This window comes from Pseudopodoces humilis, chromosome 6 (genome assembly GCF_049639895.1).
Source record: "Pseudopodoces humilis isolate 2021_Gansu_Grassland_sample_001 chromosome 6, ASM4963989v1, whole genome shotgun sequence".
In the NCBI taxonomy this organism is placed as follows: Eukaryota; Metazoa; Chordata; class Aves; order Passeriformes; family Paridae; genus Pseudopodoces; species Pseudopodoces humilis.
Window position 1 is genome coordinate 69,083,555 of NC_142205.1, and position 72,089 is coordinate 69,155,643.

Here is a 72,089-nt window from a genome sequence, read left to right on the forward strand (position 1 = left end):
TCTATCTCTTTCTGTACTTCCAAGAGATTTATTTGTTTGTTTGTTACAATTTCTGAAGAACTCTCTGGCTTTTCTTGTCTGACCCCAACTGCAGCAATACTTTAATGCCCTGTGTATCCCACACCGTGCTCTAACAAAGTCCCTCTTCCTTCCCTGTCCACCATTTCAAAGTCTCTCCTGAGCCTCCAGGCTCCTTCAGCAAAGGAAGCTCCTCCTTCTTTCACAGCCTCTCTGTGGATCCAGTGGAGCCCTGAGCATGGGATAGAGAGCAAAGCTCTGCCATGGAAATCCTGCTGGAAATTTCATGTGCAGTTTGGAGGCGCTTATCAACATGATGGTAAATGAAAAATAATAATGACAATCTGTAGCACAAAACCACAAGAAACGTAAGTTAAGATGCCCAGGATTTTCCTCAAGCTCATTTCTGATTCTTTTTGGTAACTGTTGGTGCCCCTCTCTGGCAGCTGGCCAGAGATCATCACTTTATCCAGCTTCATTTATTCATTTCACATAATTATGACTGTGGGCTACGATGACTTCAGAGCTCAAAGCTGCTTCTGTTTGCTGTGATTTGTCTGCAGCGTCACTGAGGGATGTGTTCTCAAGGGCTGAGCTGGGCTAACAGGGTCACTGGGTGGTGTCAAGCTGCATTTAGCAACAGGGAAAAGGACTTTTTGCTTTTGTAAATACTGAGGAGCCGGTCTGCACACAGAAGTGGGAAAAAGGAAGCAACCAGGAAACCTGGAATAGGAGAGGCAGTGAAAATCTCAAGCAGGGACACCCTCCCTGGCAGTGGGGTGGCAGTGGAGGGGCACGGAGACATTTCTGGGCTGGGAATTCCAGGAGCAAAGCAGAACATGGCAGTGAGAGCAGGCACTGAGAGTGATCCACGGTGAGTTCCCATGGAGCTCTGGGGAAGGGATTGTGTGTGTTTTAGGAGAAACAGGGATGCTCTTGCTGTGGGGTTGGTAATGGCAGGAAGTGTTGGAACCCTTCCCAAACTCCTGTCTGGCACCAAAGTGCCCCAGGCATGAACAGTCTGGCAGTTCATCCACCTTGAGCTGAGGCACCTCCATGGCTCCTTCAGCTCTGGGGCTCACTGTGACCTCTTCTGCCAGACAAGGAGAGCTCTGAGCTCATAAACCCTGGTGATTCCATGGCAGGAATTGAACCTCGCTTAGGGCTCAGCTTTGCTATTCCAGCATCAATATTGCTCCTTGTTTTGGGGTGTGTGTCACCCACCTGGTGTTCAGCTATGTTGTTCTCAGAGCAGGATCAATACTGGCTGGATCCTGTTCAGCAGAGCCAGGGCTGGCACTTCTGAGGGGATGGAGCAAACACAGACTTGTCCTTTTACTCTGGAGAGTGAAAACAAGGCAAGTTTGCCTTTGGAATTGTGGGTTTCCTTGTGCTCCTGCAACTCCCTGTCCTTCGGTTGCTCCTTTTTGTCTTTCAACATAAAGCAGTGTTGCCTCGTGCTCCACAGCACAGGAAACAGAGGAGGCTCCCTGGATAAAAGCTGGGTGGTTCCTGCTGCCTCCAGCCTTGTTCTGCAGTGGATTTTCTGTGCAAACCCTTCACAAGGGCACTGAACAGGCTGCTGGTGGGAGGGATCCTTCCTGTGCTGTCCGTGGTTTGCAAACCCCTCACTCCCACTCAGATCAGCAGCTTGACTCCTGTAATTAACGGCCCCAGACAGAATTCAGTGTTGGCCTAAAACATAGCATCCAGCTACTGGTTAAATATGTAATTTTTCAATTTCATTCAGTTCTTTCTTTCCTGCTGGTATCAACCCTCTGACTGCAGCGATTTCCCCTTGGTTTGCTCAATCAGCTCCAATCCCGTGAAGTTGGACAGGGTTGCATCAGGCCCTGAATTTACATCCCATAATTTCTCCTGAGAAGGACCAGAGGCAGTTCAGGAGCTCTGGGCACCAGACTGGAGCAGCACCTTCCATCCTCCCCTCTGCTCCTTCCCGAGCCACAGCAGGGCCATTGTCAGTGCTGACAGACAGAGGGACAGGTGCCATGGTGGGCAAGGGAATGCTGCTTTTCCCCTTCCAGGAGGGAACATTTCCCAGACAGAAACAGCAATTCTCCCCTGCTCCCCAGGGGCTACTGCAGCCTGGAGATGCAATGGCCAAGGGCTGTGGCCTGCAGGAATATTCACCACTCTGGGCAGGATTAGTGTTGAGCAGGGCACTGCTGGACTCAGAGAGGTGGGGCTGTTTTAAAAAGGGCCCATTAAACACCACCACTAATGGGGCTCCCTCAGCCTGCTCCCATTGCCCCTGCTCCCATTCCCCCTGCCCCCGTTCCCCCTGCCCCCATTCTCCCTGCTCCCATTCTCCCTGCTCCCATTCCCCCTGTCCCCGTTCCCCCCGCCCCCATTCCCCTTGCCCTGTGCTAGGGAAACTCCAGGGAATACCTGCAGCAGCACTGGTGTCAAGTAGGGAACAGGGCTGAGCTGGGTCACAGAGAGAAATCTTAATAGGATGGGGCATCAGCAAGTGGGGTTTGTTCCTCTTGAAACAGCAGGCTTTGCTTTTCTTCCCTTCAAATGAGCTTTTCTTATTGTCTTCCCATTTTTGGGTTTGTGTTGGACAGTGCCAGCCTGTTTGTGCAGCACCTGTACCTCATCCTCCTCTGGACTCCTGCTCTGCCATCCCAGCATCTCCCCTGCTTCCCAGCTCTGCCATCCCAGCATCTCCCCTGCTTCCCAGCTCTGCCATCCCAGTATCTCCCCTGCTTCCCAGCTCTGCCATCCCAGCATCTCCCCTGCTTCCCAGCTCTGCCATCCCAGCATCTCCCCTGCTTCCCAGCTCTGCCATCCCAGTATCTCCCCTGCTTCCCAACTCTCTGCCATCCCAGCATCTCCCCTGCTTCCCAGCTCTGCCATCCCAGTATCTCCCCTGCTTCCCAACTCTCTGCCATCCCAGCATCTCCCCTGCTTCCCAGCTCTGCCATCCCAGCATCTCCCCTGCTTCCCAGCTCTGCCATCCCAGCATCTCCCCTGCTTCCCAGCTCTGCCGTCCCAGCATCTCTCCTGCTTCCCAGCTCTCTGCCATCCCAGTATCTCCCCTGCTTCCCAGCTTCCCAGCCAGGTCGGTGCACTGGGGGCCGGGGTGGGCAGTGGGTTATGGGGTTTTGGGATGCCCAGGGATCCCAAAGGAGCCCCTGTGGAATGGGCCCGACATCCCAGCGTGCTCCCGGTGCCCCGGCAGGGCGGTTTGCCTGGAGAAGCTATCAGGCAGGATTTGCTGGGTTTTTCACAGCTCTGATTTCTCCATCCTCCAGAGTGCCCTTGCTAAGAGGAAGCATTGATTGCTGCCAGGCAGCACACACACGTGGGAATGTGATTCATTCCGGCCCAGGCCTCAGAATAACTTCTGTGAGCTGTTATCCCTGCTAAAATGAGCCTTTTCACAGTTCTCTATTTCCACCTAGCACACACACACAGTAAAATTACCAGAGGGAAATAAACTTCCCTTGGCTTGGGAAGAAATTTTGTGTTGTTTTAGGGGACCCTTTCTGAAGGAATAACAGGTACCTTTCTACTACATTAATTTATATGGAAACCCGGCGCCGTGTTTATTTGGTGTCAGTCTAGGGTGAACAGAAACCAGCACAGGCAGCTGGAAACAAAGGTCCTCTCGTCCCATTCCACAATATTAGTGTTAAAAATCTCTGTTAAAGGCCAGATTCCTTTAAAAATAAGGGCTTATTCAATAGGAAAATGCTACACTCAGAATGTTTCTTTGCATTAGGATTTTCCCAAGTATCTCGTTTAGCTTTTGTTAATAGGTTAAAGAAAGGCACGTTTTGGTAACCCTTTTTAAGTGTACCTATTTCCTCTGTTAAATGGGAGAACAGGAGTGCAAACCCCTATGGATGGGGGCTGCTGGAGAGATCCTATAAAACTGATTATGTCCTAGAGACCTGAGTCATCATTTCATCCCATTGCAAGGTCTCTTATTCTTTCAGTTCAGTTAAACCTGCAAAGAATTCAACCTTTAGAGCTTTAATATTTTTGAAGAGACATTCATGTCCAGAAGGTGTCTCAAGGTGTTTGTTCCATCAGGCTGGGTTTGATATCCCTATTAAAAATATATATGGCTCAATTGATGAGAAAATCTTCTTCAGAGAGAAGGATTTTTCTTCATCTTAAAATCTGAAATATAAAATTGAGTACAATAAAGTGAAGAGTTGAGTCATGAAGCAAGGGATAGAAAAGAAAAATGACCATGCACATCTTCTGCTGAAACTGTTTGGATTTATTAGGAAAAGTCCAGCTAAATCCTCTGTTAGGAAGCCAATTAGAATTATTTATTCTATTGAGGGGGTTTGTGCCAGATCTGAAGAAATAACTTGAAGAAGGAAACATATTTGAAAGCTGCAATCATAAATGTTCTTTTTTTGACCTTGTGATGGAGAGGTGAACAGAAAGGGGTGACTTGGGGCCTTGCCTTGTGACAAAGAGCAGAAGGGGCTCTGGCAGGACAGGGAGAAATCCGAGTGCCCGGGTTTTGTTTCATTTGTGGCTCAGCACGGTCGGGTTCACTGCAGGCAGGCCCGGGAGCAGCGGGTGAACAGTGTAGCCCAGGCACGGCTCTCTGCCCTCTGTCCAGGGCAATCCTGGCACTGCCGGGAGCTCCGGCCGCTCCGGCTGATCCTTTCCTGCACCTCCAGGAGCAGGGATGTATCTGGTAACATGGCACAAGCGAGGGCAGACGTGTAAAGGGTGAAACTTTGCGATGTTTGTCCTTAAAAACTCTTGGTGCTCCTTTTCCTTCCTGCTGCCGTCACTTTGCCCTTACCTCCAGTGGCTGCTGGGTCAGTGTTTGTATTTGGTGCCGCTGCTTCCTACAGCAGAAATATTTTGTAGCTACGGATTTGGAAGGAGAATAATGCTGTGTTCTAATTTATTTTTGAAAAAGCTGCGCTTAGCAAAGGTTCAAAAAGCGTGGGCCTAGGACACTGCTGTTGCAGCACTTCATGGGAGGAATCCAGGTAGGCAGGGAAGGGGCAGGTTTCTCTTCCAGCTGTTGTGAGCTCTGCTGCCAGGTTTGGAGCAAGTAGGAGTGGTGCTGTGACCCATGCAGTTGGAGCAGGCAAAGGTGACCTGTCTCTAAATAAGTGCCACAATGGTGCAGTGATGATCTCCATCTCAGCACTCTGACACTCTCAGGATGCAGGGACATCTCTGGTTGATGGGCCTTTCCTGCTCAGAAAACTCCATCCTGTGTCTTCTGGCCCAGTGTCAGAGCAGGGGCAGCAGACAGAGAAATGGGGGTGGTTGTGCACTTTTGTGATCCAGTGTTCACTAAGAAGCATAATCAGTGCCAGAAGTTGAAATTATTTGTCAGTAGCTCAGGCTTTCCCAAGAGCTGTGAATTTGGGTGTAGGTGAAAATCAATCCCTGTGGTTTTGTGTTCCATTACAGGAATTCACAGCTAGTCCTGGGCTGAGGGCTGACCCTCTCCAGGACTGGGGCTCCTATTTTATTCCTGGGTAGAGGACTGTCCTGGGGGCATGGTTTGGCTGGATGATGGCTGTGATTGCTGTTTGTGGGACACCTATTCAATTTCCAGATTTGACACTGAATTTCTCTATGATTCTGAACCATTGCTGTATGAGCTTTATCGATAAAATGCTTGATCATCCAAAGTAGGAAACAATAAATGATCATTCAGCAGATTTGGAAGATGGGTGCAATTAGTCAGATAGACAAAGCCAGGCCTTTCATCATTCCATTTCATCATGATGGGTTATGATATGAAATAAAAACCACTGGCATTTCAGTCACTCATAGATGGTTTTCTAGAAATACTCTGTAAGAGAATTTTCAAACCCATGCCTTTACCAAGCACCACATAATGAGGTAATAGCAAGTGCTGTTTCATGTATAAAACTAGAGATTCAATCTTTCAGTTCCAGGAGAAATAGATTCTATCCACAGAAACCTGAGGTGTGTTGAGCTCGGTGCTGTCCACAGCAAGCAGAGCTTTTCCATGTCAGCTCTTGTAACTCACCTTACAAACTCAGCAAGGCACAGCAATCCTCAGTGCCAAGGCTGGAATCTTCCAAGGCTGAGGTGACAGAGCTGCAGAAGCTCGGGTCCCTTTGCCAGTGGAGAGGGCTTTGTCTGCACCACTCATTGTTTTGTTGTTCTCCTCTCCTTGCAAGCACGCTAAACCCACCACAGTGGATTTGAGTAAAGCGGGGATTCCTTGGTGTTTGCCCCTGCTGTTTCTAGAGAACAGGGTCTCCTGGGGGGCATTAGGAGTGAACTCCCTCTCTCCAGTCTTGGAAATGCTGGATCACATCTACCTTGAGCTTCTGATTCATTTTGACACCACCTTCCATATTCCTGCCTTAAAGGTCAAAGCTGCTCCTTGGCAGCGACATCTGACAACCACGAGTGTCGGTGCTGAGAAGAGCGACAGGTGGGACAGGTTAATGTGCACTTTATCAACTGAGCCTGAGAGATGCTCTTGAGAAGTGGCTGGGGAGATTCACCATAAGCTGAGTCTGACAAAAGCTCAGCTTAAGCTTCCTCTCAAACAGAGTCAGAGTGGTCGCTGTCATAGCTGAGGAGTGCAGGGGGACCAGGGGGTGCCAGGTTTTCCTGTCACTTAGCGCTACTCCATCGATGAACCTGACTGCAGAACTAAATCTGCAAAGGTGCCCTCCAGACAGAACTGGTTTCACAGGACCTCACTGTCCAGAGAGCTCCAAAAGAGGTACTTTGTGTTTTTCTCATCTCTGTTTCTGGAGCTGAAAAACAGACAAAGGAATTTTAAAATATTTTCAAAAAACCCCAAACCAACTCAGTTTATTCCATGTATGTCCACAGTGGCACTGCAGCTTTAGCTGGAGTGTTTGGCATAGTAAGATTGGTATGGATACAAAGAGTGATAACAGGGTTGATTGGGAAAAGGAACAGGAAGGATAAGTGGCCCACAACTCTTGACAAGGAACATCTCCAGGAGCAGCGGTTCCCTGTTTCCCCCCAGCTGAAGAGCTTGGGGTCGGCAGCTGAAGTTACCACGTGCCAGTTTGAGAAATGAGAGGTCCTGAACCCACTGAACGTGGCACCTCAGACTGCTGCTGCTGCAGGCAGCTCAGGAATGCCAAACAATCCATCAGACATTCATGGGCAGGGGAGGAAAAGAAGCCAATACTCACTAAACAGAATCTTCTGCCATGGCCCAGTAAATTCCCAGTAAGAAGGGAACTGTAGCCTGGGAGAGACCAGGCCAGTCCTCACAGTCAGGTGACTTTAGCCTTGAACTCTCCTGCTCTCTCTCAGGAGCCAGTTCTGGACTCGTCCCTGGGCTGGGCAGTCTGTGCCTGTCTGTTTTTCCATGCTTCTTGTGGCTGCCTCTTACTGCTCTGGTTTAGGGTGCTAGAGGATGGCAGGTGAATTACAGCTTTTGTGCTGGAAAACACATCTTTTATACTGAGCAGAAAATAGTCCATCTGTTGGGGGGGAAAATAATTGTAATTTACCTAAACACTCCTAAAAGGTACTTTCTCTACAATATGTCTGTTTGTCTGGATTCCTCTGAGTTTGGGAATATGCAGTCACAGAATCATTTAGATTGGAGAAAATCCCTTAAGATCCCTGGGTCCAATGGTGAAACATTAAATGGGCTTGGGCTGCCTACAAAGAAATGATTGCCTTGGGTCTTGGCAGTGCTGCCCTTCAGGCTGTTCAAAGCTGAGCCCAACTCAGGGTGGTGTGACACATCATCCTGTAAAAAATTTCATCTGACTCTGTAAAGGCTCAGTCTAAGACTGATACACAGAAAAAAATAACTCGATAAATAACGCTAAAGCAAACAAACCATGAACTGAAGTGACTTCCTTTCCAAGAGCGTTCAGAGCGTTCCGGTCAGAGCCGTGCCCGAAGCCGCAGTGCAGCGGCTCCGAAAGCGCTGGACCAGGTTTAGAGTCCCCGATGGTGAGGTGGCACCAGCACAGCCCGTGACTGGATTCCAGCGGTGCCAGAGGCACTGGGAGCCGCTCGGCTCCGCTGGCTCCGAGCGGCGGGCGGGACCCTGCGGGAGCAGCTGGGGCTTCTCTGGAGAGGAGACAAATGGGAAATAGGCGAGGGCATCTTCTGAGCGATTCCACGAGGTTTCACTTGCCGGGAGCGAGCCCAGCGCGGTCCGGCAGCGCCTCGGCCGTGCCCGCCGAGCAGCAGAGGCGCAGATGGGGGCAGAGCAAGGCACCCTGCCAGGAACTGGGCAGCACCGCAGTCCAAAGGGAATTCCTGTCCTTGTCCAAGTCAGTTCAAGTGGTTTGGATGGGGCAATGAATTCCTCCTCCGAGTCCTCTTCTGTGCAGTCTGTCTCAGTTACTCACAGTCTGTGTTTCATGCTGCTTACAGAGGTGCCAAAAGCTGAAACTGTGGGGAACAGACCTTAATCTGACTCTAGAAATGGCTTTAATAATCTTTTTTTTTTTTTTTTTTTTTTTGAGGAAATCCTAATAGACTTTGGTTTTAAACAGCCAGAGTTAATCCAAAATATGCAAAATATGTCTCTTCAGGCCACTTTCTGGCCTTGCATAGATCGTAACACACTTTTCTTCCCCTTTTAATCTTTCTCCTTGCTGGTAAGGAAATGAAAGGAGGGAGAGATGATGTGAGAGGAGCTCAGTGAAGGGCACTGGCAAAGTTCCTCGCTCTCCCCTTTGAAATGAGGAGGGGGAGCATTGCCCAGCAGGCAGGAGATGGAACTGGTGGGGATGCCTTGTGAGGAAGGTGTAAGGAATGAATATCTGTAGAGGCCAAGTGAGTGCTGAGGGTGGAACCTGGAGATGCACAAAGACATTCTCCCAGCCACGGGAAGAAGCAGTTTCTCACATTCCTGGGGATATCAGGGTGGCTGTAGCTGCTGTTACCATTGGGACTCTCACCCCAGGCTCAGGCCATGGCCAGCAATGATTTCTGTCAGGTTATGGGGATTGCTGAATGTCTCTTTTGCTGCTCAGTGATGCTCAGCAGTCTCAGTTCTGGTCAAAACAATTTTGTAGTGGGAACTATGGCCAGGGATACTGGGACTCAGGCAGCTCTTCTGTCAGACCAAAACCCTTCCCTTAAATCAGAACTGTTTGTTCCCGTGAGATCAGATTGTTACAGTGCCCACACCTGGTGAGACAATGCCCAAACAATATTTCTATTGTCAAATCCTTCAGTTCATCATTCCTGCCAGCTGGACTGCTTGGGATGTGGGAAATTCCTTAGCGATGGAGGTAATCTGCCTGACCCGCCCGGCAGCCAGGCCGGAGCATCCCTCACTGGACCATCTGCGTTGCTCCCGACACATCCCAGGCATCAGCACCGGCTGTAGAATAAAGGGAGGTGCTGCAGCTCTGGCAGAGGTTTGGGAGCCACGCCCGGACTGCCGGGGGAGCTGTTCCTCAGTGCCACAGGAGCCAGCTGGAGCTCCTCAACCAGGCAGGAGTGGGCTCCTGATCGCAATCGGGCACAATCAGAGCCTTCCTCTGAGCTCAGCAGGCTCGGGGCGGGCGCTCAGCCGGCTTTCATTGCGGACCGAGGGAAGGGCTCGGGCCTGGAAGCGCCTCCCGGCGCTGCTGGATAATCGGAACCTGGCCCAGCTGAGCCGCAGCCGGGCTCGAGCTGAGTCTCCCGGCTCTGATCCCGTGGCTTTCACTGCAGGTTGCGCAGGCGGGGGATGGCTTTGTGCAAAGGGAGCGCAGCTTCCCGGGAGCGGCTGTGCCTGCTGCCAGGGATTCCAGCAGGCTCCGTGCCTGCAGGCTTGGCCTCATCCCTGCCTGGAAATGAGGATGGGAACCAGCCTTTCCCTCCTCTCCTTCCACCTCTGCTCAGCTCAGCAGCTTTCTAAGCAACTCTTCCAGTTCTTACCTTGCACACGGCAAAGAGTTGTCTGGATTGTTCCACCAGCCTTTAAATATCCTCGGAATCCCATGTGCCCTCCTGTCAGGTGGTGCAGGGAACAGGCAATTCCCAGAGAGGTGCACAGCTGGAAAGATCATACACACAGGTGGGGTTTGGCTCACCTCTGTTTTACCTCACTTTGCTTTGATTCCACTACTGAAAGATCAGGACTTATCAGAAAGATCTGAATTAGCACATAGGCTGATCCAAGAGCACTGAAAAGTGGCAATAAGACACTTGAACTCCAGGAAGGGCTCTTCCCTTGTGTGCTAAGGGCAAAGAGAGCTTCAGCAGTAATTCCTGCTTTGGTGGCATTTTACAACGTGTGTTTTCTACAGGGGAAGACTGGAAAAAGCAGCTCCATGTTTAGATCATGTTGAGAGCTACTCGTGAGTCCTATCACCTCATTTCACAGCTCCAGCTGCCCCAGTTGTGCTGGGGGAAAGAACAAGATGAAATTGGTTTTGCCATTATCTGTGTGACAACAACGTGTGCCATGCAAATGTCAGGAGCAGAGATGACCTCAGGCTTTGGTGTGAGAAGCAGAACAGGTTGGATTTAGGGTATCCCGATGAGATTAGAGTGAGACAAAATATAACACGAGCAGAGGAGCGCGTGGATCCATCCAGGGATTTCTGTAATGGAAAGCTAAATATGCAAAGATCGGGCATCAGATTTAATTTATCACTTCCATCTTCCTGCTTTGGAAACCCAGTCAGTAGCACGGTCTTGGCCAGAGTTTTAAGAAGAAAACGCCATCAGGTATTATTAATCCTACCTACATATGAAAAGAAAGAAGGAAAGGAAAACCACGTTGTTCATCTTTGTTTTGAAGCCTGCAGCCATCGCGGCTGTTTTGCCTCACGCACATTGGTATCGGTCGATGGGACAGTCTGTGAAATGAATACGAGAAGCTTCTGGCCATCCCTCTCTGCTGCTCAAGGAACACAGAGCGAGTTCTCTCCCCCGGGGACCGGCCCTGTCGGCTGCCAGCGCCAGGCACAGCCGGGCGCTCCCATCCCGCTCCTTCCTCCTCCCGGCGGAGCCGCAGCGGAGCCCGCGGGTCCCGAGCGGGTCCCTGCGCTGCTGCCCCGCCCCGAGCGCCGGGACCGGAGCTCCTCCTCCGAAAGAGAGGGCAGAGCACGGGCATCCCCGGGGAGCTGCCTCAGCCCGAGCTCCGGACACGGGGGGAGCCCCTGGATCATCCCCTGCTCGGGCCTGGGCATCTTCAGCCCTTCAGTTCCGCGGGGCCGAGCAGCTCCGGGCGTGTTCCCGGTGCCTCGGGAGCGCCCGGAGCCACGAGCGGGGTCAGTCAGTGAGCTGGAGGCGGCAGCACAGAGCGGAGCTGGGATAACGGGATAGCACATGGCTGGGATAATAAGGTAATGCGGATTGGCTACACGTGCCTTCGCTCCAGGGGAGCCTTCCAACCTTTTTATCCCACGTGTGTTTTTTTGCCAGTCTGAAGCAGTTCTCAGGGCAAGATCAGATGGGTGAGAGGTCCGTTCCCTGTCAGCACCTGTGGGGATGTCCACAGTGAAATCCACAACCCTGTGAACTGAGATAAATAAATTGAGCATTTTTCTGGTCTCAGAACCGGACTCTTGAACCCTATGTGTTCTTTTGGTGGGGGCGAAGGTGTGGAGGGCTCAGGGACCAAGTCCTGGGTCTGGCCGGGCCGAGGGCTGTGGAACAGCGACTCGAGCCCCGTGTTCTGGGAGTGCAAAACGAGACTCGCCCGGGCCGTGAGCACGGAGCCCAAATCCTGCATTTTGGGGCTCAGGGACGGAGCCCAAATGCTGCGTGCGAGCGCTCGGAACACGGAGCCCCGGGCCGGCGCTGTCCGGGCTCGGCTTCGGGGCTGAGAGCAGCGGCCGAGCTCCGGCTGAGGCTCCTCCCGCAGCGGGACACCCGTGGGGCCTCTCGGCGGGGCCCGAGCGCCGCAGGGTGTTTGTGTTCTATCCGCCTACAGCTTTCCCTGTTTCCCTGTTATTTCCCTGTTTATTTCCCTGTTTCCGCAGCCGGGAGCGGCCCCGCGCGGGAAGGGCCGGGGGGCGGGGTCGGGCTCAGGTGCGCGGGGCCCCAGGGCGGCTGCGCGGGGCGGGGCCGAGGGGATTTAAGACCCGCAAGTCGCTACCTGCGCCATTTGCTCCCCAGCGCTCGGAGAGGCCGGCACGGGCCGGGCCGGGCTCCCCAGCGGAGCCCAGGTGAGGCGCGGGAGCCTCGGCTTCCCGCCCCTGCTTCTCTCTTTCCCTTCTTTCCTCCCTTCTTTTCTCCCGCTTACCTCCGTCTCCTCCCCGCAAATCCCCCTTTCCTCTCCCCCGTTGCTCTTCTCTTCCTCCCCTGCACCTGGGTCTTCCCCTGTCCCTCCTCCCTGCACAGCCCGACCCCAGTGTATCCCTCCTCCTTCCCCTTCCTCCTCCTCCTCAGCCCGCTCCTTCTCCCCTCCTGAGCTCCCCTTCCCTCCTGTCCCTGCCCCATCCTGCGCACCCCGACCGCCCCCAGCCCTCCTTCCTCCCCTCTCCTTCCCCCGGGCACCCAGCCCGAGCGCCCCCCATTCCCGCTCGGCCTTTCCCACCTGCACCTCCCTCTCGTGCTTCCCTCCAAACGCCGAGCCCGCTTCTGTTCCTCTTTCCCGTTCTCCCTGCACTCTGTGTCCCTGCTGCCCTCCGCTCCTGCTCCCTTCTGCCTCCCTGGGCGCTGTCTCTCGGCCCTTTCCCTCTGTGTCCCCGTGTCCCCTTCTCCCCTTGGTCTGTGTTTGCCCTTTGCAGAGAAGCCGCGAGGTTCGGGGCGCCGGATAATAAAGCCCCGAGGGCCGGAGCCGGCGCCCCTGGTTTGAGTCCCCAAAAGGGGCCGGAGCCGCTGTGCGGGTCCCCCCAGCAGCTGCCAACACCGCCCTACACTGCCGGGGTTCCGGCTTTCCCTTCATCACACCGGGGCGGGGCGTGGGGGGCAGGGGGGCCCCTCCTCAGGAGGGGTCTGGGGTGGGTTAGCGAGGGTTGGGGGGCTGGGGGGGTTCGGGAAGGGCCCCCTCGTTAGGAGGGGGTCCCGGGTGGGAAGAGGGGGGATTTAGGGTGGGCCCCCTCCGGAGGAGGGGTCTCGGGGAGGGGCGGGGGGCGGGGCCCCCTCCGGCGGGGGGGGACCCGGGGGGGAGGGGTGGGGGGGGTTCCTCCCCCCTAAGCCCCTCTCACCCCGGGCCCTCCCCTCCGGGCGGGGCCCGGCCCGGCCCCTCCCCAGGACCCCTCCTCCGGACAGGGGCCCGCGGGGGGGGGGTGGGGGGGAGATGGGGGGGTCACGTCACTCTGCACCGTAATCGCACATTTGTGTCAAACGACAGCGCCCCCCCCCTCCTGTTCCCCCCCACCCACCCCGCCCCCCTCCCCCCCGCGGGCCCCTGTCCGGAGGAGGGGTCCTGGGGAGGGGCCGGGCCCCGCCCGGAGGGGAGGGCCCGGGGTGGGAGGGGATTAGGGGGGCGGGCACCCCCCAGCCCCTCCCTCCCCGGGACCCCTCCTCGGGAGGGGGCCCTCCCTAACCCACCCCCCACCCGGTACCCCCTCCTAACGAGGGGGCCCTTCCCGAGCCCCCCCAGCCCCCCAACCCTCGCTAACCCACCCCCGACCCCTCCTGAGGAGGGGCCCCCCTGACCCCCACGCCCCGCCCCGGTGTGATGAAGGGAAAGCCGGAACCCCGGCAGTGTAGGGCGGTGTTGGCAGCTGCTGGGGGGACCCGCACAGCGGCTCCGGCCCCTTTTGGGGACTCAAACCAGGGGCGCCGGCTCCGGCCCTCGGGGCTTTATTATCCGGCGCCCCGAACCTCGCGGCTTCTCTGCAAAGGGCAAACACAGACCAAGGGGAGAAGGGGACACGGGGACACAGAGGGAAAGGGCCGAGAGACAGCGCCCAGGGAGGCAGAAGGGAGCAGGAGCGGAGGGCAGCAGGGACACAGAGTGCAGGGAGAACGGGAAAGAGGAACAGAAGCGGGCTCGGCGTTTGGAGGGAAGCACGAGAGGGAGGTGCAGGTGGGAAAGGCCGAGCGGGAATGGGGGGCGCTCGGGCTGGGTGCCCGGGGGAAGGAGAGGGGAGGAAGGAGGGCTGGGGGCGGTCGGGGTGCGCAGGATGGGGCAGGGACAGGAGGGAAGGGGAGCTCAGGAGGGGAGCTCAGGAGGGGAGCTCAGGAGGGGAGCTCAGGAGGGGAGAAGGAGCGGGCTGAGGAGGAGGAGGAAGGGGAAGGAGGAGGGATACACTGGGGTCGGGCTGTGCAGGGAGGAGGGACAGGGGAAGACCCAGGTGCAGGGGAGGAAGAGAAGAGGGAGAGGAAAGGGGGTTTGCGGGGAGGAGGGAGGAGACGGAAGTAAGCGGGAGAAAGGAAGGGAGGAAAGAAGGGGAAGAGAGAAGCAGGGGCGGGAAGTCGAGGCTCCCGCGCCTCACCTGGGCCCCGCCGGGGAGCCCGGACCGGCAGCACCGGCCCCGCCGCGCTCTGAAGGAGCAAATGGCGCCGGTAGCGACTTCCGGGTCTTAAATCCCCTCGGCCCCGCCCCGCGCAGCCGCCCTGGGGCCCCGCGCACCTGAGCCCGGCCCCGCCCGCCCCAAACCCCGAGCACCTGAGCCGGCCCCGCCCCCGCTCTTGGCCCGCCCTGGTCCCATCCCGCCCCTGGCCCGCCCCTGGCCCATCCCATCCCGACCCGCCCCGGCCCCTGCCCCGGTCCCGGTCCCGTCCCGCCGTGTCCCGCCGTGTCCCGCCCCGCGGGTGCCGCTGTCCCGGGGGTCTCGCTCGGGATCCCCGCTCGGCGCTGTGCGGGCCCCGGCCCGGCCCGGGCGCTCTCGGCGGGGCCGCTCCGAGCCCGGGGCGCTGCGGCGGGGCCGGGCCGGGAGCCGGAGGTTCGCGCCCGGGTCCCGCTCCGGCCGCTCGGGGCCGGGCTCTGCCCGTGGCCCCCAACGCGGGGTTCGGGCTCCGCTCTGAGCCCCAAACGCGGCTCCGCCGCCGGCCCCAGAGGCAGCTCCGAGTCGCCGGCTCTGAGCTCTCCGTGGGGCCGTGCCAAAGGCGGCCCTTAGAGCTGAGCGGCTGCGACTGGCGCTGCCCGAACGAGCCCGCTCTGAACACCAAAGCACCGCACGTGGGATTTACTTCAAGCCCCCCGAGCACAAGGCTCGGTGAAGCCCAATCCCCAGAACGCGGGACTTGGTCTCTGCCTCAAGCCCCTAAAATGCACAACTTGCTCTCTGTGAGCCCAGATCCTCGCTCTGAGGGACCGGGGTTTCACGTCCCCAAATCTCAACTCGGTTCATCGCTGTCTGCACTTGGCCAGCGCAGCCTGGCTTTGAGAGTCAATCGGCGGCACTCGGTCTCTGAAGCCTGGACTCGCTTGGTCGGGCCGAAACCCCGAAACCAGGGCTCAGTCAGTGTGCCTGAACCCCAAATGCAGGCCGGACGTGAGCCCGGGTTCAGAGTCCAAAACGCAGGATTCGGTCTCTGGTTTTAAGCTCTGAGCCTGAATTTTGAGCCCCTCAAACGCGGCACTCGCCGCCCTTTGTGAAGCCCCAAAGTGATGGGCTGAGTCTGGTTCTGAGCTCCCGAAACACAGCCAAGGGTCTCTGTGAGCCACAGCTGCAGGACTGGGGCTCAGCTCCGAGCCCCCAAAGGCAGCGCCGGCTGTCTCTGGGAGCCCCAGCATCCCTGAAGCCCGGCCGGCAGCTCCGCCCCAGCAGCAGGATCGGGAGGGGAATCGGAGCCATTTCCCTGGCTCCTAAGGCAAAGCCTATGAAGCAGGAGGGCCTGAAAATCAATCAAAACTTGCTTGTGCATCGGTTGCAGCTGGGACTTCTCATTTCTTCTAATTTAAACTTGGTTATGATCATCAGCAGTGGCTTAGGAACGGCTTCTCTCTGCACTGCGCGGCTCCGGGGCTGTCCTTAGGCACAGGGAAACCCGTACTGCTGCTTCCCGGGGAACGGAACGGAGGCTTGGCACATCCCAATAAAACACCATCGTCAAAGCCAGGAATGCCACACGAACTTTATTTGATAAAACACGATGAGAGAGAGCCCCCAGCCGCGGACCTGGGAGTAAACAAATCCCGTAGAGCAGTCAGCTCCCGGCTTCTCTGACAGCCAGGAGTGGCCCCGGCTGTGCAGCTGCCCCAGGGGCTTCTGCTCAGGAGAAGGAAAAACGATAAAACAAACAAACAAACAAACAAAAAAAAAAAGAAAAATTTACAAAAAGACAGGAAAGCACTGAGGGTGAGAGAAGAGGGGAAAAAACACCCCACAGCAGAAAATAAATATTTAAAAAAGGGGAAAGAAAGGGGGAAAAAACAGTAAAAAGGAAAAGAGAAAAATGAAAGTAAAGAGCCTAAAATAATAAAGTAGGGGTGCAGAAGAAGCGAAATGCAGATTGAACCCATCCATGCACACAACAGGCAGCTGGGCAGGGGGTAAAGCTGATGAAGCAGCAAAACTGACCCTCAAAGCACTCTCTAAATAACTAAAAGCCAAACCAACGAACAAAAACCCCAACCAAATCCCCACCCAATCCCTGCTGGATGCAGGAGCCAGTCTGAGCCGCTGGAGCCCGACCAAGACAGAAATCCTGCAGGGGCCCCTCCTGTGGCACTCGGCCCAGGTGGGAAAGCCCTGCCGAGCCCCCCGTGCCTTGGGCGAGCTCCCGGTGACCTTTGGGAGCAGAGAGTGGGGCAGGGGCTGGGAATGAGCTGCTGCCATGGAACGGCTCCCGGTGTTCCGGGAGAAACCGCTCCTCTCTTGGCTCCCAGCTCTCCTTGCCTTCCATGTGCAGCGTCTGGACCTGGTCTGCACCCGGGGGGAAAAAGGTGTGCAGGGAACTGGGCACACCTTGGGCACGGCCTTCAGCCCAGGGCTTGGATTTCCATCTCTCCCCATCCACTCCTCAAAGCCAATTAGGTGCCTAAATAATTAGCAATTCTAACAGAGCTGACACATAATCCCCTGGAAGGGGCAGCCCCCAGTCTGGGACCTGCTCTGGTTCTTTTCTGGCTGTTTCCCAAGGAAAATGCTGCTCTTTCTCATAGTGCCACAGATGCCCATTTTGAGGTGATGGAAATCAGAGACAACTCAGGGAAACAGGAAAGGCTTAAGGAACTTCTTCAGCTGCGCCAGCAGCGATGGAGAAAACCTACAGCTCCTTCTTGTGTTTAGGGACCACCCAGAGCAGCAGGAGAAGCTTGGTTTCTGTTCTGTACAGGGAAAATTGTGTTGTAATCCCTTTGTGCTCGTCTTCAAGTGAATGTGTCACAGGGTGGTGCCAATATTTAATGGAGGGAATAGCTCCTGTTCTTTTTCCCCTATTCAATGCTGTCCTTACCTCAATCTGAAGCGCCGGTGCACACTGGAGGATGGAAGGACGCACACTCCAAGGATGAAAGCAGGACTCCTGAGGCAGATGGATGGCCCTGGTGCTCCAGGGCTGGGTGCACAGCAGCCGTGGCACTTGCTGAAAAAGATCCAGCTTTCCATTTGTCAAGCACTTTGTAAATGTTCTGCAGAGATCTGTGGCTGTGCCTCCTCAAATACATGGTTAATAACTACTGCGTTTGGGGGTTTTTTAAACTGCGTTCAACAGAGTTAACAACACACCTACCCACCTGTCCTCCTGCTCCTCCTTTTCCTTTTAAATGATTTTAAGCAGGTGATTTTTCTATCTCAGTATCACGGTGACATCAGGATCTGCTTTGGCTGTTCTATTTAATGTGTTAGGAGTGACCTTCCTCCTCCATTCAATTCCGTGGGATCTGCTTTCCCAGCCGGGCCATTTATGATCGTTTGTCTTGGATTTTATGTATTGCTTTTCATTGTCTATCTCAGACATTTTCACGCTTGCACGGAATAAAAACTGACAAGAAGTGATGGAATGTGTTGTTAGAAACATTTCTGGCGATGCCTGATTGCAGAAATGTTACTTGATGAGCCACAGGCCATCCTGGGGGGCACTTTGGGGTGAGGAGGGGACGGTGCCCAAGGTGTGTCATCTTTGGCTCTTCTTCTCAGCAAATGGAATGAGCCCAAATGTTTTGCATAAACCAAGTACTCAGTGAGACTCAGGGGAGACCTGGTCCTGTCCCCTGTAGCTGACAGGAGGCTGTAGCCAGGGGGGAATTTGTCTCTGCCCAAACAACAAGATTTTATGATCCCAGGGTTAAGGAAGCCTTGTCACTGCTCTCCATTGCTCTTCAGCAGGACCACACAAGGCTAAACCCAACCTCAGTCCGAGGGAAAAGGACTAAGGAAGTGCAGAATCACCTTTTCTGCTTCAGGACAGCATTTGCAATAAGCTGAATCAATAAGGGTTTTAATAATTTTGGGAGCTGTTGGCTGTAGGGTGTGTGAGAGCTCTGATTTCTGTGTTAATTTAGTTGTCTTCAGAGTTACAGAAAGACTGAAGCAATGACTGCTTCAAGATTGCTTCAAGTCTGCCTCATTTCTGCAAAAGGCTATTAAGGTTGTGGGGCTTTTTTTAAATCTTAATTTTGTTTATGACAAACAGTGCAGCAGAAAACATCTTTCTCCTACAGGTTTATCAGTTTTTTAAGCAACGGAATCTGATACTTCATCCTTGCCCTTTCCATGAATAGGAGGCAAAACAGAGAATTTGTTTCTTTAGGATTCTTTGGGAACACCCTAACACACGAGTGCAAGAAGCAGAGAGACATCCAAAAGCAAGTCTGGGGCTCACCTAGTTTTTCAAGGATCAATGACAAATGCACAAGTGTCATTTGTTTCCTGCTCTTCTATCATAAACTTCCTTTTATCATTTTTGTGTCCTGTGCCAGCAAAACTGAGTATGGCCAGAAAACAAATGCAATGCAGCGGAAGAAAAACTCCAAAGGTTGTGAAGTTAACCAGAATGTGGGATACTGGTGCTTCAGTTACACAGAACTAACAGGAACAGCAATTTACCTGACTCTTCTTTGTGCAACATTAGCTTTTGTGTAGGGAGGCAAAAGGGGCTGGAAAGGCAAGTGTCCCAAATGTAAACCTGGGAATATTCCCTGGTAATCACCATTAAGGTCAGTTCTTTTATTTTTGCCAGGATAGATGTGCAATAGTCAATGGTTGTTACTAAGAAATGTCTCTTCTTATTTAAAGCCAGAATTTTCTCACTTGGCCCACCCAGCACGGAAATGCAATTAAATGTAAGCAGTGTCCAACCCCCATGCAGGAAATGGATGTGCAAGCTTTAGGACTGCACGAGGGAAGGAGAGGGTATTTGCATCCCAGGTGGAAGAGATCCTCAGGTGGATCTTTTATTGCTGCTGTCACCCCAGCAAAGAGAGCTGCTCTGAGCAGGTTGAGTGCTGACAATAGCTCAGAACAGCCCACTGCACGTACACATGAACATGTCCTCCCTTTAGGGCAATCTGGCCCTTTACCAACCTCCCAATGGCCATGAAAATAAACTGCAATGCAAATTATGCTGAAAAAAAAAAAATCAAAGGCTGAGAGTAAAACTCCTGTCTGTGGAATTCTTGATTTGTGCTTGCGGCCATCTGGCGTTGCTGTCCCTGGGGACAGTGACCTTCCTCTCCTCCCTCTGTCGGTGTTTCATTCCCTTACCTCTTTGGTTGCCACACTGGCATTTAAATGAGGCCTTCTGGCTTTTAACTCCTTCTTCTTTTTTTTTTCCTCTTTATTTCTCTCGGTATGGAAGTGTGTTGGAACAGAAATTTCCATCACAGCAGCACATCTGCAAATAGAAACATAACAGAGTCTCACTCAGTGTGGGCAAGCACCTTCAGCTCCAAGGAGCTGTGGAGAGCAAGTGCTTGGTCCCTTAAGGAAACACGGAGCGATCGGTCCCTGGGACAAGAAAATACAGACAAATGCTATGGTCAGCCCTAAGCAGGAAGATTGAAAGCCAGTGACCTAGAACCTGCCATCATTATGTTCATAATTCTAATGTAATTGTGGTGTGATAATGCAAAGTTGGAGTTTAGAGAGTTTAGACATTCTGCTGAGGCTGGTGACGTTACTCAGGGCGTTTTGTATCGCTCTGATGTGTCTGAGCAGGATCAAGAACTAAAAGGAAAATTTTACAGAAGCATTTGAAGACAGATTGCTCCAAAAACTGGTGCTTCTTCCAGGGGGACAAAAGATGGAACGTTTTCCTGTTGAATTCCTCTCAGAAAGCACAGCCCTACTAGCTCAGCTGTGGGAAGGGTGGATATGATATACCATGGAAAGAGACAAAACCAGGAAGGTAAAAAGGTCCATCTCCCATCCTCCCCTGAACACACTCTAAGGAAAACATTTCAAACAATGGAATAGAGAAGAATTGGTTCCTGCCTCTGGAGTTCAGTTCTCCATTTCATCCAAGTGCTAATTGGGATGACTGGTGGTGCTGTGCAATCCTTATTAGAGGATACCCCCCCGTACAAAGCCACCACACATCATGTGGCAGCAGCCCCACAACCTCTGCAAAAGGCAGGTCCAGCAGAGCTGATCTGGAACAGGAATCACCTCTGAGCACAGGAGACAGGAGCTGCTTTATCAGCCATGCTGCCTCTGTGGATAAATTCATGGCCTTTTTCATTGAATTGAATTGCAGAGTGTCGTGCAGGTCTCATTTTTGAAGAGTGACGGTGCAGACAGTGGTTTAAATGGTACAGTGTGTTTATCAATATGTGGTACTGCATTGACATCCCTGGAGTAAAAGAACTGGCACATATATAATATGTTAGAGGAGGGCAGCTATACAATGAAGTCATACAAATATGTAAAAGTTACACTGTTCACAAAAAAAAAACCAACAAATGGAAGAACTGCCATTATTGTCAATAAATACAGACCAGGAGAATATGCACCTCATCTGTCAACATCTAAAGGTCAGAGCATTTCCATCCTGGAAGTGCTTCCAAGATGGATCCTCCGAGGATTTACAGAAGCATGCTGAAGCAAAATGCAAGCTATATTTGGGGTGAAAGGACAAAAGAAGGAACTAAGAAAATTATTCAAGTTGAGCCTCACCCAGTACCAGTTCTAGATCTTAGACAGATCTGGTGAAGCCCCAGTTGTGCTGCAGTCCTCTTTCTGCACACGTGACGTGTGGTTTGTGGCTGGCTGGGAACTGCTCCTTCTGGGCTTTGACTAAAACACTGTGCAAGGCAGCAGAGACTCATCTCGAGACTCCTGAGTTATTCCTGTTCTCCTGGAAGCTGACATTCCACTGACAACCAGCTCATACCTGCTTTATACTCGCAGCTTTTCAGTTTCTCATCTTAGGGACAAAGACCAGAGCAATGCTTCCTTTTTTTTTTTTCCCCCCTAGTTTATGTTCTTTGTTGATTTGTGAAAAGATCTCTCTTTTTGGCTTTGTATTGCAGGCACAGTTTTTCTCCTGGTATCAGCTCCTCCAAAGCCTGAAAGATTAACTTTTTTTTTTCCCCTCACTTGCTAACAATGTAGGTTGCCTTCCTGCTACTCACTTAGATGGCATTTCTGCCATGTTGGATAGAAAGGAATAAAAAGGGAAGAAAGCAGCAAGAGGCCCCCAAACTGCCACTGTTTCCTATCTTAGGCACTTCACATTGCAAAGAAATCAATTCCTGTAACTCCCATCCTGGGAACACCTAAAATCTGAGGCTCATCTAAGCTCCACGGAATGGGACTTAGAGAGTGTAATTTTAATGCACTTTTAGGATTGAGACCTAGGCTGAAATGATATTAATCTAATTGTTTTGAAGTTCCCTGATGCATGAGCCTTGATTTTTCATGTGATATGAAAAGTTGTCATTCATCTTTACTTCGTTCTTTTGCCCTTCAGCCAATTAGATACTACAAACCTCAAATTCCAGAACTGCAGCTTTTTGCCTTAATTTAAGGTCAACAGAATTATGCTGCAGCCTCTCTGACTGTTTAGTAGGGGTTATTGCATGAAATGAATGACACAAGTGCAGAGGCAGAGTGAGATAAAGGGAAATCAAAGCATTTCAGCTGCAACTTTTCACCTTTTACAAATCATCTTGGAAAAATGCAAATCACCCCACACTGTAGCTCACTTGTCTCTCAGTTTCTGCCCCATTAAACAGCGTCGTGTCCCTTGAAGTCTCTTCCAGTTTCTTCCACTTTTCACTCTTTCCTCCTTCCCCCTTTGCCTGTTAGAACAGCACTCTTGTGGCTCCATCATTCTCCCTGACAGACTCCTGCCTGCAGCTTTGGCAGAACACTGCTTTTTGTTGTAGTTCCTGTGATCTGTTTTGGTGCCCAGAGTGTCAGCTTGTTTCTGAAAAGACAGATCTGTTTGAAAGTAAAGATCTCTGAGTCATTTACATGAGGAATTCAGCGAGCAAACTCTGTTTGTGGAGGGACTGGGAGCCAGATCTTTCCTCTCCTTTTTTTCCTTCACTATGCATGAAGGAATGTGGGTGCTTGACCCCCAGAGATGTGGAGAGAGGGGCAGGTTTATATCAGAGCAAAGAAAAGTAGGGTGGTAGGAAGAGACTTTTCCTCTCTGACCATGGTTGGACCCTGTAGAGCGCGCTTGCTGTCAAAACATTTCTCTCTCCGATAAGTCTGAAAATATACGACGCAGGAAAGTGGCTGTGATTTACCTCTAAATGTGGCAAAACATTTTAAATAAAGGGCAAAATCCTGTCTGCTCTTTTTACTGCATTAGAAAAAAGCAGCCTGAACAGATAAAATGCTCAGGCACCAGATGAGAGCAGACAGAACCAATAAAATCAGAAATAAAGAAGGTGTTTTATTGTGCTCTGGTGGATGGGTGAATTATGTCTGTGAAACCTCTCTCCCCACCTCCCTGTGTACAGGCTGGATGCTAAGTAGCCCTTTCTTGTAATTGCTGCCTCGCTCTTGCTGAGTAGTTTGAGACAGAGCAACACGGTAATAACCTCTGTAAAACTCCTCCAATGACCGTATAAAGCCCAAGACTGAGGTCTCTAATCGTGCTTTAATGACTGCATAAAGAATTACAGCACATTAAGGCTGATCCCAGGACATGCAGCGAGCCATCCATAAAATCAGCCACATGCCAGCCTCGTCCCAGTCAGATAAATGAGTGACAGAGAGAAAGGTCACGAGGATTATGTGGAGGAAGAGATTTTCTGGGCTTAAGATCATCCGATAGTTTAGACTCAGCACCTGTACAACACATGGTAAATAACCCCACCGTGTGGCCCTGGAGTCCATCCAGGTACCTGGTGTTAAATGGATGCAACAAGGCACCGAGTCCTGCTCCAGGGTCACTCAGAAATGGGAAATCCTTCCTTTAGTGTGCTGTTTTGAGGATAAAATGTGTATTGTTACCTCGTTCTGAATCAATTCAGAAAGTTCTGGAGATCCCTTTGTCTGTCTTGAAATATTAAAATACTGCAGTGAATATGCAGGAATGACCTGATGTGTTTAGACCTTATTGAAAAGGAAGAGCCATGGGAAACAGGAATGCTAATTGTTAAAAGGAGCGCTAGGACTCACTTCAGAATTGATTTATCCTTCGTGAGATCAGTCTTCAAGTGGTGACACATCATCCTCGGGAAGGCATCCTGCCCAAAGAGAGGGAAAAAGAAGAGGGATTTTTCTGAATGGCTACTCTACGTTTTAAGAAAAGCACAATTGTATAAAAGGAGTAATAACAAGAGAGTAGGGAATGTTCTGGGGGAAAAAAGGAAGAGATTGTGCATTCCAGACCAGACACTGTCAGAATGGACTTGGCCACCAAGTTCAGCTGCAACCGCAGCAGTTAAATTTGCTGGATAAAATCTTCTGTGCAGAAAAAAGGTCTTTACACAGACTTCTGACAGAGTTTATATTTTGTTAAGGAAAAAACCCCAAACCTTGCAATATATAAACTGCACATATATTATACACCTATTTTGTAAATGTATTTCAGATCAACATGGAAGAGCAACAGTTTTGGAACCTGAAATATCAAAAGAGAGCAATTTGTGCAGCCAGCCTGCTGTGAGGTTGCACAGCCTGAGGATGCCCCAGCTGCAAGTGCCCTGATGTTGTTGAATTTTGGTGTGAACTCCAACTCAACCCAATAGTCAGAAGTTGCATTTTTAATTCCCCCTCACAGGAATGCATCCTTTCATCACTTCTGGGTGATGACAATGGATTTTCATATTAAGGAAGCACTTGCTTCCTGATAGAGATTATATTAAAATAAATTATATTAAAATATATATAGATTATATTAAAATATTAATTTGGGGTACTTCTAAAATATTTATATTATCACACAATAATTTATTATCCTATACATTTACTACTGATATCAAAAGATATAGAAGAGATTTATGAAGATGAATTAGAATGGTCCAGCGTAATCCAGTGACTGAATTTCCAAGTCCCACTTGAAGATTATGGCTGCTGACATTTAATCCACCTGATTTGATCTGATGGAATTTTGCCTTCTCTGCAGCAGCAAACCCCTTTGTAGGTGCATGTTTTACCCTGTTCTGCAGCAGCACCTCAGGTGAGATGAGAGGTGGTGACAACACTAAACTGTGTTTGCTGCTGCGTGCGAGAGCTCAGCCCGGATCAAACGAGGAACTGCATTTGCTTGGGCAGATCTTCAGGAGCAGCACTGTGCAAAAGGTGGGGGCTTGCCAGAGCTCTGGAATGTACTCCCCCAAGTTGTCAAAAAGACAGGAGAGCTTTACAGACAAAAATGCCCCAAAGGGCTCCTTACTATCGAGAACCAACATGAAGTAACTGTTTGAAGCTTCATCAATATGTTTATCCCAAGCCAGGGCTGAGCATTTATTCATCATTTGGGCTCCTGCCATCAATCATTCCCATTCCAAGAGCCAACAGATGGTGAATCAGTAACCCCTCAGTGACCTGCTGGCTGGGCAAGGATGCAGCAGTCCTGACAGGAGCTGACCCACCTGACACTGGCCAGGGCTCCACCGAACCACAAACCCTGCCTGAAACAGAGAACCTCTCCAAGAACAGTTTAGGAGCTGTGACAGGAAGCACCTCTTAACTCAGGCACTGTGTAACAGTGCTGGGAAAAAAACAGTAATTAATGCAATGAATTATTTATCACCCAGGATGAATTTTTACAGACAGACACTAAGGTAACGAATATTTCATTGCTTTTTTTACTTTTTCACCAAGAGTGAAGCAAATATAAATCTGGTTGAGCTGCCAGATGTGAAGAGAAGCTCCAAAGTGTTGGGTTTTGTGCTGTGTCTGCTCACAGACTGCAGGCAGTGTATCAGCACTAAGTTCAGTGCAGTTCAGGGTTCTGCTCACTGATTCCCTAACATTATCCCAGCTTCTCAAAGTGTCATTGTAGCACAGTCAGAATGGCTCAGTCAATCAGTAAATCCAAGCTGAGAAATAAATATCTATACTCACTACTGCAGAAGGGGCTTGGGTTATTTTCTAATTGTCTGAGGAACTTAGAAATTCTTGCTAAATCTCCCATTCCTGGCAGGTATCTCAGAAATGAGGAATCACTTTTCACAAGTTATTGACAGCTTGCAGGTCTCTGAAATAAAGCAGAAGTCAGGTTTGGTGGAAAGCAGTTACTGTGATTTATAAAGCAGTATTTAACATTAAAGCAGAGCATGAAACTCCTTCTGTTTGTTGAGCTGTCAGATGGAAAAACTCTGACTGAGCTCTACTAAAATAGAATAATTTGACCATTTTGTAACACCTTTGATGCTTATAAAAGAGAACAGATCTTGAAACTACAGCTTAGATATCCTAAATCTAATATTCAGAAGCATTTTTATATAAAAACCATGTAAAAATCAAAGATTTCTTAGTAACTACTGAAAGGATTTGGCATTTTTCATTAATTCTCCAATTTTTTAAAAAAAATCTCAAACAGTCATGAATACTATCAAGGAACATTTTTTGTGTCTGTAAAGAGCACTTTAGTGCACAATAGCGCTTAAGACAGTTTCCAGCAGTCTTGGAACATAGTCATCTCTTTTTTCCTCAAATATGAAAATAAATGCATACTGAAGTATTAAGCTATAAATGTGTGTTTGTGTGTGTATGATATGCTGTTGTGCTAGATTTAACAGGCATTTAGCAGCCAGACACAGCACATTTTATGACTTCACACCTCCCCTTAAAGCAAGAAATCTCATTTGACCTCACTGCTAATACACTTATATCCTAATGGTGTCAAAATGTGAAGCAAAACTTGGAAAAGTAGGAGAAGAAAACAAAGGAAAACATTCTTTGAAATATTTCTATAAGCCAAAGGCAGCAGTTCAGCCACTGGATAATTATCTTGCTGTGGGAGACATTACGAGTGAGGCATTTATTTGGGCCTTACTTTGAGCTCCATCTCTAATTTGCAATAAAATTTCCCGGACTGGGAAGGTAATTCCAGTGACCTGTTCTGGTTAGAGTGTGGTTTAACATCAACATCCGATTCTGTGCCCCAAACCAGGATAAAACATCACACCAATCCCAAAACTGAAAATCTTCACTGGCAGGAAAAGGTGCTCTGTGCTGTAAGAAAATTCCCTTGTCAAATTGCTCCTGCTGAAAGGATGCCAGGAAAATTCACTACAGTGTAAATAGAACGTGAACTGGAAGCCCCTCACTGCGGGTTTGATTTACCTGGATGGGTTCCAGGGAAAAATAATAGTACACAACACGGTGTATGGATACATCAGCCTGCTGCACTTAACACATTCTGCATGCTGTAATTAAAAACTAACCCTTGTAAATTATGTAGCAGGAGTTTTGTACTGAAGGAATTAAAAGTGAAATTTCACATACTTTTATAATCCTTGCTTTCCCAGTAGCTACAATCTAACAACAGAAACTCAAAAAAAGATGAGGAGAATTTGAGTCCTTATTTTGTTTCCAAGTTGGGCCATCTGTGTACAAAGTTGTTAGGAGCTAAACTACTACTAGTTTACTTGGTAGTAAACTGATGTTACCACGGCAAACAAAAAATATGTGCCAAAAATAACTTTTCATGTCTATTTTTAGCACCTGTCACCCAGGGGCGCTAAACCTTGGTGGTTTGTTGTGATCAGACACAGAAAATGTCTCCTCCCCTCCCTTTTACCTCGGTGTAACGGTATTGACTTCCTTATTTCTGAGTTGTACAGAGAGGAGGGAGAGAGGAGCCATTCCCCAGGAGTAAAATTCCAATTTAAGTGTGGGTTTGTGTACAGCCACTTATCCACATGAATTACGTGAAAGTCATGGATACTCCGGGTGTAAATCCAGGTGGAACTGTGCCACTGATCTATGAATGTGCTGCTCTCCTGAGAGGAGAAAAAACAAACCTAAAGACCTGACAGCCTTATAAAAGCATTCCCATCGTGGCATAATCTTTTAGAAAAAAATAAATCATAGCCCATCTTTTTGCAAATTGACCTGTAAGTTCCTGGCAGCAAATCAATGGGATACAAATGAAAAATAATAATGCAATAACAATGCTGTGTATTATCCTAGGCCCCAGATGAAAGCCTGTGGAACGATCAATATGATAAAGATTCAGCACTGCTACTCTCTTACAAAGCAATGGCAAAATAACAGACTGACTTCAGAAGGTAGCTGTAAAACACACCAAACCCATCTGCCACGAGGTGGAAAGGAAAACCCAAATATAAAACACTTCCTTGTTTGTTTGTCTGTTTCTTCTGCCCCAGACTTCCATTAATTCAAACTGGAATTCAAGGGAGCAATTTTTTTGTTGTTGTTTGGAGAAAAAGCAAGGGAGGGAGAGACAGTCATCCATTTATCCTTAGCCCAAGAAACTCAAGGACAAAAACAAGACAGGAAAAAGGGTGGCTCCCCCAAGTACCTAAGCACACCTTGTTTATATTTGATTTTAATATCAGTTTTAATTGACATTGAGCACACAAGGGACAGGCTTGCTTAGGAGGATGGCCCACGTGTGACACCTCACTGAAGGCTCAGAGGGAATCACTTTTAATGCCAGCTTCGGGGCTGGCTCGTGCACAAGCCAGCAGAGTCAACCCTGAAGCCAAGAGCTACAAGGTAAGTGATTAAGCAATTAATTCCTAGTGGTATTTACTGATAGTAAATAATAGTAGTATTACCCTGTTAGTTTGCAAAGTGCTGTCTGGACAAGCAGCAAAGCAGAGGCTTCCCCAAGTCAGACAGTTCAAGGAGAGGGGATGAAGGCAGAATTGAGGGAGAAGTGGCAAACCCAGCAGCTATGCTGCCCATGCAGCTTCTGTTCCTTCCTGCCAGGACGAGCTGAGCAGCTGCCTCATGCATTAGTCTCAGTATTTACCCACAGCCGCCTTATTGGGCAAGATTTTTATAAATGAGAGCATGAAAAGATTATGGCAACTTGCGCATTCCCAGAACTATGTAAAATAACTTCTACAATCAATGCAACATGGCACGTGGCAGCTACCCTTCGATCTCACTTAGATTTTCATTTTGGATTACCAAGCGCAGGCTGAAAACAAAATGCCTTTCCTGAAAGGCAGCCAAAAGCCATGGTTTTCAAATTCCAGTTTATGTTCAGGGCTTTATCACAATTTCATAGGAATAACAATTTCATACGAATAAGTTCTTAGCATAGAAATTTACACAATTGCTTCAAGGTGCATTTCAAGTCATTTATCTCCATAGGAGTGCATTGCTCTATGAATTTTATGACTTCAATATTAATCCACAGTTTGTGGTTACAAGGACAGAAGAGAGATCCTCACACAGCTTCAGCCCCAGGACAGGCCACCACCTATGGGGTGATGGCTGACAGTCCCCTCCTGATCCCATTAAAACCATGAGCACTGAAGTTACTGTGACCTTCCAAGTAAAGGGTCAAAGTCTCACTACATGTGATGATTTCCAGCTCCTGTGCCAAGGGAGATGTTGGAAAGTATCACTGGAAGGCTCTCCCTGTCAGGGTACGGTCCGTTCTTAATTCTAGGGCTTTTTTAGCAAGTTGTGTTTGTATGGAGTTTTTTACCCTTTACAGTGTCCTCTCTGTCTTTTAAACAGCATTTGTTGCAAATCAGAGCCATCTCAAAACTGAAAAATCTCACTTTGGGGATTATCTAAAAAAAACAATCCAAATTCTTTATAGAAATAAGATGAAGTTTTTCAGACAGCTGCGGTTCCCACCTGTTTGCAGAATTTAGGGAAAGAAACACGGAGGCGTTTTTCCCAGATGTGCCAAACTGATTTCTGCATTATTCAGTCCTTCTGTTCTCCCTTAGCACGCTGTCACTGCAAAACCTGAAGGGATAAGTCTAAGGAGATGCTCCTTCTGAGCCTACGGAACAGTCACTTTTCCATGCAGGCCGGAAAAGCGAGCCCATGGCACTCTCAGGAACACGCTGTGACACCCAGAGGAGCAGCAGCAGCTTGTTCCCATACCCTGCTGGACAGCAATGCATCCATACAAGTGCCAGCAGGAGCCTCTGCTGCAGCCTGTGCCAACCCCTGCTGCACCTCACTGCCCTTTTCCCGCAGGGAAATCTGTCCCCAGTGCCTCTGGAAGAAGGGCTGGTTTGGAGAACGGGCATCTGGATCCGCCTTCATCTGTTTTGTTCAGGAATCCGTGACTGTAGCTCTGCCTGTGGAAGGAAAGGAATCAATGCCTGAGCCAAACAAAGCGTAAGGCACGTGCAGCACCGAGTGCTGCAAATGTGGGAAGGGAACAGGGATTGGTGTCCCTTTCTCCTGGTGTCAGCCCCTCCTGGCAGAGATGCAGATGCAGCGTTGCTGGTTCTTGCCTGTGAACTTGAAATAGTGAAAGAAGAAAGCCAGGTTACAGGCTAGATAAGGAAAAGTCTTCCAGTGGAAGCGACTCGGTTTCAATTTTAAAAAGCCAGGAAAAGATATCCCACAAATACTCTTTTCTGCAGTCAGGGCTGCTTATTACCTTGAATACTAAGTCAGAGCTACATATATTTTCAAAGGCCAAAAACCAGCTCTCTTCCTCTGCCATAAAGCTGAAAAGAATTCTGCTTTCTGGTTCCAAGTAGGCTGCTAAATCACACAAAGTATTTTTTAAACTGTTTTTTAGCTGCTGTCCCTTTTTTTGTATGCCTCATGAGCCCTAGGAGCAGCCTAAGCTCCATGAAACAGGCAGTCAAACACAGCCCTCACTGAGAAGAAACACAATTAATTTTGAAATCTCCTATAGGATTAGTAATTATCTGAACCTGATTTCTACAGCTGAGGTATCCCAGACCTCAGGTATCCCATTCCAGGAGACATAATGCTTTAAGTCAAGCAGAACAGTTTCTTAATCTTGATTTTTTGTGCTCAGGTGTTTATATTAAAAGCCTACTTAATCATAATGTGAGGCAAAACAGGGATAATTCAAATCAAACATCTAAACCCAGGGAAAGTCAGAGGGGAGGAAAAAAAATAAGAAGACACGTCAAAGCCAACTGGGAGTGAAATACTGGAGTCAGTCCTTAGCCTTCCTGATTTTAGGAAAGGACACAAAAATACAAGGGTAAAGGGTAAAAATACACCATGTATAAACAAATGGGCTGCCTGCTCTAGTTCAACAGTATGGAAGGAATCATTTCCTTCCTTCACAGTATGCCTTCCTTTCCACTGATCAAGTCTGGAGATCTGGAAAACCACATGGTGATCTGTTGGCCCGAGCCGCTTTAAAAGTAAAACCTGCACTACTGGCCTAAAAATAAACACAGTTTTCTCTTGCAAGTGTTCATTCAATCTCTTGTGTAAGAAAAATGGGAATATGTTAGCTGGATCTTCAGAGCTTTGCACTTAAAAATGAACATTTATACCTTGAACACAGAACTGACAATGAACTTTTGCAATGTTTTCCCAAGGTAGGAGGGGACCATCCCATGCTGCAGCAATCAGTCACTGAGTGTCTCACCAGAGAAGAGGGGATGGATCTCCTGTGGAGAGCTGAGAACTCCAAGGTGAGCCACAAAGCAGTCAGGTCCATGTGGAATATCACTCGTCAACCTCACCATTCTGAAAGAGCTGGGGAAAAAAAGTTCATGTTTATATTAAGAAAATGGAAAAGGGAAGGGCAAGGGAAGACATTTTCTGAAAACATTTTATATTTTGTCCTCAAATGTAGGTGAACAAAAGTGCTGTGTAAAAATCACAGTGTGAAACGAAGCCCCAGAAAAAGAGCTAAAGGCTCTGCCTCTCTTCATTTAATTTATTTCCAGAGTTATTCACAGTGCAGACACTTAATCCCTAATGTAAACCTGCAGGCAACATTATTTATCTTTAGGAAGACCTGAAGGCTAATGCAATTCAAACTGCAATTTTTGTCTTTTCATTGTGTGGGGTGGAAAGAAAAGATGGATTAAATTGCTTTCCGTGGATATCAATACAGAGTTTAAGGAGGTGGAAGGGCTGTGATTCCTTGGAATGACTCAAGTACACATTTGCTGTCTTTAATAAAAGGAAGCTTAGAGTTTACAATGGAAAATGACAGAAATATGATCACTTAGTATGGGGTGTGTGGTATTTGGACTTGTTTATTTGATGCACCTAAAGGAGGTATTTCATTACAGCAGGATACGAAGCAACAGCTGAAAGAACCAGGTGTATGTGTGCTGTAGGAGAGGACTTCCCTGCCTCAGGGCAATTTTATGCCAGAAATAAATGTTCATGGTCATAACCAAAATGACTCTGCATTCCTTCATAGTTATCACATTAGATAGCTTTCATCCTTCTTAATAAAAAAACTATTAATAAGAATGAAACTGGCCTCTAAAGCATTTCATCACCGCTTTCAGAAACATGGATCGAGGGGTGGTTCTCATTATTTTTCCAAACTGAGAAAAATACATTTTAATGAGGCTGTTTTAAGCTTTACTCCCTGTCCTTCTTCTGTCTGGCTTCTGCCATTCCACCTCATGACATTTCTGTGCTGAGGTCACAGCTGCCTTAGCAATATTAAAATATATTATGCATATAGGCCTGAAACACATGTGATCTTCCCTTAGAACAAGTTCAAATTTTAAACTTGTCGGAATGCATGATCAGAGTACCTGGAACAGCTTTTTCCATAATCTTTCCGCAGGAAAATGAAATTAAAAACACCCATCGGGAACAATTCCAGCTCCAACCAATTTGCTTCTAATCAGGAAGCTTGACATTGTTTGACTGGTGCTGGCACTTTGTGCTCCCCAGGGTAAGCAGGCTCCAAAGCAGTGAATCCACTGGCATCTCCCAGGGCATCCCAGGGAAACACAGCCCCCAGGCAAGCGGGATGGGATCACACCCTGACCATGAGCACAAGGGAATGTGCAATGCACACCTGCTCCTCCTCCAGCTACCTCTAAAGGTAAAAGTTAATTGCCCTTTTCATATTCCTAAAACGCAGCCTTTCATAAAGGTCAAGAGAGGAAAGGGTTGGGTTCAGGTTCACACCCTCCACCTGCTGTGCCCAGGTAGGTCTTGCTATAAATTATCTTGCCCTCTGCTCATTATGAAGTTTCCTGCCAGCATCGTTTTCCATGCCATTCACTCCTTCTCTTTTCCCTTTGCCAGCTCCAGCTTCCCTACTGCCATAGGTAGAAGTTATTTATCCTCATTTTAAAGGTTTAATTCACTCCCTACTTATCAGCTCTCACACGATGCAGGGCAGGATCCTGCAGCAGCCTGGGAGAGCTGCTGACCTTTCATTTCCCGTCCTTCCGTTCTCCTCCGTGCCTTTGGCACGGGGGAGCGCACAGATGGCCCTGGGAGCCAGTCAACCCCTTGGAGGGGACACAATCTCTTGTCACAGGCCTGAGAAGTGATTTGCACTAAGTACCCACAGCCCTTCCAAGCTAAATAATAGAAGGAAATAAATAACAGGGAAATAAAGGAGAAGAGTGGACACGCAATATGCAAATATTTTCCGATTCCTGCGGAAAACGGCACCCCGGTGACAGCGTGCGCTGATGAATGTGAGGAACAGGGCAAAGCAGGATGTTTTTCCCCAAAGCTTTGGCAGCCATCAGGTCTCCAGAGCTCAGAATGACACACTTGGTGCAGCTTATGAGGCCGGGGCTTTCTGAGCCACCAACACAAAAGATGAATCCTCAAACACCAGGCACAGGTGACAAGATAAGAAGGCCAGCACATCATGTCTAAGATATAAATGGATCCATCTGTCAGCAGTTACTTTATAAGTGAATTGCTCTCATTTATGCTAGGAACAGCTTCTAATGAAACATGGTTTTAAAGTACTACAGAGAGGAAGAAAATGTGCAAAGTAAATTCCTGATATAATGAAAATTGAAAAGAGTGATAGATTCTGCTGTTATAATTGGCAAAGAGAATGGAGGGGTTTGATAGAGGTGACAGTAGAACAGCTTTTGGGGTATTATTTGGCAGGGATAGCAATCTTCTCATCATATGTCCAGCCTGTCCCCAGAGGTCATTTTCAAGGTACATGTTCAGATGAGAAATAGCAGTGTTATGTGACAATTTTCTGATGGCTGCAAAGAAATGTTCATTACGTTGCCTTCTTGCCACAGAAGGGACCAGCCATGTATCAGACGGTGGGAAGGATGTCAGAGAAAAACTGGACTTTAGGGATGCTGAATTTAAATCCTTCACACAGTCCACACTCAGCCCTTTCTCTTATGACAGGAAGTCAATGAACCCATATTAAGTGGCAGGCAAATATTATTCCCCCCAGCATTTTCTTCTGGGTTTCGGTGTGAGAGAGATGTGGATTGCACAGGTGGCCCCACACCTGCTGCACACAGATCTGAGGGAGTGTGACACGTTTCTTTAGGCAGTCTCTCAGAGCTCTCCCCACAGCCTGGCTGCTGGAACACACCACCTTTGTTTGGCAGCACCAGCACTGTAGCATCAGAAAGGGGGTTTAATATCGCTGAATATAAGGTTATTAGAAATACCATTGCTTTCACAAGTACACAAATATTGAATTACTACATCTCTTTGAGATGGGCTGAATTACGAGTAGTGTTTCATTGACTGATTTATGTTGGAAATCCACATTTACAAATTATATTCACCAATAAGCTGGGCTTAGGTATGACACAGAAATTATTGCTGTTACTCAGGAAATGTTTTCTGCTTTGGCTTTTGTTCTTGGGAATGCTGCACACCAAACGATATATTTCCCACATGAAATAGCTTCCCTGAAACATCTGCTGCCAGAAAGTTTGTCTGGAAGTTGCAATGATGGATGAATTTTTGACAGGTAATTGCAATTCAGATCAGATGCAGACAGATTTAGTACCGAGAAGCTCCCAGTTTATTAAAATCACCATTGATTTATTTAAGCACCCCCCTCTCTTTTCACCACCATTCAGAAATGAATCACTTGGGTATGGTGTTCAGGGCTCATCCAGCTGCTCATAATATGAAATACATCAGTTCAGCCCAACTTTATCTATCTCTCAGCACTTCTGAAGGACCCATCACCACAGTATCCAGTCACCACCAAACCTGACATCTACTGCTAGTGTAAACCAAAGAAATCCTAACATTTGGATTAATTACGTGGTTTAAAGTCCTGAGGCTTACTAAAGCAAATTGTCAGCACTATTCATCACACCTATGAAAATTATGTTTCTATTACACAGAAATACAATCCCAGTACAGCTGTTTTGGGCTGTGCCAGCTTTAGACAAAGGAAACTCGCATTCATCTCCTTAGGTTCCAGACAGAAAGGACTGATCACACCCAGACACCTGATTTTAAATCCATGTTGATTTGAATAATGTTATTGGCACATGGTACTTCCACCAGTCCTCAGTGAAGCAAGCAAAGATTCACTGTAGCTACTGGACTCAGCTCTGGCTGTTCCCAGACAGATTTCCATCAAACCTTTTGAAAAGTTAGACATTAACTTACTTTGCAACTCACATCTGTTCTGATAAAGCATTAGTTATGCATGGATAGCAGCCATATGACCTTCAGCTAATTTTCTTATACCTTTCCCAGACTAAACAGAGCTAGGGAAGTGTGGGACATGCCTGGAAAAGAGCCATGGAAAGTTGAGGTAAAATGAGCATGGCAAATGCAGACACTTCAAGCATTTCTACTTGATTGAACCCAGAACTGGCACTACAGTTATTTCAGAATGGCCACTGAAGTGACTCAAGGAGAAGAATGGCAGAAGGTAACAGGTGATATCATATTGAAAATAACTTAAAAATACACAGCTGCCAGCACCTGCTCGGAGATCCCAGTACTCTGCTGCTGTGGGCACAAGCAGACATCAAAGACAAGTGAGACCAGAGCAGTGGTGCTCCTCTGAGTCCTATTCCACCTGCCAATTACTTCCAGCCCAGAGGGACTTTCTCAGCCAGATGTAATTTGTGCATTTACTGTCAAAGCTAAGTACCATTAGGCTCGTGTGGATACAAGTGTCTGCTCCAATTTGTTTGTCATTTTAAGTCTATTTGGGATGCTGCTCTTGCCCTAAGCCACTGAGTGTTTCTTTTATTATTCCATATGCCACTAAGCGTACTTAAAGCAGGAACCTAAAGGCATGTCTGCTTTGGAGCAGCTAGCATAACCTCTTGCTGAAAACAACAACAGGAGTTGTTTTAACACTGACTTTCAGAGTGGTTTAGGTGTTTTCTGGAAGGAACAGTGGAAGGAACAGAAGGAAAGTTCTTGGTGTATGTGCACCAGTGAATTACAGAAACATCGATGCCTAGAGAGCACCCGGATCCTTCCTGCCACCACAGAGGTTTAGGAGATGCCTTTCCCATTCTCTCCACCTCCCTTCTGCTGTCCCACAAAACTCCACAGGGAGTAGAAAAGGAGAGTAAGGAGTCATATTTTAACCGATATTCATCCTCTCTTTAATTACATGGGCTGCTGCAAATAAATCATTCTTCTGCCAGAATTTTCCAGGTATGAACGTTCATCAATCTTTTAATGGTTTTAGATAGAAAATGTGGATTCTCTCTCTCTCTTATAGTGCTTGAAATCTTTAGTAAGCTAATATTTTAAGGAAAGAGGACCCACAGTGTCTCTGACAAAGCTGATTATAGAACATCAGAATGAGGCTACACCTCCATTAAAAAAAAATTTTATAGGGAGTGAAGATTTATAGTGGTGTTCTGCTGATTCATGAAGAGTAGATATGGAAATGCATTTCTGGCAGCCACTCAGTGATGAAATATGTAGCATAAAATGCATTTGTCTGTAAGACAAATATGTGTGTTGGCTGATTAAAAAAGATATACGAACTTGTGAAAATAAAGAAGAGGAAATTATTCTCAGCAACAAACCAGCTAATTATAAAGCCAACGGGAAACAAAATCTGTCTGTTGAGTAACTACAATTTTTGCTAAACAGGAAAGTTTCAATATTGATTTCTAATGTACTTCATATGCAACTTCAGTATCTAATGACCAGTAGAAACTTTGGATATTTGAAATTCACCACTCTGCTGGTCCTAGGCCATTTGCAGATGTGTGGCACAGCAGGCACGGACAGGTGGGCGAGGGATTTTTGACAATTGTTTTTTAAGTTATCATCAGAATCCATCAATCTGACAAAAAAATTTTCAGAAAGAGCAGTTCAGCTTCAAACGTTCAACAAGTGCTAAATGAAACTTTTCCAACTCAGAAGTGTCTCCATGTGTTGATAAGACAATATGTGAATGCTGATGAATAAATGTCACCTGCCTGAGAATGCCAGATTTCAGCTTGTCCTCACATGAAAACTATTTGCATTTGTACAGATGTGCTGATTTCACATGCCTTTTGGACAAGAAAATAGAAATGTTAAAAACCAGCTTCTCCCTATTTATGTTTAAAAATAAATGACTCAGTTGCTCTGTCAGGTTCAGAAACTCAAAGCAATTGATGTTGTTTGAGGAAAAAATATCAGGATATAAATCATCAAGCTTATCATCTAAAATTTCTCAAGTCCTTTTGCAAAAGTAAGACTAAATTGTGTCATGGGTTTGGTCACAAACTCCTGAGAGATGAGGGCTTGGAAATCTGTAGATTTCCCTGAGACTTAATGGTTCCAAACATATTCTCCAAAGTTTCAGCTTTGCAAAAAGGAGAGATAGTAGGTCTAGATATGTCTTTTAATTCAAAAAGGAAGACGGGGTGATACCTCAGAAGTGACAGCATTTCAGATTTTTTTTCCTGGTTCTGTTCTGCTGGGCTTAATGGAATGCACAATGTTCAAAGAATGTTTTGCTTTTCATATTTCTTTTTTTGCCTTTTCTCTTCTATCCCTTAAGAAAATGAAAGGAAAAGATAAATGGCAAGAGGGAAAGGGAGCGTTTATGGCTTTGTGGCATACAAAAGAGAGGGCAAAAAAGAAGTGTAATAACACACTGAAAATAGTTATTACCAATTTCTGTGAAGTAGAAGCAACTAATTTTATCAACTGCTATATAAAACCCTCTATGTTGTTTTCTTTGCTCATCCATACCTCTTTTATCTTGTTAGGATGGGATATAAAAAGGTGGTGCTAACCAAAGCAAAGCAGCTGCATTACGCTGAATTTACTTTCCAGTGAAGAACTGTGACGTATTTGCAACCTTCCAGGAACATTCCCAGTGGCAGAGCTGGCAGCAGAGCCTGTCCCCTGTCACTGGGGATCAGTGGATACTGACTGCAAGGAGGAACAAGCCCAGGTTCTCCCAAGAGCTGCACCAAATCCATGCTGTCAATACCCATGCTCATGGGACCAGGCATTATTCTTTCAGCATAAGCAGCCATGAGCTGAGGTTATCCATTATTTTGACCTTTCTCATCTCCTGACATCACATTCTCCCCATTTTACTTGCTCATAAAGCTCTTGCCTGACCCCTCCCTCAGCCGTGAACCAGGGTCACCCTTGGAGCTGCACTGCCCTTTGCAGCTTCCCCTTAATTTGATCTTCCATGTCCATTTTGTAAAGTTCACATCCAACAATGCTGTTTCCTTCTAAAATCATGACAGAGTCCTCCTGCACAGCTGCTTACCCGTGACTTTATTCAAGTCTGGAACTCGCCTCCCCCTGGCTCTCAGGCATGAATGGTCCTTAGGATCAAATCCACTTGGGCATCGTTTAAGTGCCAGCTGCTCCACGAAGGAGGACAGGACAGGAGAGAGGAAAGGACAGGACAGGGCAGGACCAAACCCCTTTATTACATGGTGGTTTCTACATCTCGTAAGAGAGGTCACAGGAGTAGGGTGCAAATACACAGACTCAAGAATTTCTCTGATATTGAGAATTTGCTGGTCAACTGGTAATTATTCTTCAGCTTCCCAATAGTGGGGATTAGAGACTGGAACTTTCTAACTGCACAAAACTATCTTGGCTATAAAAAATATTTTAGGTCCTTCATTTAATGAAGTCTTTCTTAGTTCATCTACTCTGAGAACACTGTACCTGTTCAATATCCCTTGTTGGCACCCTCTGGATAAAATGAAAATATAGCAGCAGCAATTCCCTGTGTCACAGTTATGGTCTCCTTTCAATAAAAACATTAAAACTCTGCCAAAATCCTACAGAAACCTGGAGTAAAGTTTAAGTGGCATGCTTCATTTTTTTCTACCATGGGCCCTTGAATCCTACCATGCTACTGGAACCACAAACGTTGCCCAGGATGGACATCCTTGCTCAGTAATTGCATCCTCTTATCTTCTTCTTTAGCCTTCCAGTGACCAGATTGAATTATCCAGCCTAATTATTATCCTGCAGGATAGCCTACAGGAATCCCATCAGATAAAGAAATTGTTTTAACACTATAAAACATTAACACAGCACAAAATATCTGAGTGCAGGGCAGAGGTACAAAGCAAACTGTGCATACACATACTCGGAGTGCTTCGGTTACCCTGCCCTGCCAAAGAATAAACATATTTTCAGTTGTATGAACTGAAATAGGGAATTGAGGGAAGGAGATTTTGATGCCATAGCCAATGTGGATCAAAGGTGAACTCATAATTTGTATGATTCCCCTTACACATACGATAAGAACAATTAAAATAACAAAATACCAAGCTGTGACGCATCCAGAGAAGGTGGTGTATGAAGGTTCCTATGTAACTCCAAATATTCCTTGTAATCAGGGGATAGTAAATAGTTGATTGGAAACAATACCTAAAAGGCTCCAGACCTTTCGTCAGTTTTACCAGGGATCTGGTGCACAGGTGAAAGATTCTGAGGAAAGGTTCTCTCATTAAACTGTGCATTAATAAAATAAAAAGATCCTGCACCTTTGATAAAACACAGCAGGCTTTGTGACCATTTTTATGTATCATGTCAGAATTATTTGGAGAGCAGTAAAAATTATTTCAAAGCTCTAGGCAGAGAACAAATCCATCTGCTGTCACTCTATTGGAAGCTGTCCTTCCCTCAGTTATTGCTAGTGCTGGTATTTTGAGCAGAATATTTCACAGTGCTCTGATGGCTACCTAAAAAGGAGTAGAAAACAGAGGTTTAGTGAACTGTTTGACCAGGCAGAACAAAAATAGGCAAAAGTATTAAACACCACCACCCACAATGAGAAACCAAATGATCTAGAAAAAAACCTGTAAAATCATGGGAAGATACAAAGGAATTCAGAGACTTCATCACAGGCAGCTAAAACCCATCAGCCTCAGAGCCAGAATTAAACCCAGTAACGTGTCTTTACCACCTCACCAATGGACATTGCCATCAAGTCCTAAATGGGAAAGATTAAAGAATAGGTTTAAGTCAGACAGTTTGCACGACAAGGAAGAAAACCTAACCGAGGTTTGCAAATCACGTTTTTTCTATCCATAATTCTGTTTTAAACATCACTTCCCTTACAACTCTTACTTCATTGCAAAGTACCTTTTTTCCAAGTAGAAATAAATAATTAAGCAAGTATTCTTCCTGAGAAGATGGTTTGATGTCTGTGGAGAAATCTGGGCTATAATTTACAGAAAATAGGTTACCTAATAAAAACCCATTACAAAAGTAACAGGATTGGAAAGGAGGAGGACGGGTCATTTCTCACAAGGAAGTGATCCATTACTGATTCTAATGATGTTAAAAAAATCAATAGTTCTCTTATTTTTGCCTTTCCTAGGCTGATAGATTGATACCACTTTTTTTTCCTTCCACCTGTGCTTCCACTGCCCAGCTGATGCTGAGGAGCACCCAGTTTCCCTTTGAATTTGGTGCCACCACACAGCCGAGATGGATCCAGGGATAACACGTGCCTGGACCCCACAGTCTGCACTCAGTGCACACCTAGAGCCATGGAGACAGTCTCACATTTGCATTTTCTCCATGTTTCTCTCATTTTACACATGATGGGAACAAATTCCTGCCCGGTTATCCATAACCAACGTCCTGCCAAGCATTCCTCACTGCTAGAGCCATAAGCCCTTTCAAAACTTAAATTAGAAACTATCAGCAACTGTGGAAAAATGAAAGGACTCTACTACAAATGATACCCATTTTCTCCAGCATTTTAAGCCATTGGTAGGGATGGAGGTGTTTTAGGGTAATGCCCTAGGAACAAATAGAACTAAAGAAGTTAATACGGTTTTACGTAAAATCTAATAAAAAATCCCTCAAAACACAGCAAAGCCCAGGTAAATTTACTGCAATTGGAAAGGTTAGAAATATTAGAAGAATTATATAAAAGGCTAATAGGATATAATGATGTCATTTTATGTGCCTCTCGCAGCTTGTCCTTTAAAATGCAGCAGCATCATAGATTTGGAAGGTCAGGAGGAAAGAAAAGGCTACATGTGAACCATCTCCTGTTTGTTTTCCCAGCTCACTGCTCTGTTTTCTCTGCAATGACCTGATGAGACACATCAGCCTGAAAAGTGAACTCAAACCTCAGTCAGGATTGCAATGGGATCCACAGCTTGGGTTTTCAGTTTGCAGTTACACCAAAGAATGAAGCTTTACAACCACGGAAAATAAAAAGGAAAAGAGCACAAGGTCATGACTAGACAACGAGCACTTCTTTCTCACTATAAACTTGTTCATCAGGCAAGTATTTCTCCTCTAGTAAAAATTAATCCATGCTAAATCTACAGGGAGTGCAGTTCCACATCTATTACAGATAATGCACCACCCCTACTCAATAATGTCACTGAAACCAAACTTCAACATTTTACATTAATGTGCCTTAAAGAAGCAATCAACAGTATATGGTCATGTTAAACCAAGATGAGTCACCATGTAAAAAATGATTAATTTTTTATCCACCCAGAGGAAAGATGAAGCACATCTTTAGCGGCAGAACCACGAGAATACCTTAAGCACCCAGTTTAAATGCAGCCCAAATACACTGGAGATGCACAGCTGAACAGGACAAGGCCAGTGGGTGGAGGCTGCCCTGCCAAGGGCCTGGCTCACCCCTGCACAGAGGTGTGAGGCTGCACGGCCTCACTGTTTGCAGGAGCCTGTGGAGACACTGGGCTACAGCTACAGAAATGTTCCTGGCACGGCCCAAATGCTTCCTGTTCCAACCAGTGTGACAAATCAATGAAGATCTGCAGCAGGTCCCTTACCTAAGCAGTGGGTTGGGGTGGGATCAAGAGGTGACTTTTCTCCCTTTTGCTCCTTTTCACTTAGACAAGATGTACTGCAGCTACCAAAATGATGAAGGAAAAAAGATCTTAATGGGAAAAACGCCCAGAGCTTGTGAATTACAGAGAATTACACTGACTTTTGAAGTAGTTAAGGGAATGATAGAAGGAGGAAGATCTTCATATTGAGACAGTTTAAAATAGGAAAAAAACTATTCATCATCATCATCATCATCAATAGCTATTTTTACAGCAATTTGTGGGGGGCAGGAGAGGGGAGGGAAGCAAAAGGCCCCAGCAGAAGCTGAATGAGGGGTAAGAACTACCAGCTCCTGACCTACTGAAAGACTGAAGTGAAACAAGTGTGACTTGCTGCCCTTTCTTACACCGTTCCACCACTGCTCCAGGTGTTCCTTGTTTTCTGTCACTGCACCATGCACCGACAGAACCACACTGGGGTAAAACAAAGAGCCCCTCGTGCACAAGTATGGTACAGTCCTTATTTCTTTGGATTTTGTTGCGTTTATGTTTTGAAAAACAGTCACATATTGTTTCCATGTATTTTCTTTTATTCTGACAGCTCCTGATTAAAGACAATTCAAACTTCTCCAGGTTGGTCAACAAAGTATTCTCCTTCATTATCTCACATAAATTCTGCTATGGAGTAGCAGTGTAAATATGGCAGGACATTTATAAGAGTCTTCAGTCTGTTTATTCCTCATCTCTTTTCCCTGGATTTTTAAAGGAAGCGTTCACCATAACATCCAAATATTTGACAAATGACCAGATACTAAAAAATGCCAAATCCTGATCCAGTTATAATCAGGATAATCCCACAGAAATATTCCCAAAGCTTTTATAACAATGCCTGAGTTCAAGGTGGACAGACTTAAACAAAATCCACAGTCTTCAGATGCTAAAACCTACACTATTTGATAAATAGGGATTTAGTTCCAATTAAACAGATGATTAAAGAAGAAAAAGCTCAGAGAATAATCAGCACTAATTATACTATTGCTGCTAGTGTAATTAATCAGTTTTGCGACCTGCAAAATTGAGATAAGGAGCTACAAGATGTGGAGATGAAAACTTGCTATGCAGAAACCGTGGATCGTCATTATCCAAAATAACACATTAACACTAATTGCTCCTGGGGGTGGGCCGTGTTTCTCCCCCTTTCTCCTGGCTGCTCTGCTCTCCCACGCTCCCTGGCCTGTGGGACCGTGGCCACTTCCAATATCTGCAGTGCCCTAAAAGGACAAGGAATATTAACCTAATCCTGGCATTCACACCCGTATCTATGCCTCAAAGAACTCCTTGCACAGCCTGTTGTTGTTTATGAAGCTGTTTTTCAAGAGCACGTAAAGTTCTTTCACACCACGCGCCGGTAAAATAAACTATAAAAAGAATTTTACAGTGACATGAAAACTATAAATCACCAAGACAGAAATTCATGGACGCACCTTTATCTAACGTGCTGCCCTTGAGTCCTCCTGTTAAGCATTACATATGAGAGTACAGCAAATGGTCTCCAATAATCTGTGATTGGCTGGAAAGGGATGGAATAATGGATCAGTAAATACTCTTCATCTCAATTGTGTTTCAACATTAGTTGTAAGTTGTCCTGGCCCCACAGGTTTAAAAAGTATCCTTAGCACTACTTCAGAGTAGTTTTTGTGATTTAATTTCATATTTATGCCTTTACTCAGCTGCAAGAGATGTTTCCAATAAATAAAGAGAGCAGCTATGAATCTTCCATCACAGCTGTAAATTCTTGCAGCAGGCTACATTTTTAGTGATGCAAAGGCTGGCGCTCGTGGGCTCCTTCTCGATAAATACATCAATGTCTGTCTGAAGCCCCTGGTGGAAATATGGCTTCAATTTTTTTCTTAAAAACATGGATCAATCATTGTTGCCCTTGCCTATTCTTTTCTGTCAAACGCTTCAAATGTGCTGGAGTGTCTGTAAAAAGTTGGAGAAGCACTTTGGATCCTATTGTGTAACATTTAACTTGGGTGCAGCTCAAGCTTTCTTTGAGCTGCACAAGGAGCTGGCTCCCACTTGGAGATGAATGTGAGGAATGGCAATCCAACAAGTTCAGCAGATTTCATCAAGGAGTGGAAGGGCCCTTCTTGCCTGCAGGACACTCTGAGATCAGCATCTAAGAGCTCCCTGTGCCCTGGGGCTCCAGGTTACATATTCTGTATCCAGGAAAGAAAGCAGGGAACGTCCTACCAGTAGACACAGAGCAGAGGAGGCTTACACGTTAAATCAGCTTTCTAATTTGGTGAAATTTAGAATTTTTAATTAAGTGAATAAATTAGAATTAAATAAATTACCAATCTACTTTAGTAAAATTAACAAAGTAAATTACGAAAAAACAAAAAGCAATTGCAGACCAAGGAGATTACTGGAAAGCCAATAAGAATCAATCCCTTAATTATTTAATTATTGTGGTATTTGGGTCTTGCTCAGTAGGAATGAAGAAGAGCCACCGTCTCTTCTCATGTCCAAGTCTCTCATCAGAGCTGTATCAGCCCTAGTAGTTGGATTAAAACACAACTCCTTTGAAATTCCCAAAGTTTGTGACTCACTGGAAGGAAATTGCAAAGGATAGATAGCTGGGAAGAGTGAGCTTCCCCTCCTGTGAAGTTTGCTACTTGAGTTTTTTTGCCAGTGACACCCTCATGTCCACCTGAAATATAACATGAGGTAGTGGCTTTGATCCTTTCTCTCTAATGATCTGCTCAGTCAGAAGCTTGTCATGAAAATGTGACACGACCATCTTGTTAATGCTCACCTTCTGGAAGAGCTGTGCTTTGAATGAAAGTATCAAAGATCCTCCTTAATCTACTTCATGGGAAAGTCTCTATTTTATGGCCATATGCAGTAAAAATTACCAAACCTCACAGTATTTCAAGTTAGAGCGTTGCATAGCTGAAGCCAGCCCAGTATAACCCCTCAGTGACTGCTTGGACATCTTCAAAGACCACAAAAACTGACAAAAGCTGTTTGGAAAGCATTGTTATCAATACTGCCTTTGCCTCAAGAAAAAACCCAGACTGATTTTTTTAATGGATTTTCTTTGGACTCATTAAAAAGCCAACCACAACAGGAACCAAGTGCCAGTGTAACAACAGCATGCTCAAAAAAGGCCTGTCTGCTCTCCACATGAAGCACCTTCTGAAGGAGATGCCCTCCCCGAGGCAAGAAGCACATCAAAGGGAGCCTGAGTGAATCCCTGTCTGCCTGGCACTGGATAAACATCCTCTGGGAAGAGACTCACGTGTCCATATGTACCAGGATATGGGAGAGCTGATGGCCTCACATACTGCTGGCAGGGCTGTACCACACTTCAGTCCAAGGGAACAGGGACTGGCTCCAGAATTCAACAGAAGCCAGGAGCTTGGCTCAGCAGGAGAGCTGTTACCCCATCAGACCCTGCAGAAATATCATTTGTTCCCAAGCCACAGGCTCCAGACACAGTCAAGGATCTCCACCTAGCAACATGAAAATAATTGTGACTTTTCTTGGGCAATATTGCACAGCACCGCAGCCACTCACCTTCCTTGTGGGAATGAGGCGGCTCCTTCTGTGCCCTCGTCCCCACAGCAACACGAGTATTCCAGGCACCCTCAGCACTCCTCCTGGCTCAGTGATAGATGCACTGATGTGAAATGTCCTAAAATTCCAGCAGCATTCTGCAGAAGGCAAACACAAGCTGAAGCCTTGGAGGGTTTTCAACGTGCCAGCAGAGGTGAAGCTCTGGAAAGGCAAAACTTTCTGTACCTTGTCTGGTCTGAGGCAGCCTCCTACGGCCCAAGCTGCCTCAATCCAAGCTGCAGTGACAGATGGCAACATCTATGGCAGGCACTTGGCATTTTTGATGTCCAAACAAGCCACAGGTGGCTGTGCTCTTCAGCATGCGGGGCAGCCAGAGCCATGCATGAACGGGAGGACATTTGGCCAGGCAGACAAATCTCATGTTTGCACTCATTGCTGCAGCTTGGGGTGATGCGATCCTTCCTGCAACAAAACTAGACTCAAATCAGGAAGAGGAAATTGCAAGGTTTTAGTGGACTTCTACCATATTTCTGTTTTACTCAGCATCAGTTCTAAATATGCTAATACTGCATTAGTTAAGTAGAAGAGCCTGAAAAATGTAGCAGAAGCACAGAAGTCCTCAGAATTCCAGGTCCAGGCTGATCATCTTTCCTCTCCCCTCCTCCCGGCAACAGTTGTCTGATCTTATTCATTATCGACAGCTCACAACATGAAGGGTAAAATTCCCCAGTGCCCATACATCCCTGTGCAGGTTCCCAGGAGCTTATGGACCCTACTTCAGTTTCTAGGCCATATTATTCTCTGTTCACATACCAAGATTCAAGTCCAAAAGTAATGGGAACTGTAGAACAACACGCTTGTAAATAATGTTAGATCACTTTGGAAGCAAAAACATGGGGGTGCGGTGTGCCAAAAGAAGCCGGAGAAGCATCTCTAGGATGTTCTAATTCTTATGTGACACCTCACCCCTTGAGCCTCACTGAGCCTCTGCCCACACAAAAAGTAATGGAGTGACTCATGGCCTGAAACAAAATGGCGGAGTGACCCCAGAACCTCACACAAGATGGTGGAATGACTCCAGAGCCTGACACAAGATGGTGGAATGACTCCAGAGCCTGACACAAGATGGTGGAGTCACCCCATGGCCTGCCCCAGTCAGGGCCGGTTTTTGGCAGCTGGATAAATTCAAGGTAGGGATTTCGTGTCTCTGGCTGCTCCCTGGCAGCCGTTCCCGGCCGGTGCTGCTGTTATCCCGTGAGCAGCAATGAACAGGCACAGCTCAGGCATCTGCAGCTGGAACATTCCCTGGGAGCAGCTTCCCCAAACATTGTGTGGCAGCAGGTACAGCCAGGGAAGTGAGGTCATTCTGGAAATGCAGACAGCCATGTCGTCTTTTGAGCAAGAGAGGAAACAAACAGTAACACCTAGAATTTCAGATCAGGTAAATGTTCCAATTCTCTGTAATTTTGATTCCAATAATAAAAAAAATGGAAGGTAATATTCCGTACTAGTCCATGTCATGTGCTGTTATTTAAGACAGGTGATTCTCCTTACCCAAAGCCACACGTCACTCCCCACCCCATTTCCAAGGACTGGATGCCCAGGCTCCAGGACAGCAGGATTACAGGACAGCCAGAGAGCCAACTTCTGGTTCTGGAAATAAAGCTAATTTGGGAGGAAAAGGAAAGGGAGTATGTGAACATCTGCCTGCAGATGTTCTCAGTGCCCAGATGCCAGTGGCATGTGACTTGTTCCAAATAACATGCCAAAACGTACCCAATAACAAACATGCAACCTTCCAACAAAACCTCATTTGTCACCAGACAAAATCTGCCTACGAGCTGTTTAGTGATACAAACACATGCAACTTTTAACTAAAAGAAAGATGTCGTGAAAAATGTAACTACTGCTTTACTAAAATGGTGAGAAATGAAAAAATAGATGCTGGTTGATGGACTTGTTGACTTTAAATCTGTCCTCAGTTAGACCTGGAAGGAGCACAGCTGCTGTAAGGGTGCAATGAGGGCAGATTTTACATCACATAAATTTAGATTCTTTTCCTCTTAGCAACTTAATACTCATGAAATTATAAAACAAATCTGTAAACCAATTACCAAATGTCAGAAGGTGCCCTGATTAAAATACACACATCCCCTGGAACGTGCCATATTCACAAATTAGCCATGTGTTATTTATAGCTCCTCAAGGCACAATAATGAAGAAAGTGGTAATGAAATCTGAAAGCCTGAATATCTCCCTTATGTCAGAAAGCAAATCCCATGAGACCCATATGGAGCCCAAAGTGTGGGAAAGAAAATATCCTTTCTAAAGCAAACAAAAAACCTCCAAACAACCTCCCCCGCCTCGGTAGTTTTGTTTTTTTTGTTTCATTTTTAAAACTAGGCTGCAAATTAAAACCTTACCACACTACCTCCATTCATTTAACCATAATGACACTTTGAAATTCCTTATTTTTATTCTCCAGCACCACAAGGTGCATCCCACATGCTTCCAAGAGGTGGAATCCTCTTTATTCCCCCTGTTTCTGTCCATGTAAGGCTGAACTCGTACGCACACCAATTCCTGGCCGGGTTGCATGGTGAGATGGAGTTTTAACTCAAAACTCTGACTGCTTCACATTCAAAACCTGCATATTTACACCTACACTTGTTTATTTCTTCACTGGTTCAGTTTCCAACATCCACATGTCAGTGTCTGTAAGGCCTTTTGCTATGTTGTCTCTGGCTGTCTCACTTGCCAAAATTGACTTTTTACTGAATTTTTTGTCACACATTTTCTCTGTCCATTATTGATGATTCTGTTACTCTACTTCCCATATGAATTTTTCCTCCTTAAAAAGAATGTATTAATATACCTTTTTCTTCTTTACTTATGGCCGTCTATACATCATATCATATGCAGAAAAGCCTTTTTTAACAAAGCTGCGGTAATTGCTGCACTGAAATATTTTACACTCAGCCAATTTGGTGCAGCCTACCTGTAGCACTGTAAGACACAATTAATTCATCATGTTGTAATGTGACTTCCAGCCAGCACAGAACAAGGATAAATGAAGGAGACTGCTTCTGTTTTTGGCACATGGACCAGTTACGAGGAACGAGTGGGGGTTTTTTCATGACAGATGCAAACACCACAGAACTGCCAAAAACATTTGAAGGTCTATCAGAATATCTGCATGGCTCCAAATCCATACTGATACAATAATCACTATCAGTGATTGTATCAGTGATTCCAACCCCAGCTCAGTAACATCCTGACCATTCCACAAGAGCCTCCACCCACCCACCCATCCATATCCATCCATCCACATCCATTTTCCAACAACAAACTATTGGCTTTTTCCCTCCTTATTTTCATCTGCCTCTCTCTGCCCCCCTGCATTCGCTGCCCATTTTCTCATACTGTTAGAAAACTTTTGGACAGTTGAAAAATTCTTGGAGGCATCTGAAGGGGCAAAAAAATCAGACTAGAACAGGAGTTGCATCTTTCTATTACTTGTGCAGACCTGACTCTCAGCCAGAGGGTTAGCAGATGGGCATGTGTTGTCAGAACGTGTTCTGAATTTAAACAAAATTACACTGGCTCTTGCTGGGTTGCTGCAGTAGCACAGTGACCTCTGAAGCCATCTCTGCCTCTGCCTCTGTGCTCAAAGGTGAACTGTGGTAAGGTTTAATTTGCTTGATTTAAAACCTCGGTGAATGTAAGAGATGGGGATCATAAAAACAAGTCTAAAAACAAATACGTTAATTTTTTTTTCTCATCTTCTCTAACCTCCTTTTCTGCAATTCTGTTTTTTATTATTCTGGACTTTGAAGAGCTCAGAGATACACATTTTAAAAATATTTCTAATGAACACAACCCTCTGACCTTTGCTTTTGAAGACAAATGTGTAGCTGTAAATGGTAAAAAACCAAAAAGCACCCCTTCAAAATACTTTTGTCTCAGCTGGTTTCAGCCTCAGATACAGGGCAGGAGACTTCCATAGGAAAAAGTCTCCAGAATAGAGTTCCTATGGAGATGCAACAGTTGAACACAAAACCTTTGGGGTTTGATTTTAGAGATGCGTGGATATTTCAGGATAAAAGCTGACTTCATCCACCACTCCATTTTGGACTGAGTAGCTTTGGGAGGGGCTTTAGGCCTGTGGCTTTTATCCCTTAAATGATGGGAAGTGTCTCAACAAACTCAGCCTCATCAGAGCCAGCTACTGCAGGATCCCAGGCTCCCTAAAGGGGGACTCTTTCCAGGCAATCCCTTCCCGCAGTCACTCCACATCCTGCTGGCTCGCTCCGTGCCACCAGCAGCCAGGCATCGTTCAACACTGGGATGCTGGCAGAGACGGGAAGCCTCTCTTTTTATGGAGAGGTCAGAGTTCAAGTAGTCTTCAAATTTCAAATTATCATTATAAACCCGTACTTTTCCTATTTTGTTCGCTCCAGTCTTTCCAGACTGAATGGAGACACCTGGTGCTAAAGATTGCCTCTGTTAGCAGAAGCAGACTCCATAAGCTATTGTGCTGTTACATGTTTCAGTTATCTCAGCTTCCTTAATATCATTTAGCTATTTCTTTCCTTTATGGGTACCTTATTCTGCTTGACTCTGTTTCACTTTGAACCTCCACCAATGCTGAGGATTTCACACATTTTTTTTATACTGTGCAAAATGCTGATGGAATCTTTGCGCAGACTCTCTGGTGGCAGTAAAAGGTTATTATTATCACTTCCCTTGTATCGTATCTCCAGAAATCTATGCACATGCTTTGTAGCCACCCATTTTGCACTGGAACCTGAAGAAATCATTTTGTTTTGCTCACTACAAAAGCCCTTTCTAAAAGAGGTGTCTTTCTAATTGTCCATTTTTAGAGCTGGTGCATGCATAATGCAGTGCTTTCAGGAGGGTTTGGAGTGATTTGCTCCAATTATCTGTACCTTACCCGTGGGGCTGCTGCCTGGCGCAGAGGTGAAACCATCCACGCTGAAAGCAAAAAATCTCTGTTAGCCGTGAATGCAGAGTGAAAAGGGTTTCATTCACCAAGGGCAGGGACAGAAGAGCTGCATCCACAGTCTGTTCCAGCCATCCAATTACTCCGTTCCTGGCATTTTCAAGGATGTTAAACCCACATGGAGCTTTTGTGACCCCAATCTTCTATCTATAAAGGCAAAGAAAGAGTGAGCTCGCTTTCCTCGCCACTGAACAGTTTCCATACTTCCATTCATTCCACCTGCTTTCTCTCTGCTATCCCACCTTCTCAACAATCTATGCCAAGGATCAGCAACTGCCCAAATTAAATGGCCATTGACTGCTGTTATTCAGAAATATTTTCACATAAGCAGCAGGTTCACCCAGGGTTCTCCAGCCAGCCATGCAGCCATTCCCCACTGGCACACAAATAGCAGCTGGATATTAAAACATGGCTGTGATATCCATGTACTGCTCATATGCTCACTTCAGAGAAGCTGGGGAGACTCGTGCCTTGGAAACAGGGTCAAATGGAAATGATGAAATAAACCAGAAAAAAAAAAAGTAAAAGCTTTCTAGTGAATCTGCTGGCTTATTGTGCTCCATATTCCTAAAAATTCACTTTGCAGTCAGGACACATGGGGTTTGAATAATTTTCTGCCTTTACACTTCCCCTGCCACCAGAAGCAACATGGGGATGTTTTTCAATAAACAAATCTGCTCTTTTCTCTCAAGGTTTGTGTACACTCTGAGTGTGTTGGTGACATCAGATTTTTCACCAGGGAAATGACAAAAACTAACAAAACCAACAGCCCGCGTTGCTGAAAACCCAAGAAGCCAAGCTGGCCATGTCTCTGAAATATGGTATGACAAAAAAGAAAAGTAAAATAAAAATCCCTGTCCAGCACAAACTGGAAAGTGATGGAATGAGGGCTTTCCTGCTGAGATTGTCTCCAGTGACCATCCTTCTGAGCATCCCATTATCAGTTTTGCACTGAGGATGCTCTCAGGCCAAAACTTAAAAGGTGACTGACAAACACAGGAGGACAAAATGAAGCGAAAGAGAGCCCATGGAAGAAGCCTTCTGTAAAACATGAGGGACTCCTGAGCCATATTAGATTCCTTTTTTCTTTTTTTCCTCTTTAATTCTCTTATAGTAGACGATATTTCCTATCCCCTTTCTTTGGAATCCCTACAAAGTGCAAAATCTGTGTTTGGGTGCAGGCAGGCTGAGAAGTTTAACTGTGTATTAGACCTGTTCAAGCTGGGAAGCACATTTTTAATGAGTAAAACCTATACTTTCATAAATTGCACTCCAAAATTACATTCCAAAATCTCACAATGCGTGAAACAGATCCCTGGATCAGTCCCATCGCCACCCCTGCCCGTTCCTGTGTAGGGCTGCTTGGAAATAGAGCTCTGGGAGCACAGCTGGGACACAAATGACATTGTTTCCATTTTCTCATAAACTGATGAAGTCTCATGTATTTGTCATATTCTGCACAAGCCTTTGGAAAAACCTTGAGTCCCTTACCTTTGCTTTTTCAGATGCTTTTAGATGATTGGAAAAGAGCAACGCTTCCTTCCACCTGCAGCCTGCAAGAACAACCCAATGGCTTGGGAAGAACAATCCCATTACACAGCCTGGAACACCTGTAAGAGACACAAACAGCAATTACCTTTTCTGCAGGGAAAGCCCATCCTACCCATCCAAATCATCCTGTCCCTTGCTGATAAATCCTACACTCTCACAGTTAACACTGCTACTGTTTCCATTAAAGATTATCGGTGTTTCCATCCCAAATAAACACAGGATGGAGACAAACCAGGATCTAATAATTATATTTTGACCTGCATGCCCACATGGGTAGGAAAAAATGTTCACTCAGGAGGAGCTTTTCCTTAACTCCAGCAGACCCTGGATTTCCCGCTGAATGTTTTCATTTTTAGCTGCAATCACCAGAAATAACATTAATGGCTTTCAGAGCAGTGCAAAAATAATTAGAGGCAGAGCAATTGTCCAGCTTACATGCTTATGCTAAGGAAAGACTGAGAAAAATCATACAAAGCTTGATAGCCGGAGGGGAAAAAAAGCAAACAAGCACAGGGGTGAGGTCTAAATCAAATATGAAGCAATCTATATTTTCCATTAAAGCCACTGTGGAACTGGGCATTTTGCAAAGATCTTGATTGAAAACCATGGCAAAGTTAATGGGTTTGACTCAAATGATCCTCAGCGCTTCAATAAGAAACAAGGAGAAAGGAGGCCCCCCAAAGCAGAGCCTGAAAAGAAACATTAGTGCAAAACCATACAACACAAAAGAAACAATTTAAATTGCTCTAGAAAAAGAGTAAAAATTGCCTTGTTCTCAAAACCAGAGGGAGATTCAACAGTGCAGAATCCCATTAGAATTTCAGCACTGTATTTTTTGTTTATAAACAGCATATCAGTAAGATTTACCAATATTGTTTCAATATACTGAAAGCTTTATTATTTATCCTTTGACAGGTGGAACTTCTCTAATTCTCTACTTTTAATAAAAAAAAGGAGAGATGTGTACTAAAGACTTCATTTTTTTAAACATGACTAAATTGAGAGCTAATTAGCGCATTCGTATCTGTCAAAAAATTCAATATCTTTTGTACTCATATTTTTGGGTTCTTTTGTGGTCAGTTTAATTAAATTTGCTGATAAAATGAAGGAGGAGATAAAAAAAGTTAATAGTTTGGGCTAGGTTTTCTCAAAGGCAATTAGTAGTTAGAGCCCATGAAACTAAGGAGGGCATCAGACTGATATTTTCTAGGGCTTTTTTAATGTTACCCTTGAAATTTTAGTATGATCAGGAAAGAACAAGGAGCAGCCATGATCCAAAACAGCTTCCTGGGATCCAGGGACAAAAACTATTATTGAGGTGCTGAGAAACAGGAGTTCAGAGCTGCAAAGGCTTCTGGCAGCCTCTTATGGTGGCTGCTCTGTTTTAGAAGCTGTGATTTCAAGAGGAAGCAAAGTGGGCCATAAATGCTACTGGTAGCAGAAAATTAGGAGATGAAAACCACTTCAGAACATGTAAGTGTGGTAGGTCTGATTACAGCAATCAAAATGCTATCCTATTTTGCTACACTTTATCTTGAACAGCAAGGTTAAGGAAAAAAAGACAAAAAAAAAGCTGTCTGATCCTAAATTGTGCAGTATGCATAAAAATGTTACAGTCCTGACAGGGACTGCAACAAGCAGTTGACCCAAGAGGTAATGTGGTATTTATCTTGTTTTGTGCTGTCAACCAAAACCATTCCTGCTGCTTCCTAAGGCAGGAGTTTCACTCCTACCTCACGGTCTGAATCCTTTGTCGGTTCGGTATTGAGGACTGACCTGTTTCCCACAAATTATGTGCAAAACCAGTTCCATCCTTAATATCACCCTGAGGTGCCTGTGTGTGGCATCACTGGCTGTCGTGACCTGGTACATGACCAGGAAACAGCGGAGTAACGAGACCTCGGTTTGGTCTCATGACCACGAGCTCTGTGCGCTCCGGAGCCACTGGGCACATCCTCCTGTGAAAAAACCTTCTCCTGGCTGAAGACACGACGTCTCCAAGGATCGCTGCATAAACCTCTGCACCTTCCCCACCAAGTGCAAAACAAATCCATAAATACACAGTGACACTAACAAATAAAAGCTCCGATCCAACCAGCCCCCACTGGTTCTCCTGGAGCAGCGGAGGACAAGAGAATAAACAACAGATGACAAATGTGAGGTCATTCCCACCTGAAGCCAAAGTAACTCCGTGCTGCTGCCAGACACAATTCCTCTCTTCCTTCTGTCAGCTGACTCAGCAAGCTCATCCCAATTCATCTGGGAGCTGTGCTATGCTAATGGACTATGGAGGGGGTCAGCAATTTATCAAGTGTGATATATTAAAGGCACTAGAAAACAAACAAACCCACAAAGAAAATAAACAAACCTGAGTTCCAATGGTAGTACCCAACACAGATTAAAAATCCAAATAAATAAAATAACTTCACGTGGTTTAAATCCTACTCCTCAGGGATGAGCTGAGCATGGATGTGTACACGCCTTGTTTATTATCCTGTAAGCTGAGAATTGAAATAAAGTCTTACAGCAAATAATTAGGATTTCATGATATGGAGTGCTCATTGCCAGCCTTTTAAGAACTGATCTACCTGCCCCTATTTCTAAGGAGGTTTGTCCAATACCCAGTTCCCACAGCTCTTTCTGCAACAGAGGAAGCCACTGCTGTTCAACCCCAGCTTTTTATTACACTCTTCCATTTCCTCAGGCAGAATAATATAAAGCCTATTTTCAAAAGTGAAATAAATAATGGGACTGAGATAAACTCTATGAAAAGGGAGGTTCTTGGCAGCGCCTCTGAGTGTCACTGTCTGAGAGAACCAATGGGAGGTATTGCCATTCAAATACCCAGAAAGCACAGAGTGCATTAGCAGTTGCTTTAATCATCTCTCACACAATAACCATCACTGCTGTCCTCTGTGCTCTCCTCTGCTCACACTGTCTCCCTTCCCTTCCTCGTTGGAAATGTTCCATCACACAGCTTCCCTTAGGAAGCATCGATGTTTTTTCCATTTTATACTTCAGGAGTTTCTGCAGGTTTAACAGTTTTAAAACAGACATTAAGCTGCTCTTTCTCGTGGCTGTTCTTCAGCTGTGAAAAAGTCTTTAAAGCTCCCAAATATGCACCATCTGACCTACTGAGCTCAGTCATTTAGTGGCATAAACCCTTAAATATGAAGTCAACAGATACTTTAGATGAGGTGTCAACAGTGTATAGGCAACAAGCTGAGCCAAGTCCTGAGGAATTCAACTTTCAAAAAACCTTAATTCCTTCCTTACTCCAGAAAGATCTCTTGAACCTTTCTCACACCTTTATATGGCTCTTTAAGCTACATCAGCAGGATGTGCAGCAGCTTACAGATACAGCAATTAAGTTACAAGCAAATGTACGTAAAAACACAGTGTAAGAACATTTCAAAAAATGGACTTTGAAATTGAAAATCGATACATTTTCACTGAGGTACACCACCCAGCATCATCACCAAGTGTATTTTACTGAACCAGCCCCTAGCAAAAGGAATCAAACCCAACCACCACCATGGAGAGCAATGATACTCATTGTGAACCCACGGGGCCATTTCAAAGAGCATAGCTTTTCACAAACAGCTTCAGCACTCCTTGGAGTCCCCTTATGGATCTCAGCTCAATCATTCTGCACTTCCATCTGTGTATATTCAAAATAATAAGAAAAAAACTCTAATCCCTGGGGGGCAGGGGGGAAAAAGGGGATTTTTGTTTTACCCAGGCTGTGAGTAGCACTGTCTCAACCTGAGGTGAAAATACCGATGAATCAACATTTCCTTAACTAACTTTATTCTAATCCTGATACTACAGTCGCCCTTGAGGAAGGGAACCTTTTTTCACTGGCATCAGCATCAGCAGCAGAACGGGAGCACCTACTGGTGTCTCTAATGAAGATTTTCAAGTAGAGAGCTGAGGTCTCCCTTTAAGAGCAAGTATTACAGATTAGTATTTCTTTCTGAGGCACACAGCATTTTACAATGGAACTTAATGAAGTAGCTCTAAGGTATTTCCTGCAATATATTTTAATAAAAGAAAATATAAGCCAGTAACGTTGCTCATGTGAGCATTGAGGATTTAAGGAATTACTTAAACAATGAATGCATGAAGCTATTAACCTTCCCGGAGAATTAAAACGTGCCCCTACATGATGAACCAAAAGCAGCAAGTAATTTTAAGTCTGCAGGATTGATTTTATACATGTGACTGAAATATAATTACAGAAACATGAAATTGTGTTGTATCTAGAGAAAACTAGACCAGACTCCTAGAGCATGAGCACATCTTTGCAACAGCTTTTATTTGGTACATTTGTTACCTCCTGGCAATGGTACAGAGCCAGGAAGGTTATAATGTTGTAGTTACCCTCAAGTAAAGGCACAAAGTCTAGTAAAATTAGCCATTTTTTAGTTTTATTTCATGGCAATATTCTGCTGCGCTGGAAATATTAGGAGGATCAACATGACTAAGTAAAATTTTGCTCATGCACAGCTTGTTGCATAAAAGCAGTAGCAACAAAAGAGCCCTGGTACCAGAGTGAAATGGGTACAGGTTATCTCTGTATGTCAGGTGTTTAACAAGAAATGTTATAATAGGAAAGGCTTAGGAAATTTAAAACACTTTCTCTCTCTGAAACAGGTCACAGGAATGTTCTCTGTTTAAAGCAGCTGGAACACTGATACTGTGAGGTTAAATAAAACATAAAAGGGATAAAAGAATTACCATATATTTAAAAAACATACAAAACCAAAACCCAAAGAACAGAAATGAGAACAATGAGAGGCATTTTTTCCACTCAATGAAGTGTCCTACTACTTAAGGAAGCCCTTCCTGGTGTCCTTTTGGTTTTGTGTGTCCCCATCACTTCATCTTCCATTGGCATCATCATTATCTTATTAGCATCAAGATGTCACTGCCAATTAGGAACTGAGATCTTTGGAATCTCTGAAAGCAGTCACTTGGCCATTGGATAATATCAAAACATCATTACCATAAAATTTATCAGTTTGGGTTTTTTGTTGTTTTTTGGGTTTGTTTTTAGCAATCTGTTCAGCTCCTGAGACATGTTCATTTTATTGCTCATGGTATCACACACTGCCTATGTACTTCCTACACAATTAATACCATTTTGTATCTGCATGGAGAGGGCCAAGAGCTCCTATAGGAATGATAATTAAATGCCATGGTAAAGACATGTGCAGCTGCTCAGGGCTGTATACAAACAAAAGTTCACTGGCAGCTTCTAGGAGAGGAAACATAACAAGCTGAATTTTAAAGTAAACTGAGACAGTGTAAAAAAACAGATAAACTCCAGTTTGTCCCCTGAAATCACACACCTTCAGTTGGAAGATTTTAGCACACCCACATGCTGCTAACAGCAAGCTCTTTTGCTGTCTGATCAACACATCCCCCAGACCTGACCCCTCTGCCCTGGAGGGCAGGAATGGGAGCAGGAAGCTACCTGGAAGTCACACGGTGTGATCACCTTGCATCCAGCAGCTATTTTCACACTCTATAAATGAGGGCTCCTGGCTATTTGGCACAAACTTTCCCCCAGCTCTCTTCTACACTGAGCACTAAATGCATTGTAATTCCAACATTCCTATTCCCTGGTAACAATATGTCATTCCTTATATATGTCAGGGGTTCGGGCCAACTCATACTTGAAGCTTTTGCCTGCAGTAACAGGTAATACACAAACACAGCTCTTGGCCAAATCTTCCACACTGAGCAAATTTGACAGGGGAACTACTGGTGCAGAATGAATGCAAATCAGGATGCCAGTTTATTTTCCAGTCAGTTCTGCACATAACTAGAATCTAATCCAGTTATGGTAAATAGTGAAAATCTTGATGTAAGGGTGAAACATATGTAAATTGCCACTGTGATTTCTTAAACTAAACTGGAATCCAGCAAACACATCTTGTTTCATTATTCTCTGCTGCAGAAAAGGGAATTCAGTTGCCAAGAGAAAATTAATAATACTGGGAACACACATTTCACAAACGGGCTCTGCGTCTTAAAAAATAAAGTCCCTGGATGCTATAGAAGCCAATAAATTATTACACAGGCAAAGTATCTCAGCACAAAGCAAATTATCTGCTCACATATAGAAAAATGAAACGGTGCCACTTCAAATCTGAGCACAGCACTGCTGGTGTGCTCTGCACCGCTAATGAAGATTTAGAAGCGATCATTGATGACTCTGCAGAAGTCATGCCTGCTGCCAGAGCTGTCACTTCACATAAAAGCCTAGTGGGGAAAGCCACAGGAATGGCTGGAGCCCCTGGGAGCCGGGAGCTGCTCGGTGGCGGAAGCAGGGGGAAGGTGGGAACGCCGGGCGCTCTGCCCTGCTCCCCAGCCAGCCCCACACGGATGTCCCTGTGCCTCCTCTGCCAGGGCTCCTCCAAGCAAACTTGGTGGGAGCTAAGTGGCTGCCTGGCCACGAGGGCACTGGGGTTTGGAACGGGTACAGGGCTGAGAGCTCTCCTGTCCTCCCTACCCGCCCTCGCACACCGCGCCAGGCGCCAGCACCTTCCAATGGAAACACAGCACGTGGACTGAATAAAAGCCATGGGGAGCTTTCACCAAACCATGGCTGGTTTTTGGCATTATTTACTCCAACTGGTTTTAAACCAAAATACTATGCAGCTAAGTAAGACCAAAAGCAGAAGTTTGCTCTCAAAGTATTCCACAGAAACTGTACAAAATATTCTATGTCAACATAAGTTAGGAGTCATATTTGGTTCCAAGAAAAAAAAAGCCAAGGCTGTTTAACCGCAAGACACAAATTTAAAATCCTCTCAAAGGTTGGTTGTTTTTGTTTTGTTTTTTAAATTTCACGGCACTTTATCAGCAGCTCAGTGTTTGGTTAGAAAAAAATGAGATGATGCCTAGAAATAGAAAGGATTCCAAAAGCATAGCAAGGACAATTCAGTGTAACTCCTGAGCCTCTTCTTGCAGAACAGAAACTTGTTTTTCTATTGTAACCCTGTTACAGAGAAAACAAAAACAGATTTGTGAAACCCTCACTAATGTGTGCACCTACTGAGCCACTGCCTCTGTCTGCTGTGTTCTTCTGTATTGCCCTCATTTCACACTTCCTCAGTTCTTTGCCCAAAACCCGCAGAAGCCAAAACTCAGCTTCTCAACAGTTCCACCTGCGCCCCTCAGCATTCCCCTGTCATCACCTGATTTAGGATCTTACACTGTACACTGCTATACAAAGCAAATTATGAACAGCTGAGTTAAAACTCAGCAAACTGAGAAATTACTCTGACCGTAACAATGTAGAATATGTAGAACAAACGACAACACTCACCTTCTGCCGTTGTGAGTTCATCAGAAGCAGGATATACATCCATGAGAAGTGTCCCCCCCAAGCACAACATTTGTGCCCATCACCTGGTGGACTGCAGGTATGCCTCCTTGTTTGTGTAGCAATCCCCATCTGCTTCCAGCAGCCATAAATCGAAAGGTTACAGGGCTTAAACCATTTCCCAGTTATGATTCGTCTATCAGGCAGCAACAGCTGGGCAATAGACTTTTAGCCGTAAATGTTCCTGAGAGCGGGAAGTTCAGGGCCAAAGCCATAACCATGTAACATCAATTGATGTCCAAAATGCAATCTGGGCACGTCATTCCCTCTAACACCCAACAATGCCTTACATTGCAAGGTACTTACCAGCAGCCTCCAGGTTAAATAACACCCGCTGAGGTCAGCTGGGATGGCTCAGGAAGGCTCCCTCCAGTCAGCCGGAGATTTGTGGCCTCCTCTGAGCCTCCAGCGCTCCCTGATTTCATCCCCGTTCCATCGAACACTCTCAATATCACTTTAGACTGGATATTGAAATCACTTAGCAGCAATAAAAAAGAAAAGTGCCACAGAATTGAATCCCATTTTGCTCGGCACACATCTCTAAACTATTACCAGTGTGAAATGAAATCTAATGTCTCCCTTAGCAATCCCATCTTCTTTGTCCTTTTGTTTTTCTAGGAGCGTTATGATACACTAAATCCATTTGGACACACAATAGTACACGGGTCAAATTTCAAGAAGAGTTTTCCAAATTTACGTATCAACCGCAGCAGGTTGCTTTTCAGCCATCACACTCTCAGATAAAAATCCATTAATAAAAGCAGAAGGAGACAATGCAAACACCTCAGTGTGCTGCTTTGGACTGGGGCCAAGTGCCCGGTATGGGGCTGTGTCTTGGATTTGTGCTGGCAACAGCGCTGATAATTTGAGGATGTTTTCATTGTCGCTGGGCAGTGCTCACACAGAGCCACGGCCTTTTCTGCTCTCCTGTAACCCACCTCCTTTTCCTTGGATTGATTCTCGTGGTGGTGGAAAACAGAAAATGTGATTGAATCGCCGCAGTTTCATCTAATGCGCTCTTCATGGACGGGAACTCTAACAGAAAATGTGACCTGCTGAGATCCAAATGCCTTGGCTTTCATGGGAAAAATGGGGCAACTGCTGTGGGCCTGTGCTGTCAGAGATGCATCCTGTGAGTCCTGTCAAATGCTCCCCGATATTCAGCCTTCCTTTGCTGCTGTTTGTGATGCCACCTCTTTCTCCCAAACCACATCTCCTCTTCCCCAGCACTGGAAGTTTTGCTGCAACAGTGCATACACGGCAGGTGACTGATGTGTAGAGCCAACTTAGTGATGGATGTGCAGGGCAAGTGAGGATACAGAGTGCCCCAAGGAAGAGTTTTGGGGGAGGATTTCTGCATTGTCAATTACTGAGAACAGATGTAGCTTATAGAGCTTGGGCGGAAAGCTCATCTGATTGCTCCTGGCCAAGTTTAGATGATGGCTAGTCAACAAAATGCGATGCCCAAGAGACTGTGAAACTAAACCCTCTGGAAACATGTCCAGAGAATAAACCAAGTGTAAGGCAGCACTGCACTAATAAATCAACTGAGCCCCTTAACAGTAACAGAGTCAGATTTGCGTATAACGATGCTGTTTAAACCATCTGAGTGGCTTGTCAAAGCTGTTCTATCAAAATAATACACATAATTACTTGCATTAAACAAAGTATAGTCAGCTGCTAGTTTTTCTCATATTTAATAAATGCTATTACTTCCTGCAGTCTCTCTAGGTAGATGCCTGCTCCAGTGTCTTGTTGGACTGCCTTTTTAACTCCTCACTATTATTTCTGGAGTTCCAAAAATGTCACAAAGACAGAATCTGGCATGGCGAGCCTTTGACGCAGCTCATCAGAATTACAGACTGACTGGTTACAAACTAAAAACTCCTAAATAAAAATAAAACACTGTTGGAAGGGAAGCTTGCTAAATATCTGCACTGATGATCTTGTGCAGTCGGTAAGAATGGTGTATGAAACATAGAAGTATAAAAAATTAGCAAAGTAAAAGCTAAAGGTGAATGATACTTAAAATACATCTCTGTTCTACAGACAACAACAGGGAATGTGTTGTTGATTACAAGGTAGTTAACTATTTCATGGGAGGGTATGCACACAGCTTTTCTCCATCTGACTTTCAGACAGAGCATGCCAATCAGTGCTGGACCAGAACATGAAGCTTTTGCTGGCATTAAATAGCATCTTATGGTGTAGAGCAAGATAACTTTTGGCAAGGATAACATTATCACAATTTGTCCTCTCATTCCTGTTCAAAGTTCAGCAGAATCCTACAGGAAATTGTGCTTTCACCATTTCGTTTTCCATCTGCAACATAAGATTGCTGCTTAAATGAAAGCACTGAACCCTGTTGCCCAAAACCATTTTGGACAGGGAAATGGAAAACTTCAAAACTGCGTATTGAGTTTCTCCCACTTTTCCCATCAACTGGCATAAGGCATGATTTAAGCCAAGAGAATTCCCACACCAGTGTAGGAAAGGGAACAGACTGGCCAGTTTGGCACTGAACATCCAGAAGCACAAGCAGTCGGGGTAAAGTTCTACCCACAAGGGGAACTCCCAACTACAGACCCGAGAAAGCAACAGCCCACACCCCACTGATACCCTACAGAGGCTCCCATCCCAGGCAGGGGAGCCCCCTCTCTGCCCCTTTAACACCCTGGATTTGACCTTGGATTCTCCATATCCCAAGTGACAAGAGAGCTTTTCTCTTTCCCGAAATGGCATTTCCTCCTTCCTTTATTTTCTGTAAACAAACAACAAAATCAAGAAAATGAAAATCAGTACCAAAAAGAGAAAAAGAGTTCTTGTTTTCTAGCCCAGATGTAGACTATAGGATACAAAATATATGTTTGCTCTTAATTTTTCCTGATTAGACTTGAGATACTAGTATTAATAACCACAGCAATTTGCAGTTAGTTCCCTGGAAGGAAATTTCACACATAAGTCATTCATCTTTCTTTAGTTTTTCTGTTTCCATAGGCACTGAAAACAGAAAAAAAAAAAAAGGATTCCTTGGGCAAGGAGCAGATGGGTGGAAGCAGAGGTAGAAGGAGCCTTTCTGCTATGCAGGTGTGAAGTTCCTATCTACGCAGTTTCTCTCCCTTTCCAGAGACACATTTTCAGGAGACAGATGTTCCAGCTTCATGTGTGGATTTCTGCACATGCGTAATCTGGGTGAAAACCTCTTGTCACCATTTATGTATTAATTATATCTCTACTGTAAACGAAGGTGAAAATGTCTTAAATGGAAAAATACTGTTCCTCTGGGTACAAAAAGCCTAGCACTAAAAGCCCTGTTTTTTGATGCTTCCCCCAATCAAGTTTGTGTTTGTGTCTCTCAGTTGAGGTACATGGCAGACAAATATTTTATGTCATCTACAGGCTGTGTATGTTATAGCAGCATCCCAATGTCAAAATTAAATTCATTTTGTAAGACACTGCCTCTTAAAGTGCCTTTTACACCTAAATGTGAAGGGAGACTATTAGCATGGCTGTTAGACCATAATAAAGGATGTTCATGACTTGTCTCTTAATTATGCTTCTTCATTCTTGTCCTGTGGCAGTGTAATTCCCTTTTCAACCACAAACCATGCTCATGGCATACATATAATCCAGTAAAACTGATGCACATGAGAGGAATGGATCACATTATTCTGTGCAATTGAATCAGAAGACAATGCAGAAAAGTTGTAATTCATGGAGTCTCTTTCAGAGGATTTTGAAAGATCCTGTTACTGCAGATAATTCTGGCTGTTTGGTTTATAGTTTACAGCAGAAACATTTTCTATAAAACTTGCAAACATTAGACAAAATGCAGCTGTTGGGCTCGATTTTTTTCCCTAAATAACTCCTTAACCTTATCATTAGAAAGTCTGTTCTCTTACCTTTCTTTACCACATCATATTGACATACAGCTGTTGAAATGGGGACAAAAATCAAGATCTTGTTTGGATCGGCTCTGCTTCATACTTACATGACAAGCATTTGTCTGCTTAGATAAGACAGAACTATTGACAGAATTCAGTAACATGAATAATTTTTCTTATTAAAAAAATCAGTCTTCCAGACCAGAAAATATTCTATTGAAGCTGGAAATGTTGAGGGGGAAATTAGAATTGCAATGTATTCCATGTTGTTGGAATTTTCCTTGTCCCACACTTACAATTGCAATGCAGTGTTTTATTCTGTACACAAATGTTGACAACTTTGTTTTTCTCTAATCTGAATTATTTCACATTGATCTGAAGCAGTAATATCCTCATGGGAATTGGCTTAAAGCAATGAAGGGAGCTTTTACCAAATGTTCTCCAAGAAAAGCTGATGTTTTCAATATAATTGGGAGACAGGCACAGCACTGAACCAGATATTCTGGGTTCCACATGGTGCAGTCTACAGAGACAAACCAGATGTTTAGCACTACTGCTGATACCCTTGTGTCCATGGGGAATTTTTCCATTTATTTGGAAAACATTTTATTAAAAAAAGTCACAAACCCCAGCACATCAGCAGCATGTGGTTTTTTTATAGCAAATGTACAACCTAAAGTGTCTGAGAAAATCAGATTTCTCTTCCTAAAAGAAGGGCTTAAAAAGCATTCAAACAGTTCAGCTTTAAAAAGCACAGACTTTGTTATCTAAAATAGACTGGGCCACTGCAGCCCAACTATTTCTGAATAAAAGCAGGTCATTATTAAAAAGAGGAGATTTGTAACAGCAGCCATATTACAAAAGAGACTGTCAGATATAAGCACCCACAGCAATAATGTGTGGGGTCTTGCAAGATCAAGAACAACTCCCACAGGATAAGATGAGGAATGTGGGGTTGGACTTTTCATGCTTTAATGCTTTTTGTTCTGTGTGAAGACAATATCTCTGAATTTTGAAAGTACACTCTTATTTTCAGCAGGCCAAAGATACCCACAGTTTTAAAAGGTCGCTGGAATTTGATGTTCTTGAATCTTCAGCCATCTTTTAAACAGACCAAAGCAAATCACTGGCACTGCCAACGGGTCTCCAATGCCACCACAACACAAAGATAAGAGCAGTGGCTCTGGTCCTGGCTGGCCACCATGCAGCAGTGGCACTGTGTCCAATGCCAGCAGCCAAGCAGATGTTCTGCACACACATCCCACCTGCTGCTGTTTTCTCCTCTGTCTAGAAGCTTACTACAATTTGCTATAATCCCTTAGCCCAGCCCACCTCCATGAAACACCAGGCTGGGAGGGAAGCTCAGAGAGTTACCCCTGCGGAAGCGAGCAGGAACAAGGACTTTGCTGCTGGTTGATTATTGTGCTGTTCTGAGTACAAACTTACCTACACTGAGTACCTGTGGTGCCTTTCAGCCCCCAGACAACCTTGACAGCTCTGGTTGTTGTGGCTGGCACACATCTCTCCATGGGGGCTGGACACCACACCACTCCTTTAGGCATGATATTACTGGAAAATGGATCAGGGATCTCAAATGGCCTTTAGCTGTTAACCTCAGGAAGTAGCTTGAAAAATATTATTATTGTAGTTGTTAATAGTTTCCAAAAGGATGATTCGCAGGGCTGCAAGAGCTCATTGACTTCACACACGCACATCCTTCTCCGAGGTTAAATGGGAATGGTTTGTGAGCACACAGTTGAGAGCAGAATTACCTAATGAAGTGCACTTGCCTGAGCACAGCCAGCTCACACAGAGCTTTCTTGTGAACATAAAAAGGTGCTTTTAATGTGAAAACCTGCTTTTGCTCCCAGCTTGGAAATGTTTATGGGAAATTGTGCTTCTAGGCTCTGGGACACGTGCATGCACAAATGCACAGAGAGTTCTGTTAGCATTTACATCACTGTGGTCTCAAGGGGGAAAAGGTCTGAAAAACAAACCTGTTTTTACAAAAGGACAGAAATGAAATTATCTGAGTTTGAGTTATTAACAGTGACAGCCAAACGGACTTACTAAGTTAAATCCACTCTGTTGATAGGCTCTCCAAGAAAGAAGGCACAAAACTCAAAAGGAGGCAACTCTAAGGCAATACTGCAGAACTTCTCCAACCTAGTGATGAGAAAAGAGAGCATTAGGCAACAGCATTTTCAGAGGGAACTGGAGAGAAAAGGTGATGCTGAAGTGATGAACAGCATAACGTCCCTGGTAGCTAATGTGATGATAAATTAATTTATTGTCACATGATAATACCACATCATATGATGACATTAAATAAAAATTCCTCTGAAAATCTCAACTGAAAAGAGTGACTCTTTTGACTTCTACAGTAATTTTTAAAACCACCTCTAAGAACAAGGCAGGCGATATTTTTATACTTACATTACATCTATGAAGTATGTTATTGTGTATAGTGTAAGCTCCCTTTACTCTCTTCCTTTCTCTTCTTCTCACAGGTGGCATTTCACTGGAATGTCAATCATGGATAAAAGTTCATCTCCTTCATAAGAACCACTGTTAGCTAAATGTGCTCACCTCTTACACAGAAGAGCTCCAAAGTGCATAGAAGAGAAAACTGAAGAGAGACCATCACAGCTGCCCTGAAGAATAAGATTCACAGTCTGCAACAGATCTTTCACATGATGCTAAAGTGCACATTATGAAAAGAAATAATAAAAAAAGACAAATATTTGTGTGCTTCTCATCCTCTGAGAGCCTGAGTCTCAGATCCCCAAAAATGCATCTCAAGAGGCTAGTGAACCCCTAAGACCTGCTCTCCTGCCTTCCTGCGTAACATGAGCCACAAAATTTCACCCAGCCATTGCTGTATCCATCCAGAACATGGTCTGACTAACAAAACCCAACATTTCTGACTGGATAACTTCCAGCCCTCACCTTGCAGGTGTAATCAGACTGGATTGCCTACCAACATCCAGAATATTAACTATCTTGTAAATATATATGACATACATATTGCTATAAGCAATTTTAGATTTGTATTTCTGGAGCTTTTTCATCTCTTACTGCCCTCCTGAGAATACATAAGATACGAGCATTATCTTCTGCATCTTTTCCCATTATGCAACAAGAAAAAATTGTATTAGCAACACTCTAATGAACTGGTACAAAACAGAAGATTCACACATGATTGTCTATGCTTAAACCATGAGAGAGTGAAACACAAAGACAAAAAGAGACATTAAATCAGTGTTATTATTGGATTTAAAAAAAAAAAAAAAAAAGCAAGCAAACCCTTCAAACCTGTTTGTTAAGCAATGCTGTTTGGGAATACTCTCCTTGCTTTTCTAATTGCTTCCCCATTGGGAGGAAGGTGGAATGCATGTGTTGATTTGACTAAAATTTCCTTCTGGAAGGTCTGTTTGACTTCTAAGTAACACTGAAACATAAATAACCTCACTCGATTTACATACAAACTACTCTGATGAGCCAAACGCCTTCCCCTGGCAACACAGGCTGTGACTGAAGCTCTTGAGCTTCTTGTGACTCCTGCTCCTTCCCCTGCTCAGACACCTCACATTCTGCAGGCAATGAGGGAATGGTTACTCACCATCAAGTCAGGGAGAAAACTGAATAGCTTTTAAGTTTTTAAATGTCCAGTCCCAGCTTCTCAACATTTTCCTTCAGTGAAGCACTTTAGTGTTGATGTCAGTGAGGGGAACTGGTAGTGTTTGTCATCTGCCTTCTTTTAGTTAGATTCTGTGAAGTTAAAAAAGGAAAAGTGTTTATTGGTGCACAGTCAGTTTCCATCTAAAAGCTGAATCTGATTGTATTTTGGTTTTACTTGGGATAGATTTCTGTCAGAAAACGCATCTTTGTTTTTAATTAATCCATTCAGGGACCCTATCTCTGCATTGAAGCTCATGCTTTTTATGGAATTACTTCTAAAGGCTTTTTCCAGCACAGCATGGCTGTCTCTTCAGATTACTTATTGTATATTTCTGTTCCTCTCTTAGTCTTTGCTGATGGAACATCAGCTTTACATAGTCAATTCTGCCTGTTCCCTGGGAACCCCCTCTGCAGAGGGAGCTAAACAGCTTCCCTCTCTGCTCTGAGGTGGTCTGTACAATCCAGAAAGGGTTACCAGCTTGGTGTACAGGCACAGAGCCTCTCCAACCTTCCTCCTGTTGCTGAGAGCTCGGTATTTACAGACATGAGAGGCAAACCTGTATCAAGAGCATCCTCTAAACATCACAAGTGTAAAAAGAACTAGCACGTCTCTCTGGTGCATCAGCTGTGACACTCACTCAGGAGCCATTCTGTTCAATATTTAATCCTAAGGTTCCTTTAGCAGCTTGTTCAATTATGGGATGAGAGAAAGAAAGAGAAAAAAAGGGAAGGGGGAAAAAAAAAGAGATTCAATTATCCCAGCGTTCCCATCACCACTACCATCATTCAGCCCCGAGAAATCAAAGCTCTTTATTCTCTCCCACTCATTCCACTCATGTTTAGCACCTCTATGTCAAATACAGCAGATTCAAAAGGAGAGATTCAGAAATACTTTTTCCTTGAGTAGCCCAACAGTTTGAGTGCTGTTGTGAATGGAAGGAGCTCTCTTCTGCCTTAGCTGAGCTACACACAAGTACTAAAGCAACACACTCAGAGAGGCAGGACAAAAGCCTCCCTCATTCTCTGCAGATTATGACAAAAAAAGGTACAAGGAAAGGGCTTAGCTCTGTATTCCGGGAAAGGCTGTTGATCCCATAAACGTGGGAGGGGACATGTTTGTGCTACTTTCAGGGAGACCGTGACACTTGCAGCCTTTCCCTTTCCGCAGGGAAGGCTCTTGGAAACACGAGTTAATCAGGTGTTAGGTACGTGTGTGGTGCCAGGGAGCTGTTTGTCACCCACAGGATAGATCATCCCTGGAGCTGGAAACGATGCACCCAGGAAGGAACACACAGGTACCATTCCCTCGGCAGCGCCGTGGAAAGGAGCAGCTGCCGTTGTCGCTGCGCATCGCCCGCTGGAACAGATACAAGGGAACCACTGCCAGGATGAATCCCTCTCCTGCCTGTCGGAACACGCACAGGGAGGCCGCTCCTTGAGCAGCTTTTGCTACTTATCTCTATTTTTTGCCACAGAAGCCGTGGCTGCGCAGGCAAGGGATCACATGCCAGAGTGAATGGGCTCTGATTAATGCAGATCGTATCCGACAACCTTTCTGAGCTCCTTCTGGGCCAGCACGCTCCATTAGTCTCCAAATGTCACAGCAAGGTACTTAAATCAACACTGAGGAGAGCAGGGATTAACAGGCAGGGAAACACAGGGCTACCAGAGCAGCCACTGCAATCACGGCCAACACTGCACACCGTGTGTCTCCACTGGCCCTCCCCTAACGGTGGCTGGGAGTGTGCAGGGACATTTATTTGGGATGGGAGCTGGAGAGGCCAGCTGAACCTGTCCTGCCTGCTTCTCACAGCTTTGAAGCTATTGACACCCACAGGACCTTGAGGCCTCAGCTCCAAAGCCACCAATGCAGCCTCTGCACCACCAGGCTCAGGATGGAGTTGCACATGCTGGGACAAAGCAGCCTCAAAGCTCCTCCCATTCCCTGGTTGCTCTTTATACCTCTGCCATGTCCTCCTTGCCCCTGGATGCCCTCTTAGGGATATCTGTACCTCCTGCCTGATCCTGCAGGGGCTGCTTCAACTCACTGACTCCACAGAAAAGCACCACAGCCATAGAAAACTCTGAAGCTTCACACCCAGCAGGACTCCCCCAGCTCACCCCGCAAAGCTGAGCCCCATGTGGCTCTGGGCTCCCTCCCTCCATGGGTGGCAGCCCTGGAGTCTGCAGGGGACAACTGCTGGTTCCAGGTTGTTTCTGCTGGATCAGGACAGCAATGTGGTTCCCTGCTTGTGCTTTACTTGTGCTGTCACAGAGCGCCGCTGCTCTCCCTTGTTCCTCCACTGTTGGCTACATCATCATCTTAGCCCCATGATTTCTTCCTACTTTTGCAATATTAAAAAACCCTGAAACTTTTCCAGAGAACACAAAAACATAAAGCAGTGTTACAAAAGCAGACTTGTAGCAATATTTATAGATTTACAGTTAAATGGCTGTTGTGCCTCTGGGTTAAAATCCAGGGGAGCATTTACTGCTTGGGCTCCTGCGTTCCCACTGACCCATCCAAATCCCTGCTAGTAGGGATGGAAGGAAACAGTTCAAGGTGTGGTGAAGAGCTTATTGGAGTGGGTGAAGTGGGCAGCTGCTGGGCACCCAAAGTGCCAGCACCTCCCAGCACCATCCTGCCCCAGCCCACAGCAGCAGCACTCACAATTATTTGATTTCCAGGCATCAGGCTTGCAATTGTTAGCTACTGTCACTGATTAGACACTGAGCAGTTCCAAAAATGCCAGTCTGGGGGTGACAATTTTCTGTTAATGTGAAATCTGATATCTTGGGTTAAAAATGGCACCTGGACACATGCAGGCATTTCATAGCTTTTAGATATTAGCACCAACAATGATTTCTGCTTCACTTCTTACACTTTTTGCGAGTTTTAAATATTTAGAGGTCAGTTGTTCAAAGATTTATTTTACTTTATTTTTGATATTTGCTTTTTAACTGTCACCTTCTTTGTCACTGCTTTCAACATGCTGAGAACTTACATTTCCAACTTAGTGAGAATGCATCAAAGGGTTTGGTGCTGGTACTGATACACAGATTCACTAGCCCCATAGTCATTTTCTTACCTTCCATTGGGATGCCCTTATAGTGATCTCCTCAACAATACTCAGGTAACCTCACTCCATTTTTCTAGAAATCCAAACCTAAAACCTCATTATTTTTGCACATTTTTTCACATCAAAGGGACTTTTCAGTGTACAGAATTGGTGACACGTGGTTCCTGAGCTCCCTTCCCATTTCAGGCACGCTACACTTCTGCTTATTTCATAGCAAACCGTGTACTAGTGGCTGATTTGCCGGTAGTAACCCACCAATTGCACTGACAGCTGCTACATTACAGTCTGTGAGAAGGTCAGCATTTCAGCCTCACCACTCCTACACCCTATTGGATGCTAAAATATGGAGGGGTGAGTCTCCAGCCTCGAGGGCTGGCCTGCTCATCCTGCAGGTCCATAAATCAGCTCCCAGGATTGAGGCTCTGTGCCAGCAGGACACTTATTTATGGATCAGAGACACGTTTCAGGTGCTGGGTGAGGCTGAGAGCAAATGAAGCTGTCCACGTAGACACAGCAATTCTGCAGAATGAAGCTGCTTCAACAAGAGGGCCTTGGGCACTCAAGGACTGTGCAGCCCAGCTTTTAGTTAGGTGTCAGAACACTGATTAAAAGGTGCTCACTTTGGCAAGTGTTGCCTTTGTTGGAGGTTCCTTTGCCACCACCATCAGCCAGACAACACGCTGCCCTTCACACACCTCCCAAATTGCTGCCGGGCTGTAAAGCAACAAAGGGGAGAGGCTCTCACAAACAGCTTTTGATTAAAATAGAAAATAACATCAACTTACATTAAAATATAATTCAGTGCTTGTTTGATATTTTGTTTTTCCTCTAATAAAAAGGCAATCATAATCTCTCACAGATTGTTGTTCCCTGAAAAGAAGTGTATCACAATATGCACTGACTGCAAATACCATATTTAAATATTCAACACAGCTGTACTTGTGGAGACCTGACAGAGAAAATTCCCCTGCTCTCTCTTTCTCCTCATTCAGCAAATCAGGCAGAGGATTTTGAATATAAATTCAGAAAGTATTTTCATAAACAGAATATTTCAGCAGTTAAGACTGTGGTTTTAAGCACTTCTGCCTCTCCGCACATTCTCTTCCTATGCCTTGGTGGAAATAAATCAAACTCCTAAGCTGCTGCAATAATCCCTGAGAGACAAAACAGATGGAAAAAATAATGGGATAAAGTACCTTATGAGTAAGATTTTGGCAACAAAAACCCAATGCTTCTGTTCTTTACCTAAATGTTTAGACTCACAGCAGGCAAAGCCAAAATAAAATTGTTTTTGTTTTAAATATGTGGCACATTTTATACAGAGCAAACTTCATATTAAAAAAAAAAAAAAAATTACAGAAGGAAAAGTGACTCTAACAAAACAAAATACTTCAGTATTGCTCACTGGACGTTGCCAAGAACCCCCAGAAAGCAAGAAGGCCTTACGTACACGTGCAGATATTGCAGCCCTCCAATGCCTGCAGCCACAGAGCCCGAGCTGCAGAGGGTCCTGAAGGTCACGGGGTGGAGGGCAGTCCCCAAGTGCTCCCACTGTGGTCAGGGCTGGGGTGAGCACATGGGCATCCCCCAAGGCCAGGGATTGCACACTGTGTCCCTCCTGCAAGGAAAAGCAAGTCAGATGGGATTATGGTGGGAACAACTGCATGGATCAGGCATGGAGCTTCTTGAAAGGAGCCTCTCATTTCCTCGTCTCTCCATTACACAGCTTACCCCGTGTTCTCTTACCCCAGTGGCCCTGGTTTTGCCATCCTAATTCCCCCTTTTTGGTATTTATTGGACATTTTATTGATCATCTGCCACAGCAGTGTCTGGAGTCCTCATATTTTATTTACAAAATTTCTCCACTTCTCACACTGGTATTTTGTTATTCCAGGGTTAGCCTGGGCAGCTTAGGCAGGACTTTGTCTTTGATTTCTAGACAGTTCCTGCAGTTTCCTGCATTTCTACTCCGGTTGTGCCACTTTGTGGCCACTTGCTTGGGCACTGTTTGGGGATCAATAGCATCTCACGCTGCTGTCTCAAAGCACGCAGTCAGAACAGGACATCTTTGTAACTCTAATGTGTATTAGGAACTTGCAGTGAGAGGTATCACCTTGCTGAAGGAAATAAGACTAAAAAAGAGCAAAGGATGTACCCAGGGATCCCTGTGCAACCTCAGACATACAGACTGAAATTCTTGCAGAATGTTTAAAGATCTGCAGCTAATACCTTGAAAGAAATGCATTTTAGGGAACCTATTTTGACTAAAAAGCGGGAAAAAAGAAATTAGAATTAGGGCCATGGAAGCCCATAGTGATATATAAGTAAAAATGTGTGCATGCTTGCATGTAAAATCATGCAGCTTAAAAGCACATACAGCTTTTGGGGTTTTTGGTTACTTGGTTTTAATCTGTTCCAAGCCATGATCCTCAAATTGGGTTTTCCATAATTGGCTTTAGCTGAGCTATAATGCATTGAATTTAGAAACCTTAAATCTTCTTCATCTTATGTTGTTTTTTGGAGATGAATATTATAATAGATTTCATTTCGTACTGGCAACAAGTACAAGACTTGAACT

The 72,089-nt window shown here is 45.5% G+C and overlaps 1 long non-coding RNA gene across 2 annotated transcripts; it reads right to left on the reverse strand.

Moving 5' to 3' along the window:
* Positions 1-15,914: 15,914 nt before the first annotated feature.
* Positions 15,915-21,988, reverse strand: LOC148184226 (uncharacterized). Of its 2 annotated transcripts, XR_015772792.1 has the most exons (3): positions 19,512-19,668; positions 17,263-17,391; positions 15,915-16,073 (listed from the first exon to the last, which is right to left on the reverse strand). It is a non-coding gene; the product is annotated as an uncharacterized LOC148184226 (long non-coding RNA). The 2 variants fall into 2 exon arrangements; XR_015772791.1 differs by lacking the exon at positions 15,915-16,073 and having other exon boundaries at positions 16,804-17,391; positions 19,512-21,988.
* Positions 21,989-72,089: the final 50,101 nt, after the last annotated feature.